Source organism: Ranitomeya variabilis, chromosome 4 (assembly GCF_051348905.1).
Source record: "Ranitomeya variabilis isolate aRanVar5 chromosome 4, aRanVar5.hap1, whole genome shotgun sequence".
Classification (NCBI taxonomy): Eukaryota; Metazoa; Chordata; class Amphibia; order Anura; family Dendrobatidae; genus Ranitomeya; species Ranitomeya variabilis.
In genome coordinates, this window is record NC_135235.1 from 213387523 (window position 1) to 213448470 (window position 60948).

The 60948-nt window shown below is 42.9% G+C and overlaps 1 protein-coding gene and 1 long non-coding RNA gene across 10 annotated transcripts; one reads left to right on the forward strand and one right to left on the reverse strand.

Moving 5' to 3' along the window:
• The first annotated feature begins 13747 nt into the window (after positions 1–13747).
• LOC143768642 (uncharacterized) lies at positions 13748–16157 on the forward strand. Its single transcript, XR_013213981.1, has 3 exons — positions 13748–14100; positions 14508–14635; positions 15065–16157. It is a non-coding gene; the product is annotated as an uncharacterized LOC143768642 (long non-coding RNA).
• A 4937-nt stretch (positions 16158–21094) lies between these two features.
• LOC143770334 (cell adhesion molecule CEACAM19-like) lies at positions 21095–56110 on the reverse strand. 9 transcript variants are annotated; one of them, XR_013214601.1, is made up of 9 exons: positions 55962–56057; positions 47532–47701; positions 46567–46914; positions 43900–43920; positions 38954–38983; positions 35736–35852; positions 34173–34278; positions 29365–29407; positions 21095–21290 (listed from the first exon to the last, which is right to left on the reverse strand). XR_013214601.1 is itself a non-coding variant. In XM_077259854.1 (8 exons), exons 2-7 carry the CDS (start codon positions 47563–47565, stop codon positions 29388–29390), a joined length of 570 nt encoding a protein of 189 aa, XP_077115969.1. In that variant the 5' UTR covers positions 47566–47701; positions 55962–56056; the 3' UTR covers positions 21095–21290; positions 29365–29387. The 9 variants fall into 9 exon arrangements, 5 of the variants coding, with proteins under 5 accessions (XP_077115969.1, XP_077115971.1, XP_077115972.1 ...); XR_013214602.1 differs by lacking the exon at positions 38954–38983 and having other exon boundaries at positions 55962–56056; XM_077259854.1 differs by lacking the exon at positions 34173–34278 and having other exon boundaries at positions 55962–56056.
• Between the last annotated feature and the right edge of the window lie 4838 nt (positions 56111–60948).

Sequence of the window (60948 nt, forward strand, 5' to 3'; positions counted from 1 at the left end):
TGGGAACTCTGCTGACCGCAAATCCTAATCCTAACACACACACTAGAAATAGCTGTGGAGCGTACCTAACTCTCCCTAGACGCCTCTTCACAGCCTAAGAGCTAACTACCCCTAAAGATAGGAAAATAAGCCTTACCTTGCCTCAGAGAAATTTCCCCAAAGGTAAAGGCAGCCCCCCACATATATTAACTGTGAGTTAAGAGGAAAGTCACAAACACAGGGATGAAACAGGTTTCAGCAAAGGAGGCCAGACTTACTAGATAGACTGAGAATAGGAAAGGAATCTATGCGGTCAGCACAAAAAACTACAAAAAGCCACGCAGAGTGTGCAAAAAGACCCCCGCACCGACTCACGGTGCGGAGATGCCACTCTGCAACCCAGAGCTTCCAGCTAGCAAGGCAATATCATGTTAGCAAGCTGGACTAGAACTTAGCAAGCACTAAGAAACATATTCAGTAAAAAATGAACAACAAATGAACTAGCAGGGACTTAGCTTTTGCTGGAGTAGACAGGTCATCAGAAAGATCCGAGAGAGATCTGAACAAGTACTAATACATTGACAGCTGGCATGGAGTAAAGATCTGAGTGGAGTTAAATAGAGAAGCCAGCCTAGCCGCAAAAGAGGGCAGCTGAGGGAGCAACCTCAGAACCAGCAGTTCCACTCACAGCCACCAGAGGGAGTCCACGGACAGAACTCGCCGAAGTACCATTCATGACCACAGGAGGGAGTTCGAGAACGGAATTCACAACACTCTTGACCCTGAGACAGGGCCAACAAGGTTTTCTCTGCTTGATCCACAGAATTTGGTTCATCATATAATAATCCTAAAGCCTGAAAAAAGGAATCTACATTAAGCAAGGCCGGATTCCCAGATTCCAGGGAAAATGCCCAATCCTGAGGATCGCCACGCAGCAGGGAGATGACAATTTTAACCTGCTGAATGGAATCACCGGAGGATCGCGGTCTCAGAGCAAAAAACAGTTTACAATTGTTTTTAAAACCCAAAAATTTGGATCTATCACCAAAAAACAAATCAGGAGTAGGAATCTTTGGCTCTAAAGCAGGAGTCTGAACAATATAATCAGAAATACCCTGTACTCTAGCAGCAAGCTGGTCTACACGAGAAGCTAATTCCTGAACATCCATGCTGGCACAAGACTCCTCAGCCACCCATAGATAAAGAGGGAAGAAAAGACAAAACAGGCTGCAGAAAAAAAATGGCTCAACACCTTTCTTCCCTTCTTCTGAGATGCATTTAACTCATTATGGGCCAGTTGTACTGTTATGATCCGGTGACCTTGGAGCCGCATGAAACTTTCTCTGGAGTCGGTGGAACCTATACTGACCGCAAATCCTGAACTAACATCGCAACTAGAAGTAGCCATGGGGTGTGCCTAACAAACCTAGACACCTCGACACAGCCGGAGGACTAAATACCCCTATAGATGGAAATAGGAATGCTATCTTGCCTCAGAGCAGACCCCCAAAGGATAGGCAGCCCCCACGAATAATGACTGCGAGAAGGAGAAGAAAAGACACACGCAGGTAGAAAACAGGATTTAGCAAAAGAGGCCACTCTAGCTAAATAGGAAAGGATAGGACAGATTACTAGGCGGTCAGTATTAAAACCCTTCCAAAAATATCCACAGCAGATAATACAAAAAGTTCCACAATCTAACTAAAGACATGGAATGTATATCTGCCACTCCAGAGAATCCAGCAAGACTGAGAAAATACTGACACAATTTAAGACACAAAGAATAGCACTGAATTGTGAAACACACAGCATGTGTGTCACAGGAAAAAAAACAGACACTTATCTTTGCTGATTTGGCAGAAAGGCAGGAGGAACCAGGCAGAGGTGAAACACCTCCCAACAACAATTGACAACTGGCAAGGACTAATGAATCCTGCACACCTAAATACCTAAGTCAGAACTGCAATCAGCAGATACACCTGACCAGGACTGCAACTCAGTGGCAACAGCATTACCACCTACAACCACCGGAGGGAGCCCAAAAGCAGAATTCACAACAGGTGTTGTAGTACTTCCCTGCTGAGCACCACGGGATAGTCCTCACAACTGTCGTGAATGTTTCTGTTCTTTCTCTCCGTCCCCCAGATGGTTTGGATAGGACGCACCCGTATGACGGGGTAGGCCTGGAGTTATTTTATAGGGACCCTAGAGACGCCCCTCTCCCACAATTGCCTCCGTTGTCTTCATTAGGTGATTAAGGTGAGGCAGCCAACCTAAAATTAACTGCCCTGCCGTTGGGTTTGAAGTAATGCGTAGAGCCCAATACTTCCTCGGCGTTCCGGCCACCGGCTACGCGCCTCAGTGGGATGTTGCCGATCTCGGGGCACGACTCCTACTGGTTCTATCGCCTTTGTGCTGTGATCTCGTTTCTCACTTCTCCACAATATACTTCGCTTCGTGTCCTTTCTTAAGATGCCGCCGCAATGAAGTGCAGGCGCGGCTCCGTAACGATCTGTCCTTCCGCTAGGCCTCTGTCAGGATCCCACCCCTGACAGGGACCCCCCTGGATCTTCCAAAGCAACGCTCTTCTCTCACTAGATGTTACCTGGGCAAAACCCAGTCAGCTTCTCTCTAACTTCCTATCCAACCCCCAGTTTTACCAGAGAGTGAGGAGTGGCCTAATACATAGAACCCTTTGCTCCCCCTGGTGGCCGGAGTGTGAAGTGTAATGCGTGACTGTGATACCTGGTCAGGTGAACTCCTTTAGTGCCATCAGACGTACCATCACTCCCCTTAGTGGCGGAGCGACAGTACTGCAATGACCAGGACTCTGGGGCGCTGCAGACACCATCTACTGTATACATAGGGACTTGACTCATGTTACAAATAGATTGTTATTTACATTATTTTTTTATGTTACATAGCTGCATTTATTATTCTGCAGGCTTTAGAGCAAAATTTTCCCAATATTTTCTTTTTTATGGTATATACTCAGAAATAGAACTTATGATTGCATTTTGGAAAGTGTGGCCATTGCGCCAGAAACTTCTTAGTAGTCCGATATAGTGAAAATTAAGTGTCCCCTCATTCCCAGAAGTAATCACAGTAGGCGAGCGTCAATAAGATTGTGGACTTCTTTCAAAAACCACCAGAAGAATTGAAAATGTGGGTGAAGATTACACTAGACATCGGGACCAGCACTTACCACTAGAGAAGGACCACCAGAGATGCAGGTAATAGTTGTACGAAACATTGAATAATCTAGGATCATGAATTATTCAAGTTCTCAAATCTTCGCCTGTGCAATATGAAATCTGCAAAACTGATTTGCATACGCATAAAATAAATTATCCACCCAATTTATTTATGTCCTTTAACAAAGAAAATGCTATGCAACTAATATTGAAGTTGTGAGAGTGGCACACCCTGAGATGGGCGTACACTGGTCAGGCAACTTCATGTCAAAGAGACTGATATTAACAAACAGAAAACTCTGTTTAATTAAAGAAAGGTCTAGACGTCCTAAAAAAATGGAATAAGTTCAGCGATGCCCAAGGAAGGGTCTCCGGGACTCATGCATCTGGGTGACGGATTTAGAGCAGACACTTGAAGGCCAATTCAGCAAAGCAACTTCATCGGAATTCTAGCATAATTTGCTTTGAAAAGTCATAGAATTCTTGTGCAACTTGGAATTGCACCAAAATTTTGTGACTTTTGGAATTTTCACATGAGTTTCTCCTAGCTCTGCCAAAATGGGCAGGGCTGAGATGGGACAAGGCACAGAGGGCGCCTCTTATTGAATCAGGAGTGTCTGAATCCAACACACCTGCTCATCAAGACTGGTCTTGATTGATGCGTTGAACCCCCCACCCCAGCCTGTTTTCACCTTACTGACCAGGCCAATTTTTTCAATTCTGACCAATGTCACATGTTGAGGTACTAACTCTGGAATGTTTTGACATATCCCAGTAATTCTGACAGTGGTTTTTCATGACTTCTTGTACCTCAAGTTAGTGGTAAATTGTGTTTGATAAAATTTGCAATTATTTCTGAAAATATCAAAAATTTTACATACAATCTGAAAATTTTGCAATTTTCAAACGTTGATATTTTACACCCTGAAACCAGATAGTCATATGACAGAAAATATTTAATAGATAACATTTACTACATGTTTACTTTACATCAGCATAATTTTTTAAACATTTTTTTGTTAGGAAGTTAGAAGGGTTAAAAGTTTATCAGCAATGTTTTAATTTTTCCCAAATAATTTTAATTTTTCCACTGTTTGGATACACCGCAGGGCTTGGAAGGGAAGGAGCACCATTTGCCTTTTAAAGCACACGATTGGCTGGAATAGATAGCCGACGCCATGTCACATTTCGAGAGCCCATAATGTGCCTAAACAAAGGAAACTCCCCACAATTGACCCCATTTTGGAAATTACACACCTCAAGGAAAATTTTTAGAGGTGTGGTAAGCACCTAGAACTGACAGGTTGTTAGAGCTGGCAGATTGCACTAAATAAAGTTAATAGAGAAGTGTAATCGCAACCCGGGGTCCACCGTGCAGAGATGTAGAACTGCAGCTAGTGTGAACAATGACGGAACACAAAGAGAGCGATTGCTTGCACACACTGAGTTAAACATCACTCAGTGAACAGCACATGAAGCTGCGTCACTCGCACACAAAAACGGAATAGATGCTCTGCAATAGAGCTGTGTCACTCGCACACAGTAACGGAAGATGCTCTGCTCTAGAGCTGTGTCACTCGCACACAGTAACGGAATAGGAATGACACTAGATACGATCCCTGTTAACCTCACAGGGGAACGAAACCCGGGATAAGAAGCAAACAGTGGTCACACAGTCAGCAAAAGCACTCAACCAACTCCTCTCCGGAGGTGCCGGAATTCTAATGGCTAGATGCCAACCCTGAATTCATTCAGGCAATCTCCCCTCCGGAGAACCAACCGGAATTCTAATGGCTTACGCTGACCCTGATCACATGCTGATAAAGACCACACTGTTGCAATGTCCCATACACGCACACATAAAGAGATTGATACTAGCGTGCCCGCGTGCACCTCCGAGACCCCTTTATACCTTCAGCTCAAGTCCAGTTGGACAGGACCTTGCTCGCGGACCAATCCGGATCTGCCACATCACCAGAGCAGCTGACGACAGACCACCAATGAGACGTCGCCACATCACAAGCATGCTCAGTAGGGTGATTTCTGGACTTAGTCTCCAGAGCGTTCGCTCGTCGCTGCCTACCGCTAGTTACCATAGGCATGGCTGAAGAACCAACAGTAACCAGACAAACAGCCCGTGCCTGAGCAAGATGCTGGGACCAACATCTATTCTCAGCAGCACCTGCAGCAGCCAAAGCAGAATAGGAGACCGCTGATGCAGGCAAGGCTTGGGATCTACCCCGTGCAGTGGGGGAATCTGGGTGCCTAACACAGGTCTTTACAAAATTGTATAACATTGAGCCATGAAAAGGAAAAAAATACTGTAGACTTTTCCTGCAAAAATCTTGTTTCTGCCCCAAATTTTTAATTTTCACTAGGGTAACAGAAGACAATGACCCCAACTTTTGTTGTGTAATTTCTTATGAGTAAGCCAATACCCAATATATGTTGGAAAACTACAATTTGGGCTCATGACAGGGCTCAGGTTCAAGGAGCACCATCTGACTTTTGGAGAGCAAAATTGGCTTGAATATATAACAGATGTCATATCACGTTTGCAAAGCCCCTGATGTGCCAAAACTGAAGAATTCCCAAACATGTGGCCACATTTTGGAAATTACACCCCTCAAGGAATTTATCTAGAGGTGTGGTGAGGACTTTTCACCCACAACTGCTTCACAGAATCTTATAACGTTGAGCCATGAAAATAAAAAAAATTAAACTTTTTCGTGCAAAAATGTTCCTTTAGCCCCAAATTTTTCATTTTCACAAGGGAAATAGGAGAAAACCGATGGTAAAATCTGTTTTGAAATTTCTCCTGAGTACACGGTGACCCCATAAGTAGTGAAAAACTACTGTTTTGGCACACGGCAGTGCTTGGAAGGAAAGGAGCACCGTTTGAGCACAAAATGGTCTGGAATAGATAGGGGACACCATGTTGCGTTTGCAGAGTCCCTGATGTGTCTAAACATTGGAAATTACATACAATCAACCCCAATTTTGAAACTACACTCCTCAAGAAACTTACCGTATATACTCGAGTATAAGCCGACCCGAGTATAAGCCGACCCCCCTAATTTTGCCACAAAAAACTGGGAAAACTTATTGACTCGAGTATAAGCCTAGGGTGGAAAATGCAGCAGGTACCGGTGAATTTCAAAATTAGAAATAGATACTCCATACCATTCATTATGGCCCCATAGATGCTCCACATAAAGCTGTGCCATATATAATGCTCTGCATCGTTGCCCCATAGATACTCCACATAAAGCTGTGCCATATATACAATGCTCTGCACCGTTGCCCCATAGATAGCTGTGCCATATATATAGTGCTCTGCACCGTTGCCCCATAGCTGTGCCATATAGTGCTCTGCACCATTGCCCCATAGCTGTGCCATATAGTGCTCTGCACCATTGCCCCATAGCTGTGCCATATAGTGCTCTGCACCGTTGCCCCATAGCTCTGCCATATAGTGCTCTGCACCATTGCCTCATAGCTGTGCCATATAGTGCTCTGCACCGTTGCCCCATAGCTGTGCCATATAGTGCTCTGCACCATTGCCCCATAGCTGTGCCATATAGTGCTCTGCACCGTTGCCCCATAGCTGTGCCATATAGTGCTCTGCACTGTTGCCCCATAGCTGTGCCATATAGTGCTCTGAACCATTGCCCCATAGATAGCTGTGCCATATAGTGCTCTGCACCGTTGCCCCATAGCTGTGCCATATAGTGCTCTGCACCATTGCCCCATAGATGCTCCACATCTGTGCTGCTGCTGCTGCAATAAAAAAACAAAAACACATACTCACCTCTCTTGCCTGCAGCTCCTCGGCGCCATCTTCCCGGCGTCTCTCCGCACTGACTGATCAGGCAGAGGGCGGCGCGCACACTATATGCGTCATCGCCCCCTCTGACCTGCACAGTCAGTGCAGAGAGACGCCGGGAAGATGGCGCGACGCCCGGCGTGTGGAACGAGGACAGGTGAATATGTCATACTTACCTGCTCCCGGTGTCCCGCTCCTTCCCCCGGACAGCTGGTCTTCGGTGCCGCAGCCTCTTTCTCTATCAGCGGTCACCGACACCGCTTCATTAGAGAAATGAATAGGCGGCTCCGCCCCTATGGGAGGTGGAGCAGCCTATTCATTTCTCTAATGAGCGGTCCCACGTGACCGCTCAGGGGAAGAGGCGCCAGGAGCCCCGGAAGCAGGTGAGTATATGACAGTGCTCACCCGCCGACCCCACCACCGATCATGACTCGAGTATAAGCCGAGAGGGGCACTTTCAGCCCAAAAATTTGGGCTGAAAATCTCGGCTTATACTCGAGTATATACGGTATATAGAGATGTGGTAAGCACCTTGACCCCACAGCTGCTTCATAGGATTTTATAACATTGAGCCGCAAAAATGAAAAAATATAATTTGCAGCAAAAATGTTGTTTTAGCTCCAAGAATTTTCCTTTTCACAATGGCAACAGGCAAAATGGACCCCAAAATGTGTGATTTTTCCCCTGAGTTCGTTGATACCCCACATGTGAGGTGCCATGTCACATTGGCAGAGCCCTCGAGGTGCCAGAACAGCAGAGCCCCTCCATAATAATTACATTTTTACCACAAAAATTTTGTTTTAGCCTCAAATTGTTAATCTTTATAAAGCATAATAGGAAAAAATGGACATCACAGTTTGTTGTGCAATTTCTCCAGAGTGCACCAATACCCTACAAGTAACTTTGGTGGACACTGGATTTCTTTTGGGGGGCGCGAAGTTATAGAACTTTTCCAGGGCCTTTATGATACCAGTAACATGGAAGCAGCATATATTTCTGTTAACAGATGACGGTCCTGAGTGGGGACTTGCTTTTTTTGTGGCTTGAGTTGAAGCTTTTATTGGCAGCATTTTACACAACGTTTGGGATCACATTTATCTTCCGCTCTACGCTGAGCATTTACATTGGGGTTTACATCTAAATCTTTGAGCGATTCAGATGAACCCCCGAGAGATCCATCTATAATATAATGCTGGATGCGTCCTTCTGTCTGAAGCCTGTATAGACTGTGCCTGCATACTGCGCCTACGCAGTGTGGCTGGACTCAGAAGGACACGTCCAGCATTGACCAGGAGGAGGACGAGGCTGGAGGAGTGTGGCGCCGGACATCGCGGTATGAGAAGGCGCCGACTCCAAACCGCGATCTCCAGCTAAGCTGGAGGAGGAGTGTGGCACCGGAGTCAGCACTTGCACATAGCATGATCTCTGGCGCTATTTTATTGAAGACAAATTTGCACACAGTGTCTTCAACAAAATGGCACCGAGCAGTGTGGTATGCACACGCGCTGACTCCGGCTCCATTTTATTTAAATATTTAGCGCTGATGACACGCTGCAGTAGAGTTGGAAAATGTGAGGAGTGTTTTTTTTGTATGGATGTATGTATGGAACAACAGCAGCGCAGGCAGCAAGGGCAGCATATAACAGGATGGGGGAGCATAAAGCTGGATGGGAGACTAGGATGGGGAACCAGGATGGGGGAGCAAATACCTGGACTAGCAACACCCAGGTGGTGAGCATTTTTGTTGGTACATTTTTGTGCTATGTTAAAGGGAACCTCTCACCAAAAATAATGTTGTTAACCTGCAGATATGTGGTTAAGCTGCAGGTTAACAGCAGTATTATGCTGCCGAATGCTGCGAGAAGAAAATTAACTTTATTCTCCCTGGCAGCATTCAGTTTCAGTCATGGGTTTGGGGCAGCACCGGTTCAGTCATTGCTCTGAGAATACAGAGCGGCCACTGGAACCACAATTCCGACCCTGACAACGGCCTCAATGTAGAGCCAATGTGAGTCAGTACCAGAGGCACGACTACAGCGGAGGCACGACTACAGCGGACGCTCTGTAAACTCAAAGCGGTGACTGACTGGCGCCGTCCTCGCTTCCATGGCTGAAACCAAATGCTGGCGGGGAGAATGTTAATTTTCCCTCCCTTCGCATTTGGCTGCATGCAGCATAATTATGCTGCTAACCTACAGATTAATCACATATCTGCAGGTTAGGCTAGTTTCACACTAGCGTTTACCTGATCTGCGGTGGGCTGCGGACTTCCTCCTTGAAGCCCCGCCCCCGCCGCACCTCCGCCGCTAGCTCCGCCTACTTCTGCATGCGGCCTGTGTACCTATATTTAACATTAGGTACACAGGTCGTGCCGCAGTATGCGGATGGTGCCGCATGCGTCGTTTTGACGATGCGGGAAAAAAAAAATGCTACATGCCTGCGTCTACGATGGTCGCCGCATCGTCAAAATGACGCATGCGGCACCATCCGCATACTGCGGCACGACCTGCGTACCTAATGTTAAATATAGGTACACAGGCCGCATGCAGAAGTAGGCGGAGCTAGCGGCGGAGGTGCGGCGGGGGGCGGGGCTTCACGGAGGAGCCCGCAGCCCGCCGCAGATCAGGTAAACGATAGTGTGAAACTAGCCTTAATAGCGTTATTTCTGGTGACAGGTGTTAGGGTTGGCGGAACGCACCGAATATATATTTATTCGAAGTAGTTGATGCGTTCGCAACCCGGCATCCACTGTGCAGGAAAGAACCTGCTGCTAGATATGGCGGTACAATATAGTAGTATAAACGAACTCTGTTACTTCACAGAGTCCGTTAGTAAAGAGAATGCTGTACCCTGTTAGCCTCACAGGGGAACACAGCTACTTAGTAGAGCAGATGGTGGTCATGCAGTCAAATGCAAACACGCAGCTCCTCTCCGGTGGAGCCGGAATTCTGATGGCTATACGCCAGCCCTGAATCCACTCACATGAAACTCCTCGCCGGAGGTGCCAGCATTCTAGGGGCTAATTTCAGCCGGGTCCCTGAATACAAACACATGAAACTCCTCGCAGGAGGTGCCAGCATTCTAGGGGCTTATTTCAGCCGGGTCCCTGAATACACACACACACGACCACACTGGCGCTGAGCTCATACATAAATTGACACTAGCGCATGGACGTGCTTTTATAGTTGCAGCAATTTCAGGACCTTCCAAGAAGGACCAATGGAAGACTTCCACAGAACTTGATCAGGTACAGGACCTTCCTGGAAGACCAATGGAAGTTGCTGCAGTACCTGAGCATGTGACCCTTGATCTCCATTGAGAGACCTTACCCTGGGCATGCTCAGTGTGTGCAGAACAGGACTTAGTCCCAGAAAAGCCTGCTCGCCGCAGACCAGTGCTGGGTACAATAGCAGAGCCTGGAGAGGCAGCAGTAACCCTTTGCACAGTACCAGATTCAGTGAGAACGCTGGGACTGACGTTTCCACTGAGCATGCTCCACTGCGGCTGATGCAGAATGGGAGACCGCAGCCATGGCTCGAGATTCCCCCTGTGCAGTGGCTGGAACTCGACTCCTAACAACAGGTTCCTTTAAATTTGTAGTCCAATATTTCAATAAAATGGCGCCAGAGTCAGCATGTGCGCTATCCGGCGCCATTTCTTTTAAGACATTGTGTCTGCAAATTCGCATATACAGTGTCTTAAAAAATGGCACAGGATAGCGTACGTGCTGACTCCGGCGCCATTTTATTGAAGTAATGTACTATATCAACATAGCAATGCACATGCACCGCCCATCGCCATTATCCCAATGGCCGGAGCGTGCACACTCCTGTGTTGACCTTGTAGTACATTACTTAAATAAAATGGTGCCAGAGTTAGCGTGTGCGCATACCGCGATCTCTAGCGCCATTTTTTTGAAGACCCTGTATATGCAAATTTGCAGACACAGAGTCTTATAATGTACCAATGAAAATGCTCACGACCCGGGCATAGAATGGATTCAATAGCTAGTTCACTATAATGAGGCAGCAGAGTTACTCCGGACTCCGTCTGGCCTCTGTTCAGTGGTGTCCTTTTTTTCAGGAGGTGCACAAAACTGTGATTGACCACGCTTTTATGCAATCCTAAAAAGACGGACACCATCGGATGACAAGTCAGATGGAGTCCACAGTGCCTCCATCTGCGTCACTATAGGGAATCTTCCGGGGTTCTCTCTGAATCACGTATTTCAGAGATTTGCAAGGAAACCCCAGTGTAAGCGCTCAGTGTAGAGCGCAGGATAAATGTGCGCCGAGCTTTACTGCGATTCTTTGGATGCAGAAGGAAGAAATCAACAGCAGGTGAAGAAATGGATTTATTTTTTACGCTGTTCCTCATGCAGTATAAGTGATTAGACAACTTTATTCTTCAGGTTGGTACGATTACAGCGATACCAGATTTATAATTTTGTTTATGTTTGGCTGCTGTCACACACTAAAATATGCTTTTTATTGCACAAACGTTTTTGCATCAACATATTATGAGCTATAATTTTTCTATATTTCTGTCTACAGAGTCATGTGAGGACTTATTTTTACATCCAGATGTAGCTGAGTTGGGTTCATCGCTGGAAAAATGGATTATCGGTGGACAGGTGAGGAATACTGCTTTATTATTTTACATAAAGGAAGGTCGGAGAGTTTTTATTTCAAATAAAGGTCTTTGTGTTTTTATTTAAATTACAGGACTTTACTCGGTCTGTGTCTTTTGACTATAGGGTTAGTAATGGTGGTTGTCGTAGACGCCTCTCCATTACTAAACCCTGGGTCAGCTGACATTACAAAGCTGACATCAACACCAATAATATTATTCCACTTGCCACCACACCAGGGAAAAGGGAAGAGCAGAGCCTAAGCACCAGAATTGGAGTATCTTATGGATGTGCCATTTCTGGGGCAGCTGAGTGATGATGTTCTTAGTCTGGGAATGGGCAATATCCATGACCCCTTAATAGGCTATTAATATCAGCCCGCAGCTGTCTGCCTAGCCTTTGCTGGTTATTAATTATAAGTGGGGCCCCATGTTATTTTTTGGGGGGTCACCCCTTAATAACCAGTAAAGTCTAAGTACACAGCTGTGAGCTGATATTAATAGCCTGGGAAGCTCCGCATCTATTACCCACTTTCCAGACTATAAACTTCAGCCCCCAGCTTTTTCTCAGCTGGTTAAGAATAATATGGGGGACCACAAGCAATTTTTTTTTATTATATATATATATATATATATATATACAGTATATATCTTCTATTGTATTCTTACAGTTGACACTGTGAATTTACTGCACTCGGCTGATGAAATGTTGGGCTTCCTATGAGATGGTTGTGTAAAAATCACACGGCACGTGCATGGTCTGTTTGCCTTTCAATTTTTTTTCTTGCACCTATGGATTTGCATTGGCGGGTCTCGTCTGATATACAGGCCACTTAAAGAATGCTGCAAATTTTTTCTCAGTCCGATCGCAAAAAATTTGCCGGTACATAATCATTGACTAACATTAGCCAGAGCGCAATCCGATTTTATTAATTTTTTTGTTTTAAAAGTAGATGTGTATGAGCCCTAAACCTCATATTTTCCTCCACAGGTTCAATGTTAGCATATCATAGCAGCTTGTCTGGGATGTCTTCTTTGTACGTGACAAAAGCCATATTTCCAAGAAATGTTTATATACAGTACAAGTCATTTCATTTATAATTCTATAATTCTCAAAATTAAAATTTTGTAGAGTCACAAAGTTACATACTATGCACAAGTTTATACTGCCTAGACTGGTTGACATCATTTTAGTTCATTTAAGGTGTACATGTCACAATATTTTAAGATTTAAGTAACCAGTTTTACTTATTCTATTACCTCTGCTCTCCCGAGTAGGACATTTTTGGTTCATTTATTTTTTTAAATCATCTTATAATTCCGGAAAGATGGGTCTTTTTTTTTAGTAGTAATTTTTATGGTCCTCTGGGGCGTGTCTTTAGACTGTTTTGCATAAATATCCTGTGAGCCACACCCCTTAGTAAAGACTTTAAAAAGTAGCACTAAATAAAAATGCCCATATCTCGAGAACTTCATGGTGGATGTTAATGAAATAAAAAGCGGAACACACAGTGGAGCAGCGGGAATGAAATGCAAGCAAAGACTGGACACTTTATGACCTGGTGACAGGGCCTTTTTAAAAACCCTACTTTTTGCTTTGTTTAATATTGATGCAAAAAGTCAAACAAACAAGAAAATATCAGAAAAGAAACTTTGGAAATCCATAAATCTGGTTCATCCCCTAGGAGCAATTTCCAAATACCTGAAGGTACAAAGGGTACCATGCACGTTTACACCCGGTAGGATTACCGATGCTTTATAGCGTTCAGGAGGGAGATACGTTCTAGAAATGAACTTTGGAAAGAAAACAACAAATCAAGACAAGAGGAACAACGAGTGACTGTGAATATGATGGTGAATCAAGGAACAGAATATGTCCATATCAATAGTATAACATTAATTAATAAATAATTCGTACGCCAAAACAGTGCTAAGAAAACTACAGTCACAACATTTTTTTTTCTTACTGTACTTTGTTGACATGAGAATAACAGTTGCTGTGTTGAAAAAAAATGGGTAACAAAAATGTCCAATCTTGAAGGAAAAAATAGACATCCAGTCCCAAAAGGGTTAAATAGGGACCATTGAGAGAAGCAGATGAGAAAGTCAACAAATCACACTTCTGGCAAACACTTGAGCGGAGTGTAAGAAAATTTGGGACCTTACCAGTGACTACATTACACTCGGTCAGGATTCCACATGTTGCTCTGCCTGCCAAATTATACAAATATTCTGGACAAGCCCTTCAAGGATTTGAATAAAATATTTTTTTATAAGAATTAATGATAAGACTCGCCTGACATAATTACAGAATATTAGTATTGAGTAACGTGGATGACAGTCATGATGGATTATGCCGTTTGTCAGGATCAGCCTCCAGTGCAGATCTTTTCTGGGTATATATTTTCCTGATCGAAGAATCTTCACAGATATTGCAGAATCTTTCATCTCCACGTAAACCTTGTCATCTCGGTGAGTCTAATTTCTTCTTACGCATTGTACTATGACAAAGTGAACATGGGTTTGTTAGCATTGAGCATGAGTAAAGGCTGTAGATGCATACGCATGTCATCATCGTAAAAGTTTTGAAGTCAGTTTTAAAGCGTTTTCTACAAAAAACAAAAAACAAGAAATTGGCAAATCCCTGAGATAGGTTATCGCTTTATTATCAGTAGGGGACCAACCACCACTCATAAACTGCAGACGTTGCCGGTAACCTAGAATGAGTTGTAAACTACAGAGTTAGAAATCCTTCCATTCTTGACAACAAAGTTGTTGTTTTTTTCTTAATTGATTACAAATTTGCTTGCTTTTACAAAATTATGGGGTCAGGTTACAAAGTGACAGACTAATTTTTCAGATTTACATCTTATTTACAGAATTACAAGGTATCGGGAGACTTAAGGATATACTCTTTTTTCCAGAAGGGTGAATATTTCCAAAACGTTCAAAGTATCGAAAGTCTCTGATATGTCATCCCCATTTTTCAGAGGATTTCTACTTCTAGGTAAGGAATAACCTGAGGACAATGATGTGTTCTTAAGTCAACTCACACACAATATATACCTTAGTATGAACACAAAATGCTAATGTGAAGACCTTCCAGTTCCTACCGGAAGTTAGAAGAATATGCCAGCCATTTTTATCAATGGTGAACCATGGACTCTCCAAAGTCGGAGCTGCTTTGTGCAATAATTCTCTGCTCTGTCTACTTGAGGGTAGGGGGTATCTGCTGTTCATATTCCATAATCACATCTGTCTTCCATTTCTGATGGGTGTATTCAATGATGAATGAATATGGATCAACAATGCATTATTTTCTCACATATTTCAATAATATATTGATAACACGTTAGAATAAATTAAAGCAATTTGTTCAGCAATCTGGTGACCATCCACATAATATACTAAGATTCCTGCTCTTTATTTTTTTTAGGTATTGTTTGTCTTTGGGGGAGTTCTACATAACAGGTGTTAACAATAAAACAGCAGCTAAAACCGGCCGTAGTTCTTGTAGAACTTTCATTAGAGCTTGATGAAGTAAATCCAGGGGACATCAGACAAGTTTTCTGGTACAAATCCAAAGAAGTTGATGAGAGCAAACGTATTGTGACATATCCAATAATGGATCCCTTAGCAGGAGACATCGACAGTACCAATTTTGCCATTGTTAGAGGAGATGGAACCTTGGTGTTTCCAGAATTCTGAAGATCTAATGAAGATTACTACACAGTTCGAGTAATAACTAATGACACCGAGGAAACGGCCACCACTTCCATTATTTAATAACTAGTGATAACTCAGCTTCTTGACTTTTAAGACTTCCATAATGGATATAATAGATCAACAATGGAAACTTCAAAACTGGTGTGAACACAGAACTCTTTTTTTTAGAATCTTTTCTACAATTGAGCTGATTATCTACTTAAAGGTGGTTCTTCAGGCTTAGATACCATTGACCTTTCCTTAAGATTAGTCGTCAATCTCAAACTTTGATGGTCTAAGTACCCAGCACCCCCATCAATTGGCGGTTCGCAACTTTGGTGGTGGCTGGACGGTAGAGCTCCACTGACTGTGTGATGGTTGAGCTGAGGCCGCAGTGAACGGAGCTGTGAAGTTTGTCTCAAGCTGATTGGTGGAGGTACCGGATCCCACTGATTTGATGGCCTCTACTGAGGATTGAAAAACCCTTTTAAAATATCTTTATAATGGTGGACTGTAAACTTCCTTATACCCAACTTCTAATATGCCGAATCCTATAAAGGAGTCATCCCGACTGAGGAATTTATCACTGATACCCAGTCTTTGGGGTCCAACCACTGGAACACTACCCAAATCCAAGAATGGAGTTCTGTAATGCCAGTTAAAATGGAGCCTCCAAATGTGCATCCACTGCGTTATCCATTATCTAAGGGACAAACAATTTTTTTTACATGTTGCTGAACAATGTTTCCTTCAATACATAAAATCCTCATTTAAAAATGACATTTTGTGTTCGCGTGGATATTCTTTTAATATTAAAAGCAATTAAAAAGAAGAAATTGTGAAGGGGCAAATACTTTTGAGCAGTACTGTATCTAGCCTACAGCATCTCAATCACAGAAAGGTTTAAGCAAATAAATATATTAAAGAGGTTGTCCATTACTTTTACATTGATGCCCTATTCTTAAAATAGGTCATCAATGTCTGATCGGCTGAGGTCCAGCACTCAGCAATTTAGATTTTTTTGTGATTTTTTTTTAGGCAATTTAGCATTTATAGGCCATATTTTTTTCACAAATTTTAGCTATATGCAGACATGCATTTTTTTTTCTTTTAATTAACATTTTTATATTTTTTAAAAACTTTTTAGTGTTATTAGGAGACTTTACAATGTGATCTGCCTCTTTAATAGATGCCTGATCTCAGGTCACGGATAAGTAACAAAGGAAACAGCCTTAGATGAGATTTATCTGCTGTTGTAAATGATCCCGAGAAAATACAACATTGCATAGTGTAACACAACGTATTATAACAATCCACCTGATGAGCTGACTGCTGGTGGTTGCACATGCTCAGTCACTGCCTCACAGTCAGGTGTCTGCCTAGTGATCTTCTGTTCTGTTCTGCAAGCAGTCAACAGAATCAAATTTCTGCCTGCTTATTAGGAAAGGAGCAGAGACATTGCTGTAACATGGGAGTATAACAAAATAACTTTGTAGCTTGGATTGTAGTCTCACCACTCTTCTTTCAGACTCTGGGACCTTGATTTTCAAGGTCTAGTGTGAAGTATCCACAATCAGTGATGGTTTGGGGAGCCATGTCATCTGCTGGTGTAGGTCCACTTTGTGTTATGAAGACCAAAGTCGTCTACCAGGAAATTTTAGAGCACTTCATGCTTCTCTCTGCCGATAAGCTTTTTGGAGATGGAAATGTCATTCTCCAGGACTTGGCACCTGTTCACACTGCCAAAAGTACCAATACCTGGTTTATATACAACAGTATCACTGCGCTTGATAGGCAGCAAACTTGCCTGACCTTAACCCCATAGAGAATCCACAGGGTCAAGAGGAAGATGAGAGACACCAGACCCAACAATGCAGACGAGCTGAAGGCTGCTATCAAAGCAACCTGGGCTTCCATAACCCCTCAGCAGTGCCACAGGCTGATCGCTTCCATGTCACGCCGCATTGATGCAGTAATTGATGCAAAAGGAGCCCCGACCAAGTACTGAGTGCATTTACTGAACATACATTTCCGCAGGCCAACATTTCGGATTTTAAAATCATTTTTCAAGCTGGTGTTATAAAGTATTCTAATTTACGGAGATAATGACTTTTGGGTTTTCATTGGCTGTAAGCCATAACAACATTAACAGAAATAAACACGTGAAATAGATCTGTGTGTAATGACTATCTAATATGAGTTGAAGAATTGAAATAAATTAACTTTTTGATGATATCTTAATTTTGTGAGATGCCCCTGTACATAAAGTGCAGCACAGATCTATCTCAACTAAGAGCCAAGATCCGTAGATCAAGAACTGAAAGGACATTTCATAACTTTCAAAAATTATGAAAAAATTTACATCACATCCTGCACTGAACTACTGTACCCAATTTATTATATCTTTTAGGAGTCTGTCCATTTTATACTGACACCAACTACGACTCACCAAAATGGCCACTGACTCCACACCCACAACCCTAGAGTTAACCATGTTCTTCTCCTTAATTATCCTTGTCCTTCACACATCAAGTCTGGTCATTAGGACGTGGCTTTATTTTATCCCTGCCTTCCAAATGCGTGAGGGACAGTGTGAGGGAGAGAGTGTGAGGGAGAGAGTAAGAGAGAGGGGGAGGGACAGAGAGAGGGATGGAGAGGGAGGGACAGAGAGAGGGAGAGAGCGAGAGGGGGACAGTGAGGGGGAGAGTGTGAGGGAGAGAGATGGGGAGAGTGTGAGGGAGAGAGGGGGAGAGTGAGGGACAGTGTGGGGGAGAGGGGGAGAGTATGAGGGAGAGAGGGACAGTGTGAGGGAGGGAGGGGGAGAGTGTGAGGGGGAGAGAGGGAGGGACAGAGAGAGGGAGAGAGCAAGGGGGACAGTGAGGGAGAGAATAGGAGAGAGGGGAGAAAAAAGGAGAGGGGAGAAAAAAGGAGAGGAGAGGGGAGAGAATTGAACAAGAGAAAAGGAGAGAGGGGAAAAAAGATAAAAGAGGAGAGAAGGAAAGAGAAGGAAAGAGAAGAGGGAAAAAGGAGAGGAGAGAGAAAGATAGGGAGGGAGAAAAAAGGAAAGAAGAGAGAACGAAAGAAGAGAGAAAAAAGAAAATATATAAACGGTATTGTTCAAAAGTTTTTGGCAGGTGTGGAAAAATACTGCAAAGCAAAAATGCTGTAAAAATACAAATGTTATTAGTTTATTAATTAAATCTAAATAGCATATTTGTGACACTCACGGGTCACAACATATTAGTAGTGATTGCATATCTATGAAAAATTGGAATTATCACTCTGCAAAATCCATTGAGCAATATTTTTTTGGGAAAATACCTGTGCAGTCAAAATGCTCACTACATGGATATGGGCGTCAGAGCCTGCTGCTGTCTTGGAAACCTTTGTAAGATTTACACCAGGGGTGGGGAACCTCAGGCGCCTGCAGTGCACATGCGCCGGGGATCTTTGACCTTACCGGACACCTGCACAAGTGACAGGAGAGGGATGTCAGGAAACACTGTGTGGATGATGAAGGGACATGTCATCTACATGAAGCAAGGAGGACTGAATTGCAAGAAGGGAGGCGCCGGACCAAGGTCGAGGAACACGCCTCAGACTGGTCCGCCCCACGGGTGAGTATAATAAAAGCTGTGTTTCTTCTCTTACAGGTCAGATTGTTGGCAGATATAGAGCACTATAGACAGCTGTATATCAGGCCTGAAAGGTGATGGCCATATCTCATATCAGTCTAACCTGGTGACAGGTTTCCTTTAAAGCAGAAGTGAAGCAAGTGTGCGCTAAAATAGTTGCTGGAATTGACACAGTTAGCCTTGTATGCTGAGTATGGGGCAGGCTCAGCTTCTGAGCCTGCTTCCAATATGGGTAACTGACATATTACACTGTAAAGAAGTTAAACATTGTGCTGCTTGCTCTATATACATTTTAATCAAATTACTTCCCCCTAGTGATCATTTTAAAACTGTTTAGACCCAGCTAAAAACAAAATGTAATAATTTTTGACCGGTTTAAAAAATAAAATAAAGTGCAGATTGCCTTTAATAAGTGTTCTCTTTATTATTATGATTTTTTTTAGGTTAGGTCATAGGATTCACTTTTTTGCTTCTCATTTTCTATTACAGTAGGGAAACAAGGACGAAAAAGACACATTATGAATCAGACATAGTGTGAACGACCAAAAAATAAAAAGTTGGCAAAAAAGCCCCCTCCCACTGTAAAATGGCCCAAAAAAGACAAGACGGTGGTTATAAACATTTCTATTAAGCAGGTGAGGCAAAATTCTTTCATCTGGGAGTCTCCTGGTTTTTGCCTAACCACAGTTTGTTTTTTACATTTCGGGATTCTGAGAGCCAAAAGTTTTTTCGTTTTACCTGGACGTAGTTGTATAAAGAGTTATGATTCGTGCAATGATTTGTATTATTCAGTAATTCAGGAGAGCTATTTTGGTGCTAATAAAAGTTAATAACTTAAAAAAAATTGGCGGAAAACTAAACAAAACAATTGAAACAAAACAAACAAAAAAAAAAAACAGCAATTCTGCCATTGCTTTTATACTTTGTGTCATTTCCCCAAGCAGCAAAAAACTAACTACTTATACTCTATAGGGCGACAATGGCGAAAGCAAAGACGTTTAGCTTTTTATTCTTTATGGTTTACTACTTTCACACAATAACAGCTCATTTCATAAGAAAAAAAAACATTTTCTGAATTTCACATTGAAAGAAGCATAACTTTTAATTTACTGGAGATAGATTTGCTGGTTTGTTTTTTTATTTGGACGCGTTACATACTTTTTTTTTCTAAAACCATTATTGGAGATCATCATTTTCTTTTATTGGCAGGAGAATAAAAACAGCAATTCCGCATTATTTTGTGTTTTTAAGAGGATTACAGGGCATTTTGTAAATTGTATAAAAGGGTTATTCCCAGAATTGAAACCATTCCGATACGGAAAAGTTTATTGATTGCTAGAGGTCCAATCGGCAATGATGGTGTTGCGCCAGCAAGATTTATCGAATGAAAAGTCTGTAATGCCGGGAGGTAAGGAGATTCTTGAATGCCAGGAGGTAAGGAGATTCTTGAGGCTTTTATCCAATGGTCATAAATTATTGATCTGGCCGACTGACCAGAGTCTTTGGAATCAATTCTTCCATCTCTAGTTACATTTAATGACATAATATGGCTCCAGCTGTGATCAAAATAAAGGCAATGTGCACGACCACCTAACGAGCTGAACGCTAGTGGTCACACATGCTCAGTCCCTCTACCCACAGCCCAATCTCTGTACAATGATCCTCTGTTCACAGCACAGCAGGCAACAGAACAAAGGAGAAGGGAAGGAGATCAGCGTCTGCAGCAGGGCAGCGATTTAACTAAGAAGACTCCTACAGGGAAGTAAGGGACTGTAATATAAGCTGCCAGAAGGGGAAGGGGATTGATTTTTATTGTCATGGGCCTGTTCTAGCACTGCGAAGGGGAACACAAGAAAGTGAAAAGTGATAAGGGTTCTGTTTTCGAAGCTAGAAACAAAAAGTATTACTTTAAAGCCCTTAAAAAAAATTTCCACAAAATGTTTGATGATACAACTTCTAGAATAGCGTTCCATAGAAATAATACAGCGCCTCTTCATACAACGACACGCCACGTGGTCGCAGCTTGGTAAAACACACCCCATCATATCAAGCCTTTGCCGTGTGAAGGCAGTTGTCCACGAAAGTTGAATGAAGGGACATGCATGTGTAAGAAAAGGCCAACACTGTTACGTTGCTTGATTTATTTTATTTTTTTCAATTAGAAAAGCAATATAAAAAAATCCCACAAGGGTAAAATGCAACATACTGATCTGTACAATAGGACGTGTGACAGTCGAGGATATATGGCTGAACTTGGTTTCTAAAAATGGTACTGCACAGGCAACTGTATATCCATGTGTCTTCAAGTGATCTTCCTAGCTCCTGCAATATCAAAAACAAATGTTTACCGATTAAAATCATTTAATAAATGCTGTAAAAATCTTTGAAAATGTAGATTTAGGCCATTTTATTACAACGAAATTCCCAATATTTCACTATTAACTGTGCCGCTCCTTAAAGCGGCAGGAGTATGGTAATTAAGGTATGTGCGCACAGGGGACTGTAGAGAGGTTATAAAATCTGCCTTGAAATTTGAAGGATGCTGCAAATTTTATCCTTTGAAATGCAAGGGATGAGACTTGTAGTAAATTCAGAGCATTTCTGCAACAACTTGCACTTAATTTGGTGCAAATTTTGCGGATTACCTTATGGATTTATCCTTGGAAGGAAATGTAAAAAAGCAGCACTCCAAGCGAGCCATACTTGTTGTTAGCTATTATATTCATTAAATTACAGTCCTCTTTGCTTCCAGCTTTCCTTAATCCTATGATGTGAGCATGATTCATGGGGATGACAAGTGATCGGCAGGTTCCTATATCAAATCTAACACCGGGATCAACAGAGTATTGGTGAGCATGGAGGTCATCTGTCACTATGCCAGGGGAATTCTGGAAACTAATGGTATAAAAGGCAATAAATCTACACCTCGTTACTAAGATAATAAAAAAAAATGTGAACACACGAAATCTATGAAATCGTCCAAAACATTGAAAGATGGACAGAAGAAGTGAACAATGGCAATTGTAAAGCAATGGTATGTATCAGGCAGTAAGTGAGCAGTCAGTTCTTGGGGTCCATGAGTGGAACGCATGAAAAATAGTTAAGTGTAATGACCGAAACAACCAAGTTGTGATGATGAATGACAATGTTAAAGCACCAACAAAATGGCAGCTCTTTTGGCGTGTTCCCGTGATACTGTACATCTTGTGGGGTGCGTGTTGGGATACGGCACATCTTGTGGGGGTGTTCCTGAGATACGGTACATCTTGTGAGGTGTTCCTGGGATATGGCACCTCCTGTGGGTTGTTCCTGGGATATACCAGGCACACGCTGCACATGAGCACAGCGCGGGAGCGCCGCTCTATGCCCAGCTACTACAGGTCTATATCATCTGAAGGAAACCTTCACAAGCATACTCAGTACATTACTGAAGAGCGTATACACCTCACCGCTGGGACTTTTCCCTCTCTGCACACTATCCTCTAACTGGAACAAGCGAATACGTGACAAAGGCTCTGGTTGAGCCGAAACGTTGTTAATCGCATATGCTGTAATATTCTGTTACGCTCCCAATAAACTGATAATCCTTTGCATAACTAATTCACAAGAGAGTGCGGTGAATTTTGATAATTCTACTGTTCCTGGGATATGGCACCTCTTGTGGGGTGTTCCTAGGATACAGCACATCTTGAGGGGTGAATGTTGGGATACGGCACATCTTGTCGGGTGCGTGTTGGGATACGGCACATCTTGTGGGTTGAGTGTTGGGATACGGCACATCTTGTGGGGTGCGTGTTGGGATATGGCACATCTTGTGGGGTGTTCCCAGTATACGGCACATCTTGTGGGGTGTTCCCAGTATACGGCACATCTTGTGGGGTGTTCCCAGTATACGGCACATCTTGTGGGGTGTTCCCAGTATATGGCACATCTTGTGGGGTGTTCCCAGTATACGGCACATCTTGTGGGGGCGTTCCTGGGATACGGCACATCTTGTGGGGTGCGTGTCGGGATACGGTACATCATGTGGGGAGCGTGCCGGGATACGGCACATCTTGTGGGGAGCGTGCCGGGCTATGACACATCTTGTGGGGAGCGTGCCGGGCTATGGCACATCTTGTGGGGAGCGTGCCGGGCTATGGCACATCTTGTGGGGAGCGTGCCGGGCTATGGCACATCTTGTGGGGAGCGTGCCGTGCTATGGCACATCTTATGGGGAGCATGCCGGACTAAGGCACATCTTGTGGGGTGTGAAATGTTTACGGCAAATCTTGTGAGGTGTTTCTGGTATGTAGTACCTCCCAAAAACTGGTCCAAATAGCTGTACAAGAGAACTAACAGCAGGGTCTCAGGGGTCCAAGGCTCACTGAAGCTTGTGGGAATTGAAGGTTAGCCATCTGGCCTGACCTCAAAGAACAGCTACTAATTGCAGAAAAAGCTTTTGATAGCCATGATGGAATGGTGTCCGGGGACAAAGTACATTATGGTTAGCGGAGTTTGGGGCTGTGTAGCCATCCAGCAAACAATCGCCATGTGATTTTAATTTAATGGCTGATGGGTGAATATTATAGCGGATCTTTTAGCAAATTACACAATACAAACTCCATACATTAATAAATAGATCTTAGTCCCGATGAGGCTGGTGTACCTACTTTGACAATCTAGAACGGCTGTAAAATACTTTGTGAAGTTAATTCTTAAGGGGTTGTCCACTGCTAGGAAAACCCCTTCTTGGTCACAATGTTTGGCTCCCATAAAATAATAAAGCTTATACTCACCTCCCGTGCCGATGCCGTTCCTTCGGTGTCAGCACTCAAGTTCCCGGGGCTCCTGTGTGGCTGTATGACATGTGACGCCCCGCGGCCAATCAGCGCTGGCGTCACTGTCCCCGTCTTTGGACAAATCCAACATGAAGAGGAAGTCCGGGCTGCAGCTGATCTCGGACTTCCTCTTCATGCTCAATTAGACAGAAGGCGGAGACAGTGAGGTGGTGTTACGTGTCACAACAGCAGATCGTGAGCCTCGGGAAAGCGAGTGCAGAGACTGTGGGAATGGCGCCAGCACGGGAGGCGAGTATAAGGTTTATTATTTCATGGGGGCCAAACATGGGGAATGAGAAGATGTCCAAGTAGTGTACAACTTCTTTTCGAAGCAAGTTCATCAGCCTCATAAAGTTTAAGACCCCTATTTAATAACATATGCAGTTTATATTGTAAAATCTGGTAACAGACTGAATCTTTAAAATATAGGCAGGCTTTTTTTAGGATCCAACACTTGTGTCCCTAGCTGAGTCCAAAGAAGGCAGAATTATTATTTTTTCTATATCCATTGTTAAAAGTGATATCTGAGACTTTCTCAAAAACAAAAAATGTACCTAATCATTAACAGGCAGGTAGTTACTGTGATGCAGCTGCAGTGCAGTGTAGCGCAACCTCCATCAGGGAGAGCGGGCGAGGGAAGAGAGACCGCACACTCACAGAGCAGCAACACTGGTAACCAAAGAATGCTCACACAAGCTGAGTCAGAACCTGTCAGGAGCAGAAGTACCAGAAGTGACAGCAATGCACGCAGTCAGGGAAAAGCCAGAAGTCAGAGCAAAACTGGAGCACGGTATCCAAAAAGTGAGACATAAGACGAAGTCAGGGTACAAGCCAGAGAGTCAAAGCCGGTTGGGGAACGTAGTATCAGAGACGGAAAGCAAGAGGCAGGGTTCAGAGATCAGGCCGAGTCATACACTGCAGGGAAACAACCAGACGAACACTAAATCAGGGATAGGGAATCGGTGTAATACAAATACGGGATGTCATAGGCAAAAGGATCACCAGGGTATACGGGTCAGCTGTTCTAGCCTGGAAGCATGAACTATCACTGATGCTGGCCAGCAGACTGCAGAGGACTTAAAAAGCCCAGCCAGCTTCAAAACGAGGCCGAGGGGATGAAACTCCTGCATGAACAGTCAAGAGGGATGATAGCAGAAAACAAACCCCGAACTGGATCATGACAGTACCCCCCTCTCAATGGGGGGGCCACAGGACCCCCATGCTTCCCTGGACAATGAGTGTGAAAGGCCCAGACCAAACGCCCCGGCACCCACGACCGGTCCTCAGGACTGTAACCTTTCCAATGGACCAAGTAACGAAGTGAACGGCGGAGCAGACGAGAATCCACCAACCGTTCCACCTCATACTCGGTCTGACCATCCAACACAGCAGGCAGTGGGTGTGAGGGAGACACACCTGAGGAAGGCACTGATGGCTTCAAAATTGCCTTATGGAACACACTGGGGATCCGCAACGACGGAGGCAAGAGCAGGCGAAAGGTCACAGGATTAACCACCTCTAAAATTTCTTAAGGGCCAATAAAGTTGGGACCCAACTTAGCAGAGGGAATCCTCAATCTTATATTCTTGGTGGATAACCATACCTTATCCCCCACCTGGTAAGCCGGCCCCACAGAATGTCATTTATCTGCAAAAAATTTATATTTGCTCTGAGCCTCCCCAGTGTTTCTCTGAACCTCCCTCCAAACCTCCCCTGACCGCAGAAAGGCCGAATCAGCCCCTGAACACCCTGAATCCAGACGGAAAAACTCACCAAAGTGAGCAAATTCCGCCATGGGTATAGCAGAGCACCAATCATCCTGTCTAGACATGGCAAGACACCGTAATATCTGCTCCAAAGACTGATTGGTCCTTTCAGTCTGACCGTTGGTCTCAGGATGGTAGGCCGATGAAAAGGTCAGACTGATACCCAGCCTTTTACAAAAAGCCCTCCAGAATTTTGCCACAAATTTGCCACCCCTCTATCAGACACCACACTGACAGGCACACCATGTAATCGGACCACATGCTCAATGAATAGTTTTGATAGAGTCTGAGCATTAGGGAGTCCGCCAACGGTACAAAGTGTGCCTGTTTACTGAACCTATCAACAACTACCCAGATCATGGTTTTGCCATTTTGGGGAGAGATCGGTGCTAAAATCCATGGACAGATGAGTCCATGGTCTATCTGGAATTGGCACTGGCACCAATTCTCCGGCAGGCCAGTTACGGGAGGTTTTTGTGCGGGCACAAGTTTCATAGGAGGACACAAACCCAGTGACGTCACAAGCCAACGAGGGCCACCAAAACAGCCTAGTGATGGCTTTACGCGTGGCCGAGATTTCAGGATGCCCACTCAGAATCGAGTCATGGAACTCCCGAAGCACCCTTAATCGATACTGAACAGGCACAAAGAACTTATTATCAGGTATGGATGTAGGAGCAAGAGATTGGGCCTCACGAATCTCTTGTTCCAATCCCGAGGACACCGCAGCCACCACCACTCCACGCTGAAGAATAGAGGAAGGAGATTCAGGAAGTGATATTGGATCTTGGCTATGAGACAAAGCATCAGCCTACACGTTCTGGGACCCCGGTCTGAAAGTAATAGAAAACTGAAATTGGGAAAAAAGTGACCACCTTGCATGTCCTGGAGTTAAATGTTTGGCGGACTCGATGTAAGACAGGTTCTTGTGATCAGTAATGACAGTGATACAATGGACAGCCTCCTCCAAAAAATGCCTCCATTCTTCAAGCGCCAATTTAATGGCCAATAGCTCCCAGTTACCCACATCATAATTCCTCTAAGCAGAGGAAAATTTTCTTGAAAAGAAGGCTCATGGTCTTAAGTTAGTCAACGCGGTGGGCCCCTGAGACAACACAGCCCCACTCCCACCTCTGAGGTGTCTATGTCTATGATAAATGATTTAGACAAATCAGGTTGAACCAATACAGGAGCAGTCATGAAATAGTTCTTCAAGGAAGAAAATGCTGCCACAGCTGGAGATGACCAGTTCTTGAGATCAGCCCCCTTGCGAGTTAAATCAGTGAGGGGTTTGACCACCTGAGAAACACCTTAATCAATTTTCTATAATAATTAGCAAAACCCAGAAAACACTGAAGACCTTTGAGATCTCTGGGTTGTACCCAATCCACAATAGCCTATAGCTTCCTAGGGTCCATGCAAAACCCCTCAGCAGATAAAGTGACCCCAAGGAAGAACAATTCTTGAGAAAAACATGAACACTTCTCCGGTTTAGCAAATAGTGAGTTTTCCCTAAGCCTCAGAAGAACCGCCCGGAGGTGCTCATGTGACTCTGTTTGTCAGAAGAATATATGATGAGAAATATGAAGAAAAAGAAATAGTGGCAATCACCAAGCGATATGTTTAAAAGTCCTTTTATTCTACCACTCAGTGGGGTGAGGACATGCCTCTAGGGCGGTGGGTGTACACGAAGGTGCAAGGAGCAAACAGGGCGACGACCGTTTCGCGCAGACTGCGCTTCAACGGGTCCAGGTGTGTGATTAGGACTCATGTCTACCGTCATCCATTCAGGGGCAGTAGAGGGCAGCGAGAAAGCCCAAGATTTGGGACCCTCCCTAAGTAAGGAGATAATAATCCCTACCCGCTGAGTCTTATTCCCAGACGATCGGGGTCCGAGTAAACAATAATTTACAACCCTCCCTGAACATACGAAATGTATCTTTTTCGCCAGAAAAGGTGTCAGGAAGCTTAACCGAGGGTTCGGGAGAGTGCAAAACAACATCTACTGAATCACCAGGTCCACTAATAGCATGGAGGGTGGTTCCCTGCACGGTCTTAACAGTCTCCATAAGCTTTTTTTTAAATGAGACGTGGCAAGGGTCTGATAATCCACCGAAAAATCCTGCATCATCTATGTCAAACTGGACACTTGATCTGCCAAGTTACAAAGCGGGTCCATGACCAGAGGAAAAAAAAAAGTAAAATCCCCTTTAAATGTGTGGTCAGTGATAATGTGATGGGGCTGCAGTGCAGGGTAGTGCAACCTCCACCAGGGGGAGATGGCGAGGGAAGAGATCGCACACTCACAGAGCAGCAACACTGAGCAGCCGCACAGGTGTCACAGGTAATGAAAGAGTGGTCAGGCAAGCTGAGTCAGAACCTGTCAAGAGCAGACGTACTAAAAGCGACAGCAACGCACATAGTCAGAGACAAGCCAGAAGTCAGAGCCAAATGGGAGCGTGGTATACAAAACGTGAGACGTAAGACGAAGGCAGGGTACAAGCCAGAGAGTCAAAGCCAGGTGGGGAACGTGGTATCAGAGACGGAAAGCAAGAGGCGGGGTACAGAGATCAGGCCGAGTCATACACTGTAGGGAAACAACCAGATGAACACTAAATTAGGGATAGGGAACGGGTCTAATACAAATACGGGATTTGAGGGGCAGAAGGATCCCCAGGGTATACGGGTCAGCTGCTCTAAGCCTGGAAACATAAACTATCACGGACGCTGGCCAGCAGACTGCAGAGCACTTAAAAAGCCCAGCCAGCTCCAAAACAAGGCCAAGGGGATTAACCCCTGCATGACCAGTCAAGAGAGATGACAGCAGAAAACAAACCCCAAACTGGATTATGACAGTTACTAATTACCTTCCTGGTGTGCTTGGCACCATTCTTCCCCAGCACAGAACGGTCACAGACCGCTCCTGTCGGCGATTCAGCTGCCTCTGCTGACATCACGTCGACAGAGCAGAGAATTCTTTCCTGCTCCACTCAATTGACAGGGCAGGACTTCCGACATCATTCTGATTGACAGTCAGATTCCTAGTGCCTAACTGGGGGAGCCGGCTGTCAATCAAAATGAGGTCGAAAGTCGCACCCCGTCGACAGAGGCAGGCAAGAAAAGAAGCCATGGCTCTGTTGACGTGACATCAGCAGAGGCAGCTGAATCGCCGGCAGGAGCAGTCTGTGACCGTTCTGTGCCGGGGGAAGAACGGGGCCTTGCACAACAGGCAGGTAAGTAGCCACTACCTGACTGATTGTGCTTAGGCATATTTTTTGTTTTCAGAAAATCCCGGATACCCCCTTTAAGAGAGATTTGTATTCTTGTAACTTTACACTGTGAAAACTGCTAAAACTCAGATTTATTTTAAGAACCCACACTTTTACATTACAGAACTGCACATCTAGCAATTTTTGTGTATACATTAAAAATGTTTTTTCTAAGATATACATTTTTCCTCTCCATCAGCGTCAGCTAGGCTACCCAATACTGACCCCGGTGATTGGCAGCAGCGGTAAAATGCACCGTACAAGTGAACGGCATCACACATGTAAAAAAAAAAACAAAAAACGTACAGGCCAGAAAATCCCTTTAAGGAAAGGCCCAATATTAGCCACGAACATATCAATTCTCATCATTAAACCATTACACTTCCTGGCTTTACAGCACCCACGATACAGCAGACACAGCCTAGAAACAGGCCATTCCTACTCTACTACCAGATCACTGCTGCTGGCGGACAGACAGCAGCGGTATATGTAACGGTACAGAGCTCTAAGAAGTCTTATACATATACAAATCATTACTTACTGTTTTTTTGTTTAATCGGAGGTTCATATCACCGGGTCACGGTCTAGAACATAAATACATATACATGGTCACAGAGGGAGAAGTGGTGATTATTTCACTTCATCTATACCATGTATTTGGGGGTAAACAGCATTTTTACAATTAGGTTTCATTAAAAATCTTACATCATTTGCTTCCATAGCCTGTGTTTTTGAGTTAACTAAGAATCAGTTAGTGAGCTTGTTCTCACCAGAGATTTAAACCTCATAAATAAGTTACAAACGAAGAACGAGCTCACTAACATTCTCGGTTAACTCGTACAGAAGCCAGCTATGTGCAGGGAAACAAAAAAAAAAATCTCGAAAAAGGGAAATATTTTTCTTTTTTTTATAGAACCACCTTGTAAAAATAACAACTAAAAATACATGCCTTTATGTAAAAAAAAAAAAAAAAAAGTCCCTAAAATGTATAAATATCCTTAACAGATCATGCATGTAAAGCTTATAGTATAAAATGATTGCAAAATTACTAAAATAAATTACAAAATTATAAAAAAAAGTGCAGCAAAATATAAGCTATATATATATAATACACACATGGTAGAATCATCTCCGTTGTGTTATTGGCATAGTTATATGGAACAACATTGGCTTCTTAGTCATATTATAATGTGAAATGAATATGCTGCAGGCAGATTTACTAAGGTGCACAGCGTGAACATTGGATATATATCAGTAGTCCATCACCACAAAGATGAAAGATCCAAGTAATAGATTATGCAGTTATCAACATCCAAATTGTTAGATCCCTGACCGCTCTCGCCTTCCCAGGCTACTGGAAGTAAGGCTGGGTCCACATTATTAAAATTAAAAAAATAAAAAAATAAAAAAAGTGATAATTTTCTTTTAAGCGGGGGTCCGAGTGCTGAGACCTGCACATATCAGCAGAACCAGGAATTTTTATCCCTATTACGCTCCCTTCATTCTTTATGGGACTGCTGGAAAAACGGCGAGTGCAGCGCTCAGCAGCTCTATAGAGAATGAATGGAGAGCAGGTCGCACATGTCCACCGTTCTAAAAGGGATAAAAGTGTCCAGTCTTCCGATCGCTGCGGATCCCAGTTGTCAAACAACCACTAATCAACAAGTTATCACCCATCAAGTTTCACCGGATAAACCCTTTAATGTGCCACCCCTAAAATGCCTCCAAAAATATATATATTCTCTATAATATATCATGTCCAGAACATGGCATCATCATTTTTCCTTTTGATGTCAGTCTAAAAAACATCGGTATCTTAGTGTTATATAATGCATGCATGTGTTCAGATTGTGTTCAGAGGCTTTTTTGGAGCAAGAATAGTTGAAATTGGAAAAAACAAAGTATTTTTTTAACAGTGTAGTTTAAACTGTGTAAATGGGCAATAGGTAAAAACTTGCTGATCAGTGGCAGGCTACCTCTGGGACCTTTACGGATTCTAAGAACCTGGGTACGGAATTATCGATGGCAGTCTACCGATAGAACTTTCACCAATTCTGATAACTGATTGATTGCAGTCAGTCTACCACTGGGGCTTTCACCTATTCCAACAACCGAGCTATGTAATGATCGATGGCAGTCTACCGCTGGGACTTTCACCGATTCCAAGAACCAGGCTATGTAGATCAATAGCAGTCTACTGCTAGGACTTTTGCCGATTCCAAGAAACGGCCTAGGTCATGAGAGATAGCATTCTACGACTGGGGCTTTCACCTATTCCAACAACCGAGCTAGGTAACGATCGATGGCAATCTAATGCTGGAACTTTCACCGATTCCAAGTACCAAGCTAAGTAAATCAATAGCAGTCTACTGCTAGGACTTTCACCGATTCCAAGAACCGGCCTAGGTCATGAGAGATAGCACTCTACCACTGGAGCTTTCACCTATTCCAATAACTGAGCTATGCATTATTGCGGTCTAAAGCTGGGACTTTCACCGATTCCAAGAACCAGGCTGCGTAAATCAAAGAACCAGCCTAGGTCATGAGAGATGGCATTCTACCACTGGCGCTTTTACCTATTCCAATAGCCGAGCTATGCAATGATCGATGGCAGTCTACCGCTGGGACTTTCACCGATTCCAAGAACCAGGCTATGTAGATCAATAGCAGTCTACTGCTAGGACTTTTGCCGATTCCAAGAAACGGCCTAGGTCATGAGAGATAGCATTCTACGACTGGGGCTTTCACCTATTCCAACAACCGAGCTAGGTAACGATCGATGGCAATCTAATGCTGGAACTTTCACCGATTCCAAGTACCAAGCTAAGTAAATCAATAGCAGTCTACTGCTAGGACTTTCACCGATTCCAAGAACCGGCCTAGGTCATGAGAGATAGCACTCTACCACTGGAGCTTTCACCTATTCCAATAACTGAGCTATGCATTATTGCGGTCTAAAGCTGGGACTTTCACCGATTCCAAGAACCAGGCTGCGTAAATCAAAGAACCAGCCTAGGTCATGAGAGATGGCATTCTACCACTGGCGCTTTTACCTATTCCAATAGCCGAGCTATGCAATGATCGATGGCAGTCTACCGCTGGGACTTTCACCGATTCCAAGAACCAGGCTATGTAGATCAATAGCAGTCTGCTGCTAGGGCTTTTGCCGATTCCAAGAAACGGCCTAGGTCATGAAAGATAGAAGTCTAACACTGGGGCTTTCACCTATTCCAATAACTAAGCTATGTAATGATCGATTGCAGTCTACTACTGGGACTTTCTCAGATTCCAAGAAACGGGCTACGTAAATCAATAGCAGTCTACTGCTAGGACTTTTGACGATTCCAAGAAACGGCCTAGGTCATGATATTCTACCAGTTGGACTTTCACCTACTTCAAGAACAGAGGTATGTAATGATAGATAATAATAATAATAATAATAATAATTTTTATTTATATAGCGCCAACATATTCCGCATAGATGGCGGTCTACCGCTGGGACTTTCACCGATTTCAAGAACTGGGCGACGTAATGTCCTGTTGAAACTGAGAGGTGACCGCCTCGTACTTGGATATTTCCTGTACTCCCGTAGACAATAAGGAAAGCGGTGGTGCGTATGCGCAAACTCCACTCGGTCCTAATTGGGCAGTTCTGAGCCTTTTCTCAAGATCATTGAGGTTGGAATCCCACCGATCAGCAGGTTATCACCCATCGTACACATAGGTGATAAAAATATTCCAACTGGACAAGTTATTACTTTTTAATAATGTTCAAACTGTCACTAAACAGCTGATTCGACATTTTAGTACACTAAAAATTTTTCTATTAGTTTTTGGAGCCACTTCTAAGTAAAGTTCTAAAAACAAGAACAGATTCTACATGGGGATGGGGGTGGATTATAACAGCTTTACCCATCTCTGAGGTCTTTTTGTGTTTCTGAAATGCTTGCGAATACGAGAAATGTGAACCCAGCCTAGGGAAAGATTCAGTCGGCCGACATTCATGGTCCAAGTACTTGCTGCGGGAACTGGACCAGCGGCAGATCTCCTGACCCGAAATCTACCGCATCATAGTCAGAAATGAGGCAGATAAGTTCAGGTCAAACCCCTTCCCTTCCACAATACAACTAGGACTGTGAATTTCGGACGTCGAACTCGACTTAACCTGTACATGCGGTCATTGCACCTCTCAATTTGGATGATGTACTCAAGTAAGGCCTCATTCAGGTGGAGGAAATGTGCCTCCCATAGTGTCGTGGTGATCAAAGTCTGGCTCACTTGCACTTTGGGTTTTCCAAGTCTTGTAGTCTATAGACAAAAAATACAGCCACATTGTAGACATCTGAATGAGGCCTTCTATCAATAGGAAAAGATACTGAAAAATTAATGACACCTTATCGCTTCCTTCTACTGGTTGTGGACCAACATACAGCACTCTGGCACATAAAGGGGGTTCTCCACCCAAAATAAACAATGACACTACCTCTTTGTTGCTTTACTAATAAAGGTATTCCCATCTTGTAAAAAAATAAGTCACAACATGACTATGAAATGAAATGATTTTAAGACTGATGGGAGATTCAACTTCTGGGACGTTCAGTGATCCAAAGATTGAAGGGGCCTGAAGGCAACAGCAGCAAACATTGCACTGCACAGTGGGTGCAAGGTGTGGAACAGGGAAAGCAGTGATGTTAATTCTCGGGATTGGTGAGGGATCTGCATCAATCATAAAAGCAGTGACATATTTTAGCTTTGTTTCATCATTTTAAAAGTCGGCCATCTTTTCAACTTCTTCGTGGAGTACCCACGTTTTTGGCCACACCTGAAGTAAACAGATCTTATGCGAAGTCTTACTTTTTTGGTACGTTGGGTGGAGGGTACCTGCATGGAAGTTCTGTTATATTGGTCCTTTCAACCCTTTTTTTTTTTTTTTAAAGTGGTCACCTTGTGACCCATTATATAGGAATCTCCGGTAGTGAGGCCGATCAGATACCACGCCAGTGATGTTTACTCTATAGGTCCCTGAACTTTACAATTCCAAGTTATTGCAGAATTTCATGCATACATTCACCCGAGAAGGTGAAAGAAAGTAGACAGAAAAGCAAACAATTAGTATAAAGAAAAAAAATAAAAAAAAAATTAAAAAAAATAAAATATTTATGTATATATATCTCCCCTTAATATATGGAGACAATGGTGCAAAGTGTAACATTATGGTCTTAATATAGTGCATGCAACTATGGTTCAGGCTGTGCAGACAATCCCCCCAAGAAGCGCCCTGAGCATTAGTAAATCTGCCAGTCAGAGGTGAATCATGCAAACATGGTGGACTTTTTGATGCAGCGTGACCTTGATTTAGGTCTTGTAGAGCTGAAAGATCCAATAAGCTTCTTTGATATTAATCCTCTGGGTAGGATTTCCACCTCTGACTCTCAAAAGTAACCCAATCATTTTCCTGGTAATAAAATAGAAAGCAAGGCGTTTAAGGCTCGTGAGAGGCTGCGGATAAATAAAAATAAATAATAAAAGCAACAACAGAATAAAAGTCATCACAGTATAAAACTAAGATAAATGCACGAAGTTGCTCATCTGTTCCCTTATAGGTGTAATAATAATAATATTAGTAAATGCCTTCAATTAGAAATGTAGTATAGTTCTTCAGGTTAGCTATGTTTCTTATTCCATGTGCAGTAGCTTAGGTATCCATGGTCACGAAGATTAACAACTAATTGTAACCAAGGCAATGCCCTGCACAAGGGGTAAGCGACATAGCTAATCAGAAAAACTATACTACATTTCTAATTGAAGGTATTTGATAATAATAGCAAAATTATTACACCTACTACATATTGCGATAGGATCTTGAAGATGTCAGTAGCCCTTTACCAATGGGGGTGCTATAGCAGAGATTTTTTGGGCAGGGTTATAGTTGCTATCATGCAACACATGATTTCAATTAATTAACAGAATTATCTCTTTAAAAGAACCATAAAGGTCCAGCCAGATTGGATAGGTGCGGCCTAAATTCCGACCACCCTCCAAATAGGGGTATTATTTAGTCCTGCATTGGGTAGGCAGAGTTTTGGCTGTGTGTACCGAAAGGGAACCAATAATTCAATTGATGCTTCCCAAACCAAAAGAAACAAGAATCAGAGCCTGGCGGCACAAATGCAGATGGGTATGTTTTTAGTGGAAACCTTCTGGCGTCTCAGGGAAAACATAGTTTGCAGAGTTGGCCTGAAGACCATAAGAGTAGACATTTCTACTCCGATGCTGGCACCCCGGCCGGCTTCTCCCAACTCCCTACTAGTTGATTGTCAGGTCTCTGTCATTTGTGTATAAGGGTGACACCTGTCAATCAACCAGAGCAGAGCAGGGAGAAACCAGCCAGTGCCGCACCAGACTGGCCAGTTCTTCCCCCATCGTTCTAGGACGGATCTTCAGGCTATGTTTTCTCTATTATGCTGGAGTGTTTCGGAGAAAGACGTAACTGGCTGCGATTGTGCCACCAGTCTCTGGAATTGGCAGCATGAAATGCGAGGTTAGTTCCCTTTTAGACCAGAGATACATCCGCAATCACATGAATCAAGGCTAAAATGGAGACCAACCGATGACTCGCTGATCATCCTGTGGAAACCCAAGCAAGAGTTGACTCATTTCACCTGCAGCAGACCCATTAAATGGGCATTATTAAACAATGTTGGTTGAATTCAATAGTGGACCATGTAATGCAAGGTCTCAAGTGGTTGCACCTTCCTCGTTCACATCCATATACCCTATCCAAGATGTCCTCTTAGTTCTCCTGATGGGTCTGTAGACAATGTGGTTTTTCTGCTTGGCCAATGATTTGTCACACTAATAATACATTTCCCTTGCTCGTATTTTATCTTTACTCACAGTTCTTCTACTTACCTGAGTCGCTGTGCTTCTTGTATAAATATACTACTCCGCCCAAAACCAAAACTGCGCCTGCTATCGAACCGATGACAATGCCTACTATTTGACCGACAGTCAATCCTTCGTTAGGATCTAAAAGGACACAGAAGAGCTGGATCAAATTAAACTTACGGTACACAAAATGCAATATAAAATAGTGCAAAAATTTGTCCCTGGTAAACGGGTTTGGCTTCCTGATCTTTAGGTATTTTGCGATAAGAAGTTTGTATTGAGGGTCCTATGAACAAAGTCATTTCTAAACTACTGGGTTTGATTTAAAACAACGACATGTGAAATCTAGCTAAATTTGTGCCTAAAAACTGCCTTTTATGCCTTGCACCATCTATAGGTGTTTAAGACCACTTTTTAACATGTTCCACAAGAGGAATGTCCTAGAGGGAAACGAGTGGAGAAAGGGCCAAGGTCTAGTGGAAAGCAAGTGGAGAAAAGGGTACAGTCTAGAGGGCAGTAAGTGGAGAAAAAGGGGAGGGTCTAGCAGGAAGCCAGTGGAGAAAAAGGCAGGGTCTAGCAGGCAGAGAGGGGAGAAAAGAGCTGGGTCTAGCGGGAAGAAAGTGGAAAAAAGGGCAGGGTCTAGCAGGAAGTGAGAGGAGAAGAGTGACAGATCTAGTGGAAAGCAAGTGGGAAAAAAGGGCAGGGTCTAAAAGGAAATGAGAGCAGAAAAAGACAGGGTGTAGCAGTAAGCGAGTGGAGAAAAAGGCATGGTCTAAAAGGAAGAGAAAGACAGGGTCTAGCAGTAAGCGAGTGGAGAAAAGGGCATGGTCTAGATGGAAGCATGTGGATAAAGGGGCATGTTCTAGCACAAAGAGAATGGAGAAAAGGGTATGCTCTAAACCATGATCTTGTGCACTAAATTTTCACCACAATTTTCATGTATCTTTGTGTACCAAAGTAAGTCAACTAACAAATGGTATACACTTAATACTAGGCAGTACAAATTTAGGTCAAATTTATCAAGCAGTATGAGACAACACTGATAAATTTGGTACATTTTCAGACTGTTCAAAACATTTACAGCATTTGTAAACCTGACAAAGTATGTGTAACCCCTAATGTGTAACATCCTGTGTCTGGTCCCAGTGGGCTCAGTAGCTAAGTTTGTATCATACCAGGCAAATGCTGGCTGTGATACACAGTCACCATCTACTATATTTAGCATTAGGGCATCGATAAATGTCCAAAATTGTTTGGTTTTTTTTGCCGTTTTTTGTTGGTTGCCGCTGCTCCCTAAAAATATGAAATTGAAAGCAAACAAAATGTTGAATATACCCCAAAATGGAATCACTAAAATCATCAGCTTCCTACACATCATAAAAGGCCTCACACTGCACTATTTACCCCAAAAAGTAAAAAAAAGTTACGCGTCTCTGAAAATGGTGACACAAACCAAATTAAAAAAAAATAATTTATACAAAAAAAAATCTTCAAATTGTCTTCTCAAGTAAAAAAAAACAAAACTATGTTTTAGTATTGCAGGGTGTGCCCTTTACAGATGCCCAGGTGGGATCTCGCAGCTTAATTGGTAATTGACAGTGGTATTTCAAGGGTTATTAGGAATGTATGATACTAGCTCAGATCTCAGCTGTTACGAGGCGGATACCTCTATACTATGTGCTCACGTTGAGTAAATGGATGCAGAAATTTCGGCACCTCTTGGCAGGTAAAAAGCAGCTGCAAAAATGTGCAATTTTGTCCTTCGTTTTTTGATTTGAATGACGTCAATGGTGAAAAACGCTGGCAAAAACACAGAGAGAATTGACATGGAGCAGATTATTTTCTGCATCAAATCTGCAAGTCAAAAATACTTAACGTGTGTATGACACTTCAGGTTTCTCATTCACTTTGCTGGAATCAGGATTGCTTCAGGTTTTTCTAGCAAATCTGCATGGCAAAAACACATCAAATCTGCAATGTGTGCACAAGCCATAATACAGCCTGCATTTGCCCTGTTTCTAGAAGGCTCAGCACCTTGACATGTACCACGACGTACGTTTCCATCGCGGAGCGTTGAGGTTTTAAATGAATAAAAGAACCTAGCGTAGACTTTCCCTGCTTTAGTTTCCACAAAGCAGATTAAATTTTCACAGCTAATGTTCTAGGACAAACAAGGAGGCAAGTGCCTTCTTGCTATTTTATGCCTTCCCCAGCTGCCAGATCTACTAGGACTTGCTAGCATGTGCGCTAACTTCTTGCCAGCATGTGCGCTAACTTCACTTTCCTTAGTTAGCACAAAGCACTGCTTAGCTATTTACTGCTATTGTTCTATAAGAAACAAGGAGGCAAGAGAAGAGAGATAGCAAATCTTGTAGACAAGCCTAGGATGAAGAGAGTGAGCTAGCAGACACTGCAAAAAAACGTCAAGAAAAGAAGGGGAAACAAGCTGATAACGTTTCATAAGTGGACAGGCATATGAAAATAAGCAAAAAGACAATATCAAAATGTTGGAGAGTCCTGAAGCTCAGTCATTTGGAGGACATTACACACCATGTAAGAGATGGCAAAGAGAATAGGCTTGGAAATGACATGCCCTCTTTTCCTGTAAGCCATCTTGCTTGTCTGTAACTTCAGATGGATTAGACTCGATAACAGGCAGTGGACATGAAGTTGCAAAGAAGGGATACAGAAAGCAGCCTAAACTTTAAGGGTATGTGCACACGTAGAATGGTCCTCTGCGGACTTTTCCCACAGCGGATTAGATAAATCTGCAGGGCAAAAACGCTGCATTTTTGCTGCAGATTTATCGCAGATTTACCGCGGATTTCACTGCAGTTTTACACCTGCGGTTTTCTATTGGAGCAGGTGTAAACCGCTGCGGAATCTGCAGAAAGAATTGACATGCTGCGGAATGTAAACCGCTGCGTTTCCGCACGTTTTTTTCCGCAGCATGGGCACAGCGTTTTCTGTTTCCCATAGGTTTACATTGTACTGTAAACTCATGGAAAACTGCTGCGGACCCGCAGCTGCGGAAACGCTGCGGATCCGCAGCAAAATCTGCATCGTGTGCACATAGCCAAAAGCAATTTTCAGCCAAAAAAAACCCAAAACATTTTTGATTGAAAAAAGTGAATTATAATCTTCATAGCAGCTAAATCAATAATCTAATAAGCAAAATTTTGTTGCAACAACAGTGATTGCTTAAAAAGTCATCACACATTGATAACGTCACTTTGTCTCACCCTTTTGACCTGGATCTTTTTCAGAAGTATCTAAAAAAATGTCAAAAGTAGACAAGCTGATCATTAGACAAGCTAGATGCAATCTCTAAAAAAATTCTACACCTATCTTTTTTAATTTAAGGTAGGCCATGAAAAACAGAACCGTTTCCCTTCTGTGGTTTGCACACAATAATAACTTTGCCAGCGACTATGCAAACTTGTGCCCATCTTATGATTAGGAATATCGTCTGCAACACTACAGGTTCGATATTCTGGGCATGAATTTTATTTCAGTTTTGGACACTGGGGATTAGTTTTCTTGACTCTACTCATCAGATAATGCCACAAATAAAGGGTCAACACGGTTAGGTCTGTTGACGATCAGTCATAACCTTATGCTCAACATATGGTTTTCCGTGAAAATCACAATGTAGGACAAGTCAGCCTAAGAAATAATTCCCAAACTCGTGATCAGTTAAACTGTGCTGGAAGATGTCCATGTTGCAAATTCCAGCTTTCAGCAGAATCATCAACACACTTTGGAAGAATTTTTCTGTTGACGGAGATGTGCCGTGTAGCTCTTCATCTGATAACATCTGGTCACCACCGGCACCAGCTTATAGTGGAGGTGCAAGTGTGTATCACCCCCACCGATGTGATATTGAAGACCAATTCTAAGAATAGGCAATCAATATAAAAGTACTGGACAACCCCTTTAACAGTTTACACAGCACCTCTAGTATTTCTATTCTTCCATCAATCCATGTACTGATCATGCAGTGGTTGTTCGTGCAACTGTGTAAACGTTATGCCAGCACTACAGATTTGTAAGGAAACACACCAAGTTATATGGAATAGAGTTTCATTGTTTATGGTGCATTGTATGGAGTGCAATGATCAAATCCAGTAGCTAATTACAATATGATACACCTTAATCTTCTTCACTTATCTCTTGCATAGTTGCACATGGTACGTTGATATGTTGCACTGTTGATTAGCACTGGCCTGGATCTTTTGCGCGGCAGCCATTGTTAATCCAAGAAACTCAGTATGGGGTGAGTTTTGATCCCATTGCAGTACCAGTCAACTGTAAGTATAATTGTTCCACAATATTGGGATGATTGGGTTAAGAAGATCTATACATTGTTGGTTCTCAGTTTTAGCATCTTGGGTTAAGCTGTGTGTATATTATTTAGAAAATGGGGTGCTCACTATTCAATATGGTGCTCAGGAGAAAAAAATTGAACATCAAAAAGGCAAACTCCAGCACACAAAAATGATGAAAATGATAAAGTCATATATTTATTAGGAATTCCAAATAACATTCCAATGACGGGTTTCCGTCTGTAGGTCCGCATTACGGACTTGTGCCACCGGACCCCCGTCACTGATACATATACAGGTTTACTTGAAAAAGGCTAATTAGCCGAAACGTTGAAATAATTGCCTGTGAAGTGATGAATATTATTACAAGTTTGCTGTAAATTTTTCTTACGTATGCGGTGCCTACAGACGGAAACCCGTCATTGGAATGTTATTTGGAATTCCTAATAAATATATGACTTTATCATTTTTGTGTGCTGGAGTTTGCCTTTTTGAAGCTGTGTGTATAAACTGCGAATGTCCAAGATGATGTGAATACTTGTATTCTAACTGGAATCAAGTCTAAAAAGAAAGTGCGAGGGAAGAAAGAATTTAATGTTGCATATGGGAACTTTCATTAGGAAAATGGCAACATTGGGGAAACCAGAGAATATGGAGGCCACAATAAGATGACTTGGGGCTGATGGAATGTTTCTAGAAGGGTGTGCAAATTACATCAAGGGATAGGTGGGTGTTGGCTAGTGAGAAATTATTTTCCCTTGGAATTAACGATTCCTTCTATAGTGAGAATCTATGCTGATAGAAACAATGCTCAAGTCTGCGACTGGTTATCTTGCTAAAAAAAAAATCCCATATGGACTCATAATTCATGTAGCAAATGACATTGTTTGGGGAAATCATGAGATGAATGTTGGTGCCATGCGTGGGAATATTCTGTGTGCAAGCAAATTCCAACAATCCACTTACATGCACCCTCACTTCAATGGACGTGATGCACTGGAACAGGACCACATGGCTCTCTAAATCTAGTAAATGTAGGCAATGCACCACTGTTTATCCCACTTTTTTAACTCTTGCAAAAATGTGAATCAGTGGCTTCAGGCGTAGAGATTTTATTATAATGGAACATGTTGTTCCGTTGACGTGTCTGCTGGGATAATTGTCAAGTCGATTTCCTCCAACTTTTCAGACTCGTCTCCTGGACATTTGCAACCACAATTGGTGTCCAAAGACTTAGTGGTCTATTTTTTTTGTGCATCATCCATATTACATCACTTCCAAACCAAACAATGCATGCTTGTTACTGGTACGGGAGAGTCCAGAAGTAAACCGGAGGAACAAACGTGCGTTTACATGAATGAGCATGTGTGTATTACGGTATGCTAGACACAATCATGCAACACTGGTGCCCTCTGCAAAGGCTGTCGCCCAACTGGCAGGGAAGCATTGACACCATCCAATAAAAATGAAAGTGTGAGGTTTACTAGGGAAAAGATGGAAAGTGGACCCACTGGACCGTGATGACGATCCCCCCACGGACGAGCTGACCAGGTGGACCGCCCCCTATACAGGGAGAGTTAGGGGCAGGCCCGTGAGGGACTATCACCACGGAAGCTGGGGAAGAAATATAGAACAAGCAAAAGGTTACGTGAGACCGGAGGAAACAAAAGAGGAACCAGACTGACGGCAGCGGGTGAAACACAAGACTGTGGTGATACTGGACTGATAGTACCGGGAAAGCAGGAAGACTGGTAACACAGGGACGCAGGAGGACTGATAGCACAAGGATGGCAGGAGGACAGATAACACGGGGACGGCAGGAGGACTGGTAAAACAGGGACGGCAGGAGGACTGGTAACACAGGGACGGCAGGAAAAGAGCACTGAGGAGAGGCCAAGAGCACAAGCATAACACAAGTGATCTTCAGGCACTGAGAGGCGGACGGAAGCTGCTTACATACCAACGCAGCAAGGCACTTCCGGGTGAAGATCCTCCAAGAAGAGAGAGAGGAGAGAAGGAGTGCCGCCAGGAAGGTTAGAGGTGCGCGCGCGCAGTGCGGAATCTGGCGTGCGCGCGCACCCGACGAGCAACAGAAGCTGGGAGCGAGCACAGCGATGAGGACGCCGCAGGAGAGGAGGCGTGCCGAGACGCCGAAGACAGGTGAGTATAAGGCGGCAGCGGCGTAACAGAAAGCTGAGCTCCGATTGGGCATCAAAGCCAGTTTTTCAACACTTTATGATTAGAGATGGAAGAACCCGAACAGTAAAGCTCATCGTCCGTACCGAACACCATCTTGGCATCGTCCAGGTTGAAAGTTGTTTATCCCCCAGACTTGGATTACGGCGTGGGACAGAACGTTGGACAGGTGAGGGATATTGTTCTTTTTTAGTTTTGTTTTATTACAGGAGACGAGGGATTCAGTGGAATTAGACGTTAGACGAGTATAACTGTGTTTATTATTTTTAAATAAAAAAGTAAAACTGTGTTTTGTTTTATTTCTAATAAAGGACTTTATTCTGCTGTGTCTTTATTTACCTTATAACTATAGGATTAGTAATGAATAGGTGTCTAATAGATGCCTCTCCATTACTAACCAGTGGGCTTGATGTCACCGGACAATACAAAAGTGACATCAACCCCACTTGCCGCCACTACAGGGCAAGTGGGAAGAGCTGAGTAAAGCGCCAGGATTGGCGCATCTAATAGATGCACATTTTCTGGCCGGTTGCAGGCTGCTATTTTTAGGCTGGGGGAGGTCAATATCCATGGCCCCTTAACAGCCTGAGAATACCGGCCCCCAGCTGTCTGCTTTAGCAAGGCTGGTTGCCAAAAATGGGAAGACCCCACACGTTTTTTTTTTTAATTATCTATTTAAATAATTAAAAAATAAGTGTGGCGACCCCTCTATTCTTGATAACCAGCCTTGCTAACGCTGACAGCGGAGAGTTGCAGCCCCAGCTGTGAGTTCTGCCTGGCAGAATAACAAAAATACAAGGGAACCCAAGCCATTTTTTTTATTATTTATTTACAGCGCAGGAATCGGCTGATAAATATTCCCATCATCCGCTCCTGCTATCACTTATTAGTGGCAGCAGGCGTTGGCTGATGTGAGCAGTAGTCCCATCAGCTGACACCAGTGACCAGAGGTAAACTTTATACTTCCGAACACAGCTGCGTGCTCACGCTGTCTTTTGACAGCGTGAGAACTGCGGCTCTGACCGGCAGTGATTATTATACCACTGATCAGAAGCAGTGTTTGCCACACTGTCATGCACATGACAGTGTGGCAAACACTGGATGTTCGGGCCCGCCATTCAAGGGAATGGGGTTCGGGCTCGGGTACCAGAACTTTTTGTAAGTGTTTGGCCGAATCCGACAGACTCGAACATCCAGGTGTCTGCCCATCTCTATTTATGATGAATGGGCCCTATAAGAGCATCTTGTACAAACCACACAAGTGAAAAAAGGTTGTATTTTTCTGGCCCACTGTAGGGTGAGTATATTTGGTCGAGTTGACATAGCATTTTTCAAGGCTCTTTAATATGTTGAATGTTCACTTACAGGGTGTATACCTTTAGGGGGCACTAGGAAGGCAATTTTGTTCCATCTATAGAAAACCCACTGTGCCAAAAAGCATTCTGTGTGGCTTCCTATACACTAGATCTTCGCAAGGGGAACCGCAAAACTTCCCTAAGAGCCATGAAAAGTGTTAAAGAATAGTGTGGGTGCTCTAAATGAGATGATACTATATGGCACAAGCAAATAAAGATGGGCAAATGCAAAAAAAAATGAGCAACTACAGTATGGATTTAAACAGACACCTATATGGTCTGTGATTACCCCGTAAGTGGAAAAACACTCACCCGGAGTAGTTTCTACTTTCTCTGTAAAAAGATGTGAATAAACACATTAGTAAAAGTATCACACAGACTACAACACCGCTCGCAAAAAAACTCTATAACATATTAGCAACAGAATAGTTCACATTCGCAAATGCCGAGAGTGCCGTCTTCTATAGGGCATAGATCCGGTATGCCATCAGTTTGGATTTTTTTGTACGAAATTGCCACTCATGCGAGGAATGGTAAAGTGTTCAAGAAAACAAACTGGAATTGTAAAACAAAATATTTTGCTTGCGTGTAGCGTAACAGGAGTTCTGCTTTCTGCTGCTGCGCTCTACTGGCTCTAGCTGCAGGTCACACGCATATTCAGGCTCCCAGAATCTCAGGTGGCCGGTGTGAGCCAAGGGTCTTTCTCTAGCCCAGCTTCATTCACCTTGACCTTTGTTTCACTTCGAAACCAACTGAGGTCTGAGGAAAAGTTCCATTTGGTTCATAATCTTCTACTGTGTGTTTGTTTTTGCCCACTAGTTTTGCAAGGCTTGATTTCTCGACTTTTGTTCTCCTGCCCATCCTGATCTCGACCTGATCCTTGCTTACGACTGTACAGTGACATTATTCTAAAAATCCACATTGTTTGTGTATTGGCCATTGCTGCTGAATACTACCAGGGTAGCGGCTGGGAAAGTCCATAAATACTTGATAGGGCAAAGTGTGAAGTATACATAATCCCTAACGATTCTCATCATGGCTTAGCCCCAAGTTAGATCCTTTCGTAAACCTCTCCTCGACTAATTTATCCAAAAAGTTTGTTAGGTAATGGGGTGGAAAGTGGGTATACACATTTTTTTTCTATGTGGCAATAATGTGTAAGCATACAATGGCGCCCAATGTTGCACGAAATTTTGCAGGACCCTCGCAGTCGCCAACCAAAACCCTGCAAACTTCCTCCTCCACCTGCTGGCATCTCTACTGATTTTAGGTCCAGTGCGGAGCCATGTGTGCATCCTGCTGCTAAGAAGTTGTCATATCGGACCTACAAATAAGATGTCGTTCCCGCAGCTAGGATGAGGAGGTTCGCTGAGCTCCGATTAGTGGCCATGGACTATTGAAGTGGTCGTTGTATTAGGGTCCTGCTGATCTTGTTGATCATCTCTAGTAGCGCCACACTTGAGCCCATTACAGAATTTGGGCTCAAAAAAGTAAAGGATTCCTTGTGAGGTTCAGTGTAAAGAGATTTATACATTTTTCTATTTTAGAGTGTCAGGTCAAGTTGTCCAGAAGAGGTTATAAACGGTTATTCTTGTGGCAGCAGAAAGTCAGAAGGATGTTCAAGGATTTGATGTTTCGTGAGTGGTTCGAGAATGTTCCTTACGAAGATGGCCGTAGGAAAATGAATACAGCCAGTGGAGGTCACAATAAGACAACTAGGTGGCTGATGGAGAGATAAGCAGGGTGTGGAAATCTGGGTTAACAGGTTAAATGGATATTAAGAAAATCACATACTCTCCAACGATTACTGCAGCAATAAAAGTGATCCATCTTTCGGTATAGATGTGGGATGGGAGCCATTGGTGGGACCTGTATGTAACGCACACGGGGGCTCCTCCTCACTCTTCCTAGACAAACTATGTCAAGTGAAGAAAAAAGGATCAAGGGTTGGGATTCAACCAGGCAGAGATGCCGTTCTCCTCATAAAGAACAAATTAAAAATTGGTCATCTCGAACTTTCTTGTGTTTGTGTGTGTTCAGTCAACAATTAAATAAGGCTTATGGGGTAAAGTTCCTCATTGTATGGTAGAGGGTGCACCATGTTTGTGGGCAACTTTCCTTCCCCATATAATTTCATGATAACTACGGTACGCCCGTTAGCTTTAATAAGCACAAGGGCTCTATCTGATTTCTTAGAACGCCTTTTAGATCACTTATTCCACTTTTATTGAAAGATCTTCATGTGAATTGAAATGTTGGGAGAAATTGACAGTATACTGTATGTTTCACAGAATACATATTCAAAAGGGAATGTGAAATCCCTCGAAAAAATAGATCATTTTTTATGGTATATAATATGAAAAATAGGGGAGCAGTCATGTCATTATGACTGCAGCGCCCAAATCATAGTAATGACCAGTCAGCACAAACTTGGGTACAAGTGCTGCAGTGGAGACTTCATCCAGCGGCGAGCACATGTCACTAGTGACATCACCGCTGCAGACAGAGCACCCATATCTGTGCTTACCGGTAATTACTGTGATCTGAGGCCGCAATGACATGACGGCACCACTCAGATCACAGTGAGTATAGGTGGCAGAGGGAAATTATAGCTCAACCATCTGTGCAGGGCTACAATAAAATGGCACTGAGCTCCAGTTAGAAGCCCAGGGTATGTGTAGAGTTCCCCGCTGATGCAGCCAAAGAATAGGAGTTTGCCGTCGGTGTACGGCCCTAGTCTCTTAAGTCCTGGGGCTGCCGTTTTTGCGGTGTGAAAGTGCCGATCTCCAAGTTGGAAAAATTATATATATAAAAAAAAAATTATAACTTTCGAATTTTTACACTTAGAAATAATTTTCAACAGAAATTCAAAACATTAAAAATAAAAATTGGTGACACATTCACATCAAGGACTGTCCACCAGAGTGCTGTGGGTCTGCATTACACATCAAGTTTGGATACACGATAAAGTCCACTTACCATTTATCGTCAAGGACGTGGTCTCATGTGACAGACCAGTAGTTGCTTGCACGCTCACTGTGTAAAAACCACTATGGTCCTTCTGGGCATTTTTGATCTGCAATGATCCATTAGGAAAAATGTCAGCTTCCTTAAAGATCTGGCTTCCGTTTCTTCTCTCCTTATTTGAATTGAGCCATATGATCAGTTCGTCCAAATTTGTGTTCTGCCCTTTGTACCAACTTAATAACAGGAAAGTGTCATTTATTTCGGTCACTTTCAGGATAACAGTATCGTTTACGAGAGGCGACGATGGATAAACATCTATTTTAATTCCGAAGATTGAATGCATCCATGTTGCCACAAACACTGCAAAATACAAAGGAATTAATGGAGACAAGATTGACAACAGGTCTGCCATCTACAACCCAAAGCTGGCCATACACATTAGACAAATCACCAATGTCAGGGGGACCCAAGCTGGGTTGACAACCATCCAGATATTCGAGGACAGTCTGCACAAATGGGGCAATTTTTTGAAGTTGAAGAACGTACACAGATTATTTTCATTGTATGAGCTGTAGACATGTAGCATCACCGATATAATCAAAGGTTTATCATGATTTCCCAATAATTCTGTAAAAAATATTGTCTTTACGTCATTTTTTTGATAAGCTGTACAGAAAAAAGAAAGTTAAGCGGAGCAATATGTAAAAGTAGACGTGGGAATTGGTAGACATGGCTGACGGCTAAAAAAATGTTCCGTTGACCGCTATAAAGTATATAACCATAAAAGTTTACGGTAATTATAACATATAGGAGGCGATTTATCTATTAACAAGATACAAAGTGATCGAACAAAAGAAAAATCTAAATCCCGGCAATATTTGGTGACCGCCCTTTGCCTTCATCAATACTTCTACGCGCTTGTACAGTTTTTGAAGGAACGCGGAAGGAGGTTGTTCCAAACATCTTGGAGAATTGACCCCAGATCTTCTGTGTATCCTTCTGCCTCTTCATGTAGTCCCAGACAGACTAGGTAATGCTGAGATCGGCGTTCTTCGGGCCGTATCATCACTTCTAGGGCTCCTTGTTCTTATTTACGCTGAAGATCACTCTCAATGACATTTGCTGGATGTTTAGGGTTGTTGACCAGCTGCAAAATAAATTTGGAACCTATAAGACGCCTTCCTGATGGTATTTTACACAATGCATAAGTATCTAACTGTATTTCTCAGCATTGAGGACACCACTAATCTTGACCAAATTCCCAACTCCATTTGCTGAAATGTAGCAATGATCTGTACTTCCCTGTTCCTGTAGACCTTCATTAGCCCTTCAGTGGCAAACTGCTTTTTGTTACAGCCAAATATTTCACATTTTAACTATCAGTTCAGTGCTCCTGCTTCCATTTTTCTCCACCTCACTTACTGTTTTCATGCATACTTGAGTCAATTGGCCTTGTTTCCATGTCAAAGGTTTGACCACATTTCTGCCATGAAGCAAACCTCTTTCAGGCTACTCCAAACAGTAGATTGGTGGAGCTGGTCCTGCCAGTTGCCACCGGTTCTGACATGATGGCACTGCTGGACATGTTCCTAACTTGAAGGAAAGTAATCAAGATGTGTCTTTCATCTGCTGCACTAATTTTCCTTGGTAGACCACTGCATCTACAGTCCTTAAGGTTGCCCATTTCTTGGTACAAATACAGGCAGATACTTATTCATCTTGTAATACCATCAGGGAGGCGTCTAATTGGCTCTAAATTTATTCTGCAGCCAGAAAATGATCTCAAACATCCAACCAATATAATTAAGAACTATTTTCGGTGTAAAGAAGAACAAGGTGTCCTGGAAACGATGATCAGGCCCCACAGAGCCCTGATCTCAACATCATCTAGTCTGTCTGGGATCACATGAAGGGAGAAAAAGATCTGCACAAGCCTCATACACAGAAGATGATCCGTGGTTACTTTTCCAAGACATTTGGGACAACTTCCCATACAAAAAACTGTGTGCAAACTGTGTACCCGAACTGATGAAGGCACAAAGGGCGGTCACGAAATATTGATTAGATTTATATTTCTTTTGTTTGTTCACTTTGCATTTTGTTTATTTAGAATAATAAATTAGTAACACTTCTGCTTTTGAAACCATTCATGGAGCAGTGAAAAGATGGAGACGCTTACAAGGGAACCTGATTGCAGATTCATGGGCCAAGCCCGGCCATGGGTGGTATGCATCAGATACTGGCTGCATTACTGCAGCATTTCTGAGAAAACTATTTTAGAAACAAGCAGAAGACCATGGAGAGTGCTGAGACATGCCTCATTAAAGGGATTATCTAGAACTTTTACTATTTTTGTGGATAGGGCTAAGAACTTTCTGAATGGGGACGATCTATGCCACCGATTCCTCAGCTTCATCTCACCGGTAGTCAATAGAACAGCTCCTTCTCTTGCGCTCTGCTCTTTTGACGGGGAGTCACTGCAGACGTCATGCCGATTGACATCGGGGAGTTGACTGACAATCAGCATGCCATCGGCAGTGACGCCCCATCAACAGAGCAGAGTGGAAAAGAAGGAGCTGCTCTGTTGACAAAAAGTCAGCGGAAGCCGCAAAATTGCTTGCAGGAGCGGTCCGTGAACGCTTTGAGACGGCAGAGACCGGTGCCGGTCAGGACAGGCAGGCAGTTAGCAACTACCTGCCTGTAAATTCTTAGCCAGGAGGATAGACTGAGGGCGTATTCCTGTGACTGGCTTATTATTATGGTGGTCCGACACCTTGGAACACCAGATAAACATAGAAAAGGGCCGAAGAGCAGCAGGGTGCGAAAATGAGCTGCTGTGCCAGTCAGAACTAGCATGTAGTGCTATAAGAAAAAAAAATTATATGGATCAGCCACACAACTGTAGTGTAAAGCACTGCAAAATGATAGAACAGCAGCATGCAAGTTGATTTAGACTACCCTAAACTCCATCAGACAGTGCACTCAAGTCAGAGTCAAAGCTGTGTTCCTGAAAAACAGAAACTCTGAAGACTGAGACTTGGAGCTGAATGTGCAACGCTCACACTTTTTTTTTTAGCTAATCATCTCTTTTTTCTGGCATGTAGCTTTATATCAGTTGAACGGAAAGCTATTTCTGCACAAATCTCCAATGATACAGAATAGAGAACAAGTCTTGTTCTGTGACTACGAAAAAAAAACAGGAAATAATGCAAATTATCTGCTGCTTGTAATAACTTGCCTTCTGTGGAGGCTTACCCAAGTATCTGAATTGCAAGATAATTTCCAGTTGGAACCGAACCAGAAAAACAATCTAACCTTACAAGGGTTTATAGGGATGTATGGGCACAAGCAGCACAAAAAGCGAGCGTAAAGAAGCCCCTCTAATGGGACTTCATGGATTGGACCACAGGATTTTACACTAGGATAAGACTACTACATTGCGTCTGGATGCCAAAGTTTGATGTCCTATTTTGAACCCTAACACGGCGGTGGACACATTTCTGTAGATTAGAAGCATGCTACAAAGCTCCAGGAGCCTGCCAATAAGAACCACATCAATACAAGACCAAAAAATAAGATCTGGCACCAACAAAAACTTTCTAGGTACACCAGCTCCTCATATTTATCCAGTTCTGATTCAATGGGGTCACTTAACCTACTAGGATCAGACTCAAGCTGTCCTCATGTTACACTGATGTCTACTCATCTGGACGAAGATTCTGGGGAAAAATAGACTTTTAAATGGAACCAGGTTCCCCAGATCCACCCAAACCACCACCATGTATTTATTGTTATCTCTTTACCCTCACTATTAAACCCGTCATTGATTGCTGCACAGGCCAAAATAATTTTATAACTGCTAATTAGTGGGTGACTAGTCATGGTGGGGATGTTTCCTACTCCTTGTAGGAGTGACTACCATAATTTATAACAGCGGTGTAACCACTGGCTTTTTGCACGTTTCTGCATCCCTAATAATGCGCAGTGAGCTAATACAAATCATATTACTCAAGCCCTCAGTAATAACTAAAATCCCCCCCCCCAACAAAAAAAACATACCCCTCTTTTTTGTTGTGCAAGCATCCAACCGAAAAGGAGCACAAAGGTGAATCCTGTCACTCCTCTGCTCTCCACCAAAAAGGTATCACTAGAACACTGCAGGTGATGCCGATTAGCTGAAGATGCTCCACCCCTCTGTCATTTTCATTTGGATGCTGGCTCAGTGAAGAGACGCTTGACTGTGATGCTCTTGCCTTTGTGCATACACAGAGTAGAGTATGGATTCAATTTAAAGCCTATGCCTCTCTATTGATTCCATACTCTACTCTGTGTGCATGCTCAGGCAAGAGACCAGAGCTCGGGTCACCTGAGACACACACCATATATATCATACATACACATACATTGTTTTCAGAATCAGTCCATTCCTCAACCCCCAATCTACTAAAATAATAGGGCATGCCCTAATCATCTCCCACCTCAACTACTGCAATATCCTCCTCTGTGGCCTTTCTACTAATACTCTCGCACCTCTCGAGTTCGTACTTAACTCTGCTGCCCGACTAATCCACCTCTCTCCTGCTCCCCTCTGCAAATCCCTTCATCGGCTCCCAAATTCCCAATGAACCCACTTCAATCTAACACTGACCTCCAAAGCCGTCCATAATTTGTCTCCTCCATATATCTCTGAACTAATTTCCTGTTATCTCCCACTATGTAATCTCTGGTCCTCCCAAGGTCACCTCCCCTCTACACTCGTACGTTGCTCATCCAATCGCCTGAAGACTTCTTCCGAGTATCCCCCAACTTTTAGAATTCTGTGGCACAACACATCCAATCAACCCTTACATTCGGAAATTTCAAGCAGAACTTGAAAACCCATCTCTCTGAAATAGTTTACGGCCTGGAATGACCTCACTTCCACCTCCCCAACACCATTGGAGCTACTGCAACCCCTGGACCTATGGTATCCTTCCCCATTATCATGTAGAATGTAAGCCCGCATGGGCAGGGTCCTCTCCCCTCTGTACTTGTCTGTCAGTATTAGTTTGTTCACTGTGATTTCTGTGTTTTGCATGTAGTCCTCTCTCATGTACAGCACCATGGAATCAATGGTGGTCTAAAAATAAATAATAATAATACCCCAGAACTTCAATGACCTGATGGCTGCCCTTCAAGAAGAGTGGGATGCCGTGCCTCAGTAGACAATAACTCGCCTTGTGAACACGAGACACCATTGTCAAGCTGTAAATGATGCTCAAGGCCACATGACAAGTTGTGGATACACTAACATTTTTGGAGGGTATACTCAACACTGTTCTTGGCTTTAGTTTCAATAAATTGTTTGAGATGAGGAAATCACCATTGCTTGCTTCTACTTAAAAGTCCTACTTTTTTGATAAAATATCATGGTAACGTGAACGTTTTACGTTTTCTATAAATTTAGCCGAAAAGCCAAATATCCCTGTTTGTGAGAACTGTATATAGACAAGGTGTGATGGTGTGATATGCTATGTGGGTATCATTTTTGTGTATATTTCTATTTTACTGATTATTATGGTGTTACTGTATCTTGTAGGATGAGTTATTTGCCATCTGATATTCTCCCCACAGTTCTGTATTGTTATCTCTCCACAGGGTCAGTGAATAATGTTGTTTGCTAATATGCGAATGACATGTTGACCTAGCTTGTTGAAACAATGAGCCCCTGAGACCTTCCCCCTCCTGGCCTGCGAATGAGGGGGGAGATTTGTAAATATCAGGGAGGTGAGACATAGAGATCAGTCTGATGTGGAACCATGATCTGAAGAGCATATCAGAGAGAAAGAAGGGAATATGGACTGTTATCCTCTGTGCTGGATTGTTGGACTTTTATTCTGTAACTGAACTGCATTCGTGTTCTGGAATATTTCATCCTTTGTGTGATGGATCGTATATATGGACCTTTCATGTTTTGCCTAAATAAAGGTCTTGGAATTCATTGTTCACTATTCTCTTGCTCTGTTGATTGTGTGATACCGGAGAAGGAACCCGTGACACAAGGTATGGTTACCGTTTCATTTGCCATCACTAACAGACTGTCTTTGCTTCTTTTTATTAACCACAATGACTTACGGTACTTTTCCTGGAAAGCTTTCTCACGTTACCTGTTGTGAAATGTAATATTAAGTGCAGGGCATGCACCCAAAACATACAGACTCTGGTCCACCTTGTTCTCATTTAGAGAAGGACTTCATTATTACATTTTTGTTAAATCCCTTCAGTAGAAGGCGGTACTGGCTCCTTGCATAATGGCAAGGTGCTAAAACAGTCACAATAATCTGGGCACTAATCCGGGAGACCACAGAAGGTTGCAGATTTCATCTCCCACTGGATGGAGAACTGACACCTACTGTCACAGATTAAAGAATGAGGTGGAGTTGGTCTATCAAAATACCAGAAGATCCTGGAGTAATTAGAGGGTGTGAGAGGGACTTAACCATAACCAAACTGTGTGATCTCGCTCTACCCACAGCTGGCGGAGAGCATTATTGTAGCCATAGATCCTCGTCGTCTACATAAATTCCCACAAGGAGCTCATAAGTCTCCTTGCGCTCTCCAACTTTACCCCATAGACCCCCGGTCAGAGACCTCTCATCCAGCCAAATCAGAATTCCTTCTTTGCACTGATGAAGGGCAAACACCCCGAAACACGTTTCTGCAAATACAGTTCATGGTTTGGCTTTTATCCTAAGTCATGGGACAAGGCTCCTTAAAGGGTCGTTATTGACTTTATGGATTGCTAAAAGTTAGAGAACTTGTCCTCTGTGCAGAGTATTTACATATCTCTGGAAGGGATAATTATTCTTATATTTTTGGTTAGTCCACAAATACCTTATTAGATTATCGGCACTCCTACCATTGTTTTCATGTATACGGATTGAGGTCAAGTTCCCTTTTGAGCGCTGTGTCCAACGGCAAAGCATCAGGGTCCTCTATTTTCACCAGGGCTGTGGAGTTGGAGCCCATTTTGGTGGAGTCGGAGGTTTGGCTTACCGACTCCACAGCTCTGATTTTCACCATATACTGATACTGACTCAGATCGTTATCCAAATATCACTACATTGCCAGAACAACAGTGCAGTAACGTACAGAGAATTAGGTGCCTATATATTAAACGTATAAATTCAAAAGTGGCCATTGAGGACTGCAAATCAAATAAATGTGTCAAAGTACAATCGTTTTGCAAAACTCCATTTCTGCATCCTTTGCATTTGACCACGGATTCTGCACAGAGTAGTTCCGGATCAGCTGCACTAAATAACCCAAAGTCTAATTTGATTTTTGAACCTCTTTAGTGGAAAGGCCAATGCAGAATATCCTAAAATCTATGCTCTCCCCCATGCATGGTACTGTGCATATCTGCAGAATTTTGGTGCATATTAGTATTTAAACCAGAACATATAAGTAAGTGAGGCCTGAAGAACACAGAAATCTCGCAGAGAGCTGCAACAGCAGATAACAATCGCCCTACAGACACGGGATGACACCGCTATACTATATCTCTATAGCACATGCATAGGCATCACAGTGAGATAATAAACTATGCAGGATTCTCACACTGAGAAAAAACTCATTTATTGAGGCAAAAGTCCTCATAAAAAGCTGATGTGAGCTCCTACAACCCACCGTGGAACCACGTGACCCCCTCATACGGCCCGTGCTGTGGGTGTAATACACTATATACTCACTCCAGGAGCGGACACAGACAGAAGGGGCCCCTGTACAACAACATTAACCACTGGTGTAGGGGTTGTCCATCTTAATGTCTTTAATGAATGAATTTGGGGCTAAAAATAAAGTTTTGCAATTGGAACTGTTGTCGCGGGGTAGCACAGCCTAATTCTGGCTGCAGAATGAGTGAACTGAGTATCCATCAGTGAGATTTAAACATTTTTTTTTTGTTTAAGCTCCTTTATTATTATAAACCAAATTAAGTTGAACGTTTCGGGAAACAAAGTGCCTGTAATAGCCTAACGATGCAACATTTTTAATGAACCCCAATTGCAAAAAAAAAAAAGTTTTTTTTTTTTTTTTTTTTTTATCTCAAAATATCTGAAGTTAATTAAAAATAAAGAAACACATTTTTTGCAAAGTGGGTTGTCCATCTGCAGAGTTCAGTGATTGGCTGCAGTGCTGTCAAGGTGACATTAGCGCTGCAGACAATGACACTGGGAGCAGTGGAGGAGACTCAGCGCTGGACCCAGAAGGGTGAGGAAAGAACAGTATGTTTGTGGTTAAAACAAACTGCATCAGGGATTGGGTTTTCCAAAATGGGAAATGCCTTTACCTGCGCAGTATAAATGACTCACAGGGTTCACATTACAAGAACAGATTACCTAAGGTGATTAAAAAATGGAAAACCCCTTGAATACTGATTTTTTGTGTCTCAACTCTTAAAATATGTAATAAAAGGTGATCAAAAACGCTCGTAAACCTGTAAACCTAAAAATGGCACAAAAAAAAACGACAGCTCGTCCCGCAAAAAAGAAAAAAACGCAATCGTCAGACAAAAAATAAATAATGGCTCTCGAAAGTCGGCGGTGACAAAAATACAGAAAATTAAACAAAATAAATAAAATACTAAATTAAATGCATTACAATATATGAATTAAATATTAAATACATTATATAAACAATTAAATATTAAATAAATAAATTAAGTAAAATTTATTTAATTTATATAAATTATTGTATTGCATAAATTACAATATATAAAATACTACATTATATAAATAATGTACAAAAATACTAAATTAGGTAATTAATACAATATATAAATATATATTAAATAAATTACAATATATAAAAAATATTATATAAATAACAATTAAAATGCTATAATTAAAGAAATAATATGTAAATATATAAATTAAATACAAAACATTTTATAAACAAAGAAAATACTAAGTAAATATGTAATATATAGATGAAATATATTATATAAATAAACATAATACATTAAATACAATATAAAATGAAGAAAATATAATAAAATGTATCATTAAAATACATAAAACAAATATAATAAAAATAAAATCTATATATAAATTTCACAATTGCAGCAAATATTACACGAGTTGATATTTCCATCAATCGCTGTTGGAAGCAGCAGGATTAATGAATAGTTGTGGTCGGACTACAACTCTCAGAGCACAGGACCTGCTAGGGGTTGTAGTTGCTCCCTAGATTGCTATTTTGTTTCTTTTCATTAGTGAAATGACTTCTGCATATAGAAGGGAGATGGGTAGTGCCAGCCATGTGTAGAGGCCTAGGGCCGCCGCCCATATGGGGCGTCCTGCAACTATCACCCCCATCATGGCCCTCGGTTGTTACATACAGGTTTATATGGGAGATATAATAATTACCTGACAGGACAGAGACCCTCATGGTGCGCAGTTTTCGTCCTCCCCGTCATCCAAGGGCGGAGACACCGGAAGCTTTGCAGGAGGTTTTACTACTACTTTCGTTTTCGGCGGCTGGGGTCACCATGGCAACCAAAATGGCGGCGCCCTTGTTCCGGGGAAGAGGCCTAACTCAGAACTGTCAGGAAGGTGGCGGAGGACAGAGCTCAGTGCAGTTATAAACTGCTGAACGGCACCAGGGCCGGCTATAGTGACTATACCTGCAGTATACAGCGTTATTACCATGGGTGTCCTATATACCTGCAGTATACAGCGTTATTACCATGGGTGCCCTATATACCTGCAGTATACAGCGTTATTACCATGGTGCCCTATATACCTGCAGTATACAGCGTTATTACCATGGGTGCCCTATATACCTGCGGTATACAGCGTTATTACCATGGGTGCCCTATATACCTGCAGTATACAGCGTTATTACCATGGGTGCCCTATATACCTGCAGTATACAGCGTTATTACCATGGTGCCGTATATACCTGCAGTATACAGCGTTATTACCATGGTGCCGTATATACCTGCAGTATACAGCGTTATTACCATGGGTGCCCTATATACCTGCAGTATACAGCGTTATTACCATGGGTGCCTTATATACCTGCAGTATACAGCGTTATTACCATGGGTGCCCTATATACCTGCAGTATACAGCGTTATTACCATGGGTGCCTTATATACCTGCAGTATACAGCGTTATTACCATGGGTGCCCTATATACCTGCGGTATACAGCGTTATTACCATGGGTGGCCTATATACCTGCGGTATACAGCGTTATTACCATGGGTGGCCTATATACCTGCAGTATACAGCGTTATTACCATGGGTGCCTTATATACCTGCAGTATACAGCGTTATTACCATGGTGCCCTATATACCTGCGGTATACAGCGTTATTACCATGGGTGGCCTATATACCTGCAGTATACAGCGTTATTACCATGGTGCCCTATATACCTGCGGTATACAGCGTTATTACCATGGGGGTCCTATATACCTGCAGTATACAGCGTTATTACCATGGTGCCCTATATACCTGCAGTATACAGCGTTATTACCATGGGTGCTCTATATACCTGCAGTATACAGCATTATTACCATGGTGCCCTATATACCTGCAGTATACAGCGTTATTACCATGGGTGCCCTATATACCTCCAGTATACAGCGTTATTACCATGGGTGCCCTATATACCTGCAGTATACAGCGTTATTACCATGGGTGCCCTATATACCTGCAGTATACAGCGTTATTACCATGGGTGCCCTATATACCTGCAGTATACAGCGTTATTACCATGGGTGCCCTATATACCTGCAGTATACAGCGTTATTACCATGGGTGTCCTATATACCTGCAGTATACAGCGTTATTACCATGGGTGTCCTATATACCTGCAGTATACAGCGTTATTACCATGGGTGTCCTATATACCTGCAGTATACAGCGTTATTACCATGGGTGCCCTATATACCTGCAGTATACAGCGTTATTACCATGGTGCCCTATATACCTGCAGTATACAGCGTTATTACCATGGGTGCCCTATATACCAGCAGTATACAGCGTTATTACCATGGGTGCCCTATATACCTGCAGTATACAGCGTTATTACCATGGGTGCCCTATATACCTGCAGTATACAGCGTTATTACCATGGTGCCCTATATACCTGCAGTATACAGCGTTATTACGATGGGCGGCCTATATACCTACAGTATACAGCGTTATTACCATGGGTGCCCTATATACCTGCAGTATACAGCGTTATTACCATGGGTGCCCTATATACCTGCAGTATACAGCGTTATTACCATGGGTGTCCTATATACCTGCAGTATACAGCGTTATTACCATGGGTGTCCTATATACCTGCAGTATACAGCGTTATTACCAAGGGTGGCCTATATACCTGCAGTATACAGTGTTCTTACCATGGGTGCCCTATCTACCTGCAGTATACAGCGTTATTACCATGGGTTCTCTATATACCTGCAGTATACAGCGTTATTACCATGGGTGCTGTATATATCTGCAGTATACAGCGTTATTACCATGGGCGCTCTATATACCTGCAGTATACAGCGTTATTACCATGGGCGGCCTATATACCTGCAGTATACAGCGTTATTACCATAGGTGCCCTATATACCTGCAGTATACGGCGTTATTACGATGGGCGGCCAATATACCTGCAGTATACAGCGTTATTACTATGGGTGCCCTATATACCTGCAGTATACAGCGTTATTACCATGGGTTCTCTATATACCTGCAGTATACAGCGTTATTACCATGGGTGCTGTATATATCTGCAGTATACAGGGTTATTACCATGGGCGCTCTATATACCTGCAGTATACAGCGTTATTACCATGGGCGGCCTATATACCTGCAGTATACAGCGTTATTACCATAGGTGCCCTATATACCTGCAGTATACAGCGTTATTACCATGGGTGCCCTATATACCTGCAGTATACAGCGTTATTACTATGGGTGCCCTATATACCTGCAGTATACAGTGTTATTACCATGGACGGCCTATATACCTGCAGTATACAGCGTTATTACCATGGGTGGCCTATATACCTGCAGTATACAGCGTTATTACCATGGGCGCTCTATATACCTGCAGTATACAGCGTTAATACCATGAGTGCCCTATATACCTGCAGTATACAGTGTTATTACCATGGGCGGCCTATATACCTGCAGTATACAGTGTTATTACCATGGGTGCCCTATATACCTGCAGTATACAGCGTTATTACCATGGGTTCTCTATATACCTGCAGTATACAGCGTTATTACCATGGGTGCCCTATATACCTGCAGTATACAGCGATATTACCATGGGTGTCCTATATACCTGCAGTATACAGCGTTATTACCATGGGTGGCCTATATACCTGCAGTATACAGCGTTATTACCATGGGGGGTCCTATATACCTGCAGTATACAGCGTTATTACCATGGGTGTCCTATATGCCTGCAGTATACAGCGTTATTACCATGGGTGCCCTATATACCTGCAGTATACAGCGTTATTACCATAGGTGCCCTATATACCTGCTGTATACAGCGTTATTACCATGGGTGTCCTATATACCTGCAGTATACAGCGTTATTACCATGGGTGTCCTATATACCTGCAGTATACAGCGTTATTACCAAGGGTGGCCTATATACCTGCAGTATACAGTGTTCTTACCATGGGTGCCCTATCTACCTGCAGTATACAGCGTTATTCCCATGGGTTCTCTATATACCTGCAGTATACAGCGTTATTACCATGGGTGCTGTATATATTTGCAGTATACAGCGTTATTACCATGGGCGCTCTATATACCTGCAGTATACAGCGTTATTACCATGGGCGGCCTATATACCTGCAGTATACAGCGTTATTACCATAGGTGCCCTATATACCTGCAGTATACGGCGTTATTACGATGGGCGGCCAATATACCTGCAGTATACAGCGTTATTACCATGGGTGCCCTATATACCTGCAGTATACAGCGTTATTACTATGGGTGCCCTATATACCTGCAGTATACAGTGTTATTACCATGGACGGCCTATATACCTGCAGTATACAGCGTTATTACCATGGGTGGCCTATATACCTGCAGTATACAGCGTTATTACCATGGGCGCTCTATATACCTGCAGTATACAGCGTTAATACCATGAGTGCCCTATATACCTGCAGTATACAGTGTTATTACCATGGGCGGCCTATATACCTGCAGTATACAGCGTTATTACCATGGGTGCCCTATATACCTGCAGTATACAGCGTTATTACCATGGTGTTCTATATACCTGCAGTATACAGCGTTATTACCATGGGTTCTCTATATACCTGCAGTATACAGCGTTATTACCATGGGTGCCCTATATACCTGCAGTATACAGCGATATTACCATGGGTGTCCTATATACCTGCAGTATACAGCGTTATTACCATGGGTGGCCTATATACCTGCAGTATACAGCGTTATTACCATGGGGGGTCCTATATACCTGCAGTATACAGCGTTATTACCATGGGTGTCCTATATGCCTGCAGTATACAGCGTTATTACCATGGGTGCCCTATATCCCTGCAGTATACAGCGTTATTACCATAGGTGCCCTATATACCTGCTGTATACAGCGTTATTACCATGGGGGCCCTATATATCTGCAGTATACAGCGTTATTACCATGGGTGCCCTATATACCTGCAGTATACAGCGTTATTACCATGGGTGCCCTATATACCTGCAGTATACAGTGTTGTTACCATGGGTGCCCTATATACCTGCAGTATACAGCGTTATTACCATGGGTGCCCTATATACCTGCAGTATACAGCGTTATTACCATGGGTGCCCTATATATCTGCAGTATACAGCGTTATTACCATGGGTGCCCTATATACCTGCAGTATACAGCATTATTACCATGGGTGCCCTATATATCTGCAGTATACAGCGTTATTACGATGGGCGGCCTATATACCTGCAGTATACAGCGTTATTACCATGGGTGCCCTATATATCTGCAGTATACAGCGTTATTACCATGGGTGCCCTATATACCTGCAGTATACAGCGTTATTACCATGGGTGCCCTATATATCTGCAGTATACAGCGTTATTACCATGGGTTCTCTATATACCTGCAGTATACAGCGTTATTACCATGGGTGCCCTATATACCTGCAGTATACAGCGTTATTACCATGGGTGCTGTATATATCTGCAGTATACAGCGTTATTACCATGGGCGATCTATATACCTGCAGTATACAGCGTTATTACCATAGGTGCCCTATATACCTGCAGTATACAGCGTTATTACGATGGGCGGCCTATATACCTGCAGTATACAGCGTTATTACCATGGGTGCCCTATATACCTGCAGTATACAGCGTTA

Bases quoted from the DNA above. Each gene is read 5' to 3' on its own strand.
- LOC143770334 (XM_077259854.1), bottom strand. From the start codon at position 47,565: ATGAAGAGGCAGAAGGATACACAGAAGATCTGGG. The intron at 46,915-47,531 runs GTCAATTCTCCA...TGTATTTTGCAG, and splicing joins GGATACACAGAAGATCTGGG to TGTTTGTGGCAACATGGATG. The intron at 35,853-38,953 runs GTGAGACAAAGT...GTGTCCTTTTAG, and splicing joins AAAAGATCCAGGTCAAAAGG to ATCCTAACGAAGGATTGACT.